This window comes from Dromiciops gliroides, chromosome 1 (genome assembly GCF_019393635.1).
Source record: "Dromiciops gliroides isolate mDroGli1 chromosome 1, mDroGli1.pri, whole genome shotgun sequence".
Lineage (NCBI taxonomy): Eukaryota > Metazoa > Chordata > Mammalia > Microbiotheria > Microbiotheriidae > Dromiciops > Dromiciops gliroides.
The window spans coordinates 64,296,882-64,357,158 of record NC_057861.1 but is presented as its reverse complement, the minus strand read 5'-3'; the positions used below and the strand labels follow the sequence as shown (position 1 = coordinate 64,357,158).

At 42.4% G+C, this 60,277-nt stretch overlaps 1 protein-coding gene across 3 annotated transcripts; it reads right to left on the bottom strand.

The window, feature by feature from the left end:
- Positions 1-738: 738 nt before the first annotated feature.
- ATCAY (ATCAY kinesin light chain interacting caytaxin) lies at positions 739-59,054 on the bottom strand. Of its 3 annotated transcripts, XM_043967277.1 has the most exons (13): positions 58,645-59,054; positions 54,043-54,162; positions 37,861-37,919; positions 34,644-34,865; positions 28,513-28,698; positions 22,973-23,075; positions 19,758-19,889; positions 17,164-17,250; positions 15,712-15,810; positions 13,572-13,607; positions 9,209-9,241; positions 6,372-6,404; positions 739-1,874 (listed from the first exon to the last, which is right to left on the bottom strand). In XM_043967277.1, the coding sequence occupies exons 2-13, from the start codon at positions 54,117-54,119 to the stop codon at positions 1,865-1,867; spliced, it is 1,077 nt and encodes a 358-aa protein (XP_043823212.1). In that variant the 5' UTR covers positions 54,120-54,162; positions 58,645-59,054; the 3' UTR covers positions 739-1,864. The 3 variants fall into 3 exon arrangements, with proteins under 3 accessions (XP_043823212.1, XP_043823229.1, XP_043823221.1); XM_043967294.1 differs by lacking the exons at positions 54,043-54,162; positions 58,645-59,054 and adding an exon at positions 42,979-43,114; XM_043967286.1 differs by lacking the exons at positions 54,043-54,162; positions 58,645-59,054 and adding an exon at positions 42,915-43,106.
- Between the last annotated feature and the right edge of the window lie 1,223 nt (positions 59,055-60,277).

Genomic DNA, 60,277 nt, shown 5'->3' with positions numbered 1-60,277 from the left:
GAGCAGAGTGGGAAGGAACCTTGAATGTCGTCTCACCAAATTCTCTCATTTTACAGAGAAGGAAACTGAGGCAAAAAAGAGATAAAGGTCTGAGGTCATACAGGGAGTTAATGGCAGAACTGAGGCTTGAACTCAGGGCTTCTGACTCTGAGTGTACTGTCCTTTCCACTACACTAAGAAATCCTGTATTTCTAGACACAAGGTGTTGGGGCTGGGTTCCAGGCAGTCACCCCCCTGAGGAGGTTCTTTGTGCAAGGGGAGAGCTGAGTTTCTCACTAAGGGAAACATTAAAAGAGAGGCAGTTTATCCCTATGGCAAGAGGTATCCTTTGTGATCGATTGTCCATCGGAGTGGCATCCACAGAAAGGAGAGGTCTAAGTGGCATCCTGATCCCAAGTCTCTTCTTTGGGACCAATTCAAGGCTTAAAATTTTTTTTTCTTCCTTCCTTCCTTCCTTCTTTTCTTCCTTCCTTCCTTCCTTCCTTCCTTCCTTCCTTCCTTCCTTCCTTCCTTCCTTCCTTCCTTCCTTCCTTCCTTCCTTCCTTCCTTCCTTCCTTCCTTCCTTCTTTTCTTCCTTCCTTCCTTCCTTCCTTCCTTCCTTCCTTCCTTCCTTCCTTCCTTCCTTCCTTCCTTCCTTCCTTCCTTCCTTCCTTCCTTCCTTCTTTTCTTCCTTCCTTCCTTCCTTCCTTCCTTCCTTCCTTCCTTCTTTTCTTCCTTCCTTCCTTCCTTCCTTCCTTCCTTCCTTCCTTCCTTCCTTCCTTCCTTCCTTCCTTCCTTCCTTCCTTCCTTCCTTCCTTCCTTCCTTCCTTCCTTCCTTCCTTCCTTCCTTCTTTTTTTTTTTTTCTGTAGGATGAGATCATCTGGGCCTGAAAGGAACTTTAGGTCCTTCAGTGCAACTTTCTCATTTTATAGATGAGGAAACCAGGGCCCAGAGAGTTGAAGTGTCTTGTCCAAGGTGACCCAGGTAATAGATCCAAGATTATGATTAGAGCACAGCTCTACACAGAAACCAAACAGTCCCCTCTCCTCCCACTCCCAGGTTCTTGGGGAGGCGCTTATAGAACAGGTTATCAGGGTCAGGTTATGTCCAGCCTGAGTGCGTCTGGTTCAGCATGGATTCATTGCCTGGGAGCACTGAGAAATCAAGTGACTTGACCATGGTCATAGAGCTAGTATGTGTCAGAGGCAGGACTCGACCTGAGTCTTCCTGACTCTAAGACTACGCTGAGCTGAATCCGTCTGGTTAGCTCCATTTGAGAAGAGAGACTTTAGGGGAGCTTGTGTGTGGAGTTTGTCAGGGCATAGCCACATCTCAGGGGTGGGGAGGTGGGGAATGTCCATGTCTGAGACTGGTGGGCACCTGGCCAAGTACTGAGAGGAAAGCCAGGGGTCATTTGGTGCCTGGGGCACTGGCTACATGGTGCTTAAAAAGAAACGGTCACGGGCCGAGCTATGAGAGGATTTGATGTGCTGATCTGCCCTTTCACGTATCCTTTCATTTGGGGCTGGAATCAGAATGAGGAGTACAGGGTGAAGGCTACTCGAGATGAGGACAGATCCATTCTGTCTCCACTTCTTTCTTCTCTGTTCACATCCCTCTGAGGGATGGGAAGTGGGAAAGGAGAGGGGATGGGAGGGTGACCCTGTTTGAGAAAGTGCCAATACTGGGTTGTTAAAAAAATAAAACATTTTCAAGCAGCTGTAGAGGATGTGAGATGTCTGAGACAAATGGGAGGTGGTGCCCTTGGTAGGATGGCATTCAGAATGAAGTGGTGATGAATTCGGGTGGGCACCACGAAGGGTGTGGACGGGAAGCGACTGGTAACTGGATTCCTTCTTTGCTTCCATCTCTGGGCACTTGGATTCATGACATGCTAGGGGAAGAAACATAGGTTTGGTTAATTTTAGAAAGAAAAAAGAAACCAGTGATGGATATAAAAGAAGACATCTTCATTCAACCTTCCCCCTCTCCTCTCTACTCACTGGTCATGGTAGGGGAGTTGGAATACTTCTTGTTCTCCATTCTTACTTCCGGGTTTTTCCTCTACCTAAGCAACTTCTTTGAGATTCATGCTACTCAAATTTATTATCCAACCCCATCCCAGTGGCTATTCTCTACTAACCCTCAGGACCTGTGGCATACTGACAACCATTTAACAACCAGCTCTCCAGAACAAAAAAAAATGTCCATACCACACACTTTTAAGTTTAACCTGCACCATTAATATTTCCTTTATCACTTTCTTATGTGTAGAAATCAACAGAACTATATATATATATATATATATATATATATATACACACACACACACACACACACACACACATATAATTTTTTTTTTTGGTGAGGCAATTGGGGTTAAGTGACTTGCCCAGGGTCACACAGCTAGTAAGTGTCAAGTGTCTGAGACTGGATTTGAACTCAGGTCCTCTTGACTCCAGGGCTAGTGCTCTATTCACTGTGCCACCTAGCTGCCCCCAGAACAATAAATTATGTCCTGTTTTGTAGCATTTGCTGATTTACAAGGTATTAATTTAAATTTATAAAATTTGAAATTTATGTGAAATTTAGGAAAATTGTGACATTTACGAAAATTTAGCAATTGGTTCTTGAGTGCTGGTGTGAGCTGGCTCCAGCACACCCCTGCCTAGGATGCTTATCTTATTTCTGTGATAACTTAATTGCCTGGCTTCCAAACTTTATCCTTACCCAAATTCCTGCTTTTACACTAGGGGACTCCAACACGCATACACAACCAAACCTCCCAGTTCCCCAATCTACTTATTTCTCATGACCTAATCCCCTATTCTACCATGTAGAAATGGTCATACTTTTGATTTTGCCATCCCCAACTGTTCTATTTCAATATTCAGGAACTTAAAAATTCATTTCTTTCCTCACAATATTTCTTAATTTTATCTTTTCCTTTGCCATATGACCCCTGAGCCTGTTCTTCATTCTCATTGTAATTGCCAATCTCTCTTCCCTGAGTTCTTTCGTAGGCCATCACACCTGGACTGGCTATATTCTTCTGCCTTCCCTATCTCTATTTCTTGGAGATTCAATTCAATTCTACATTATCCTCCACATTTGAATCCCTTGCCCCTTTGTTCTATCACCAACCATACTGTAATGATTGGAATGACGCCACCTACTGGAGACTTGCTGTGGGAAAGCTCCGCCATGAGGAAAATGCCTCAGAGGCATTGTGGCTTTTCCTTGGCGTCAGGAAATGACGTTTGCTCATGGGTGCTGTCTATCAAGGCTACCAGCCAATCAACTTGAGGAGCCTCCTATGGTCTGGGAGGAGACAGGAAGGAGGAAAGGGAGCCTGCGCAGAGAGCGCTGGGGCTTTTTGGCTTCCTGACTTGATGGTGGTGGCAGCAGAGGACTTCACAGGAAATTTGAGGAAAGATAGGAATGCCAGGCTGTTGGAATTCTGTTCTCAATCTTTTTCTTTTTATTTTCCAATAAACCCTTAAAAACCTAAACTCGTTTTATCAGTGATTTTTAGTCAGTTTCTCCCAAAACTGGGGGAACAGATTAGAATCCACATTTAGAATCTTAAATTACACAATACCTTGCAAATCCTAATTTTGGATTGCTCTCACCATCTACTGCCTTATTTCCTATTTATGTGCTGCTGAATGGAGTGGGGTAAAAATCATGAAACCATGCTGAGTCCACTACAAATTTATGTTATGTAATCTCATCAGGGCTCTCACTGCAGCAAGGCAATCTTTTTACACCTCCCTGCTCACTATACTATCCCGTTCACCATAGCAACTATTTCAAATATTTTTAATCTCTCCTTAATCCCCATTCCACACTTCTCACACTCTTCTCCTAACCCCCTTAAGTAAGGATCTAGATTGAAATTTCACTGAAAATTTTAGGACATTGGCTAAGAGTTTTCTCTTCTCCCCTCTTCATCTCACATTATTCAGATATCTTCCTCTACTATCTCTTCCTTCACCCCTGTCTGGTGAAGAAATGATATTTTTCCTTGCCAAGGCCAATCCCTCTGTATGCACCCTTGATCCCATTCCCTACTTCCCTTCTGTCTTCCCTTGCAGATTGCCCACTATCATCCCCTTTCTCTCTCAAATCTTCAAAATCTCCCTGTCTACTGGCCCTTTTCCTGCTGCCTATACATACACTTGCATCTCTCCCATCCTTCAAAAACCCTTATTTGATTCAATTATTCCTACTAGTTATCATTCACGACCTCTCTGGTCTTCTGCTGAACTCCTCTAGAAAGCCACATATACTAGTTGCCTCCATTTCCTTTCCTCTCACTTGCTATTAAACCTTCTGAAGTCTGGCTGAAGTCAACTTATCACTGAACTGAAACTACTCTCTCCAAAGTTATTCATGGTTTTTGGCCTGCCATCCAATGGCCTTTTCTCAATCCTCATACTTCTCTCTGCATCCTTCACGGCTGATCACCACTTTCTTCTGGTGACTCTTTCCTCTTTTGTGATGTTGTTCTTTCTTGGTTCCACTCTCACCTGTTTAATCACTCCTCAGTCTCCTTTGCTGGATTTTCATTCAAGTCACACTAATTGTGGTTGTCTCCCAAGGCTCTGCCCTGGGCCAACTTCTCTTCTTCCTCTACACTATCTTGCCTCTATTTCCAATGATCACCTCTAGATCATTCCTAGACTTCTATATCCAGCCCCAGTCTCTTTCTTGAACTAGTTAGTTCCATCACTAAGTATTTTGTGGACATCTTGAACTGCATGTCCCAAAGTCAGCTCAAATGAACAGGTCCAAAATAGAGCTCCTTATCTTTTCCCCAAAACCCTCCCATCTTCCCAGTCTCATCCAGGCGCACAACCTCGATATCATTCTTCACTCCTCTCTCACACTCATTACACATTTCCATCCTATTTCTAAGTCTTGTCATTTCTGCCTTCACATATCTTATATACATTCCCTTCTCTCCACTCACACTGCGGCGTCCTTAGTACAGACCCTTATCACCTTATGCTGGGATTATTGCCTTGTAATTGGTCTCTCTGATTCAAGTCTGCTCATTCCAATAAATCTTTAACTCAGCTACCAAACTAATCTTCCTAATGCACAAGTATGAACTCATATTGCCCCAGCCTTCAATAATAAGCCTCAGGGACTCCCTATTATCTCCAGGATCAAATATAAAGTCCTCTGCTCAGCACTGAAATAACTTTCATAACCTGACCCCTGCCTACTTGTCTCTTCACTCAGTCTACAGTCTAGCTACACTGGCCGACTCATTCTTCCTAACACAAATGCCACTTCCCAGCTCCCTTTTTTTAGGATTGTTCTTCATGCCTGAATACTATTCCTCTTTATCTTTTCTCCCTAACTACCTTTGAAGAACCCAAGCTCCTTGAGGGTTGGGACTATTTTTGCCTTTGTATTGTATAGCATTTAGCACGGTGCCCGGCACACAGCAAGTGCTTAATCAACGTTCATTGATTGATTGATTCACAACATCCCCAACAAGAGCTTACCCAGCTTCTGCTGAGACCTCAGCGATGAGGAACTCATTACCACTTGAGGCAATCCATTTCACTTTGGGGCAGATCTCATTATTAGGCAGGATATCATTATCTCCACCTTAAACCTGCCTCTCTACTATATCTCCCAATTTCTCCTGGGTCTGTTTTCTGGGGCCAAGCAAAGTTCAGTCCTTCAGATACTTGAAAAGTGACCACATCCCCTCTAAATATCCTCCGATCCATCCTTAGTTTGGCATTACCTGCCATATAAATGCTAGTTATTGTTATTATGAGTGTTATTATTATTGTTGTGTCCCTGAGTATTCACTTAATCTCTAGTAGTCACACTTTCCTTAACTGTAAAAATGAGAGGTTGGATTAGAAAAGGTATTTACATAGCATTTTTTGTTTTGGTTTTGTTTTTTGTTTTTTGTTTTTTCAGGGCAATGGGGGTTAAGTGACTTGCCCAGGGTCACACAGCTAGTAAGTGTCAAGTGTCTGAGGCCGGATTTGAACTCAGGTACTCCTGAATCCAGGGCCGGTGCTTTATTCACTGCGCCACCTAGCCGCCCCCATGTACATAGCATTTTAAGGTTTGCAGAGCACTTTACAATTATTATCTTGTTTGATCCTCACAACAACCTTGGGCAGTAGGTGCTATTATCATTCCTATTTTGCATTTGAGGAAACTGAGGCAAACAGGTGAAGTGACTTGCCCAGAGTTACACAGTTAGTGTCTGAAGCTGGATTTGAACTCAGGTCTTTCTGATTTCAAGTGCAGAGTCACTTAGCTCGAAGGTCCCTTCTAATTCTATATCTATGCTCCTCTGCCATCCCGTGAATCTCTGAAATAAAGAACTTAGTCCTAAGTTTTATGCACAAACCTTGTTTCTTGATCTTCTGTGACCACTGAAGATCTGTTGAGGAGGCAAAGGAAATGACAGTGAGGTGATTACTCTGTGTATCACCACCTCTTCAATACAATAAGGGTCTGAGATCTCCAAGTGCGCCCTCGCCTCTGGCTCTCCACCAACTGAGACGCCGTCCCTCCATGCCTTTGCAGACAATTTTCCTTTACTTGTGGTTGATAAAGTCCATCAGCTAGTGACTCTCCCTGTGGCCAGGAATGTCCCCACGCCTAGTGAGGAGGGAGGGTCCTGCTGGAGTCAGGCAAACTGCCTGCCATGCAAAGTAGCGCCAACCAGAGCCTGCTCCCCCTTGGCATAGCCTGAGTCCCCTCCGCACCCTGTCACACGAGGAGAAAGATGTTCAGCGTGGGACACGCCTAACAAATGCTGGGATTCGACTCCATTGCAAGCTATACAGAACCAATTATGTGTGTAACCCTAAGACTGTTACATATGTGACGTGCTGTGGATACAAAAGCTGAAGACCAAGCATCTTCTGCCCTCAAAGGAACTTACATTTTTGGGGAGGGGGCAGGGCAATGAAGGTTAAGTGACTTGCCCAGGGTCACACAGCTAGTGTCAAGTGTCTGAGGCCAGATTTGAGCTCAGGTCCTCCTGAATCCAAGGTCAGTGCTTTATCTACTGTACCACCTAGCTGCCCCCAGGAACTTACATTTTACTGGTGGGGAAAAGGACTCACTGCAGATACAGACAAGTAAATATGAGAGCATTGGAGGAAAAGAGAACACTAGGGACTGGGGCAATCAAGGGAGTCTAATTCCCAGAGCCTGTGTCTGAGCTGAGCCCTGAAGGGAGATAAGAATTCATACAAGCTTCATTTTAGACATGGGAAAGGCTGATTGTGCAAATGTTTGAAAGTGGGAGCTAATGGTTGGTCTGGATGGATTGAAATGTGCGCAAAGGGAAGCAATATAAAATAAGACTGAGAAGGTAGATGGGAGCCAGAGTATAGAAGGCCTTAAATGCTAGACTGAGGAGCTTGCATTTTATTTTTGAGGCAACTGGGAGCCGGGGGAGGTTTTTGAGTAGAGCAGTGACATGCTCAGACTCATGCCCTTGGAAGACTCCTCTGGCAAATTTGTGGAGGGAGGACTGAGAGACTGGTGGTAGGGAGATTAATGATAGATGGCATAAGAAAGGTTTTTTGAAGGCACTGAAGAGAATCCAAGCTCAGGACTATCCTATCATTCTAGAAAGGCTTTAGGTATAAGTTCAGCCACAGAATCCCTTCCAGCTAAGCTGAGAGAGGCTCACCACCAGAGGACTGAAGATTTTTCTTCAGCCCCTCCATCTGATCCCAGTGCTGATGGGTACAGGAGCTTTGGCTTGCTCTGTTTTCCAACTCTGGCCAATTTGGCACCCTTCTTGCCCCCCGCCCCAAACAGCTTAGTGGCTCACAATATTGGTGTTGGACTTACACCCAATTGGCTTAGCTCCCTGCAACACAGAACTCCTGAGCACAAGTGATCCATTAGCCTCAGCCTCCCTTGTAAGCATTTGTCACCATACCCGGTCACCTGGGAATTTTCCTGACAGTTGTTAAGGAAGGAGGAAGTTTTGCAAAAATTTAGTCGACATGCAAACTTTCTGGGCTAAGCCCATTCTATTTTGTTTTGGAAAATCATAGAATCTCAGAGTGTCAAAGGACCTCAGAGCCCACTGGACCCAACTCATACCTGGACAAGCATCTCCTCTATAATGTTAATTTCCTTTTTTAGAAGTTAATTTTATTTATTTTTTGGGTATTTATATTACCTCCATTTCTGAACATATCCCTCCCTTTTCTCCTGCCCCTCTCCTTAACCTTGTAATAAAGAATAAAAAAAGAAAGAGAAAAAAGCAGAAAAATTAACCAACACACCACCTGAGTTTTGAAGTATATGTAATGTTCCACACAATGTTCCCCTACTTCTGCAATCAAGGGAAGAAGGGAAGGAAGGAGGGAAGGAGGTGCATTTTCTCATTGCTGGGGTCGAGCATGGTCATGATAATTATACAATAGTCAGTTTCATTTTGGGGGGAGGTAAAAGATTAATTTTTTTTTTTGCAGGGCGATGGGGTTAAGTGACTTGCCCAAGGTCACACAGCCAGTAAGTGTCAAGTGTCTGAAGCTGGATTTGAACTCAGGTCCTCCTGAATCCAGGGCTGGTGCTTTATCCACTGCACCACCTAGCCACCCCAAGATTAATTTTTAACAATCTATTATATATAGTTATAGAGTGTCTGCCATGTCCTTCTGCTCCTCTCCATCCCTTCCCTTGAAGGATCTTACTCTGTGCTAACTTTCTAGATTGGTAAAGGTATTAGCCATCAAGGTGTGATGGAAAGAAACTAGGACTGAAGAATTCAGGATTTAGAACTGCAAGGATATCCTTGTACATCCTTAGACATCCTATAGTCCAGCTGACTCATTTTATAGTTGGGGAAACTGAGGCCTAGAGAAGGGAAGTGACTTGTATAAGGTCATGCAGTGGGTGAATTAATTATAGAGATGGCATTTGAACCCATGACTTCTGACTCTAAATTCATGCTGCTGTTCATTATGCCATGCTACTTCTCAAGACTTTGAGTTACAAGACATAGCTCTGCCACTTGTTAGCTGTATAGCCTCGAGCAAATGATTTAACTATCACGAGCCTCAGTTTCTCCATCTGTAAAATGAGGAGGATCATCCTTGCATGACTTACCTTATAGGGAATGTTAGGAAGAAAGTGATTTTTTAAATCTCAAAGTGCTATGGAAATCAGAACTATCTGCTGTTATCAGATATCATACCACAATCAATTATTTACCTTTCCTCCATTGTCTCTGGCTTTTCTTCTGACCTGTAAGGAACCAAACACATTTGTGATCCCAGGGACTCAGAAACTCAGTGGGTTAAAATGGCCTCAGAAGGCATCTAGACCATGAGTTCAATAGGAACCCCTCTCTCCTAATAGACATATATCTCTAACAGGTGGTTTTCCATCCTTCTCTTGAAGGTTTTCACTTGTCATATCCCGCAGTGCCATAGGTCACCCAGGCCCACCTGAGCCCCTCCCAAGGGTACTTTCCTTTGAAGACAGAAACCAAGAAGAGTTCCTATACCCATAATGCACTATACTGGCTCAAACTGGATATTAGAACTTTTCATCATTGCTCCCTCCATACACCTGGATAGTATGTTTGGGATACTATTGACCAGGACACAGGCTATCCCCATGCACAGTCCCTCTGTCCACTGTTCCTCTTAGGATACACCTTCAAAGTACAATGGCTTCTCAAGTTTCCAGCTGCATTCATACTCACTCTCAAGTCGCTCCCTCTGCTTCCATTCCAAGTCTCCAATACATATTCGTGGATCCCAAGTTCCTTATGCATGCTTGCTTGCTCCGATTCTCTCATTATATAAACCCATATGCACATTCAGATCACTCTTTCTATGTTATGGTTTTCATAGCTACTTGGCAAATCTTCCAAATCAATCTGTATCTATTTCCATATCCATCAGTCAACATTTATTAATCACCTACTATGTGCCAGATACAAAAAAGGCAAAAGACAGTTCTAGCCCTTAAGGAGCTTATAATCCAACGGGGAAGGCAAAATGCAAACAACTATATACAAAGCAAGTTATAGACAGGATAAATATGAAATAAATGGTGGAAAGCACTGGAATGAAGAGGGATTGAAGAAGCTTCCTGTGGAAGGTAGGAGTCTAATCGAGACTTAAAGCCAAGGAGGTCAGTCATTGGGATGGAGGAGGGAGAGCATTCCAGGCATGGGGGCATCTAGAGAAAATGCTGAGAGATGGAATGTCTTGATTGTGGAACAACCGGGAGGCCAATGTCACTGGACTGAAGAGGTGAAGAGTAAGGTATAAGAATATTGGAAAGGCAGGAGGGGGATAGACTATGAAGGACTTTGAATTTTAAACAGAGGATTTTGTATCTGAGGTTATTGAGAATGTGTGTGTGTGTGTGTGTGTGTGTGTGTGTGACATGATTGGTGCTTTAGGAAAATCACATTAGTGGATGAACAGGGGAAGGACCAGAGTAGGGAGAGACTCAACAGCAGGCTACTGCAGTAATCAAGGCATGAGGTGATGAGGGCTTACATTAGAGTGGTGGCAGTCTCAGAGGAGAGAAGGGGTCTAGATCTATCTAATGGTTTGTCTGTCTATCATCTATCTATCTATCTATCTATCTATCTATCTATCTATCTATCTATCTATCTATCTATCTATCTATCTATCTATCATCTAATCTGGTGTCCCAGAAGTCTTAATGCAATTTCTTTTTTTTTCTTAAAATTTTTTTTTTTGCATAATGCAATTTAAACCTTTTAGTAACAGAAAACTGTGCTAAGACTTTTAGGATACTCTGTATATGTGTTACACATACATATATGCACACAAATATACATACATAGTACACATGTGTGTTTGTGTATGTATGTGCACATGTAGACAAAGTCATTGATGAAAAAAGTCATCAGCACAGGACCACAAACAGATTGCTGGGACCCTCAATTAGATCTCCCTCCAATTTGGCATTGACTTATTCTTTTTTTTTTTTTTTTTGGTGAGGCAAGTGGGGTTAAGTGACTTGCCCAGGGTCACACAGCTAGTAAGTGTTAAGTGTCTGAGGCCGGATTTGAACTCAGGTACTCCTGACTCCAGGGCCAGTGTTCTATCCACTGCGCTACCTAGCTGCCCCCCATTAACTTATTCTTGATAACTCTTGGAGTCTGAATCCATTTGAATGTATATGCTCAGCTATCCAGATGTGTCTATCTTTTCCATAAGAAAATTTTCCTTCAGACACTCTGTCAAATTGCTGAAATTGATAGATGCTAAGCCTCCGGCAATCCCTACCCCTGTCAAAAATGGCAGTGAGGTTATCTTTCCTTGGTCAATCTGTGCTGGTGCTTAGTGATCGCTCTTTCTTTGTTTGTGTTTTGGTTTTTTTGCGGGGCAATGAGGGTTAAGTGACTTGACCAGGGTCACACAGCTAGTTCAAGTATCTTAGGTTGGATTTGAATTCAGGTCCTCCTGAATTCAGGGTTCATGCTTTATACACTGCGCCATTTAGTTGCCCCTGATCACTATTTCTTTTCTTTTCTTTTTTTTTTTTTTGGTGAGGCAATTGGGGTTAAGTGACTTGCCTAGGGTCACACAGCTAGTAAGTGTTGTGTCTGAGGCCGCATTTGAATTCAGGTCCTTCTGACTCCAGGGCCGGTGCTCTATCCACTGCACCACCTAGCTGCCCCATCACTGTTTCTTTTTGCAAATCCTCACACTCCATCATTTTAAATGTGTCCTAGAATGTTGCCAGCATCCTAAGGTGAGTTTGCTGGGAAAGGCTTTGCTCTTGTCTCTTTTCTAGAAAAACAAGATATTTTCCTCCTTCCAGTTCTGTTGCATCACTGGCTATATTTCAGCAGTCACTTTCACTACTTTAAATTTCCTAGGATATAGCCTGTCCCGTCCTGGTGACTTGAATATTCATTGAGGTCAACACAGGCAGGCATAGAGCATGGATGGTACAAGGATGGCTATATATGTATGCCTTTGGAGTACAGCTGGATGCTCTCTCCTCATTCATCTTGGTTTTCAGTTCTCTATTAATAATTTTTATTTCATCATTTCTAGTCTTAAATCATTCTGGCAGAGAAAGCAGAAGTTAGACAACAAATCAATTTATATTTGTAAAGTGCTTAGCACAGTGCCTGGCACATTGTAGATGCTTAATAAATGCTAATTCCCTAAATAAGAGTTGAGTGGTTTTCCCTTCTTTCTCATTGATTTTTCTATCCCAAGTGTGATTCTATCCTTTTTTTGGATCTTCTTCTTGGTCCTATCAAAGTTAAAAACAAGAATAGCAAACCCTCCCCAAAACTGAACATTCCTCTTTTTTGTCTTTAGGAGAATTTCATAATCTGTAGCAATATTTTCAAGGTTTCAGGGCTTCCAACAGTATTATTTGTCTCCATATAAATAATTAGAAGCAATTAGTAGTCATCTGGTTTGACAAGCTTTCAGGGGCCCTTCCATCACATGCAAAATACATGTTGAGCTTTTTAATTGTTCATGTCAGGTCATCAAACAGGAGCCTCAGTACCTATGAGTAAAAAGTTATCATCTACCGCTACTCATCTTTTCTTCTTCTGCTTCTCTCTCCTGATACTGCCTGTGGATTCATAGCAGAATTCCTTAGTGCCTAAGCAGATGCCTTTTATTTAGAGAATCTAACTTTTCTATCTACAACAGGGATATCATGAAATCCTTTAATAGTCTGATGAAACCTATGAATCCCTTCTCAGAATAATATTTTTAAGTGCATGAAATCAAATGCAAAGGAAATCAATTCTATTGACAAATGGTTATCAAATATATACATATATGTGTGTGAATATATATGTGTGTGTTAATATATATATATATGTGTGTGTGTGTGTGTGTGTGTTTATATGTGTGGGCTGCTAAGTGTCATAGTGGAGAGAGTGCTAGGCCTGGAGTCAGGAAGACATCTTCCTGAGTTCAAATCTGGCCTCAAACACTAACTAGCTGTGTGACCCTGGGTAAGTCACTTAACGCTATTTGCTTCAGTTTCCTCATCTGTAAAATGAGCTGGAGAAGGAATGGTAAATCACTCTAGTATCTTTACTAAGAAAACCCCAACTGGGGTCATGAAGAGTGGGACATGACTGAAAATGACTGAACAATAGCAATAATATATTTGTATACATGTATATGTGTGTGTTACACACATATACGTGTGAGTGTACATAGCTATATCTACCTATCTATACCAATGTACTACAAGTTAAAATCACCCAATTTACAGGAGGGTCCTTATTTCAAGTACTCAGCTCCAAGTGTTCAGTGGTCCTTCCCTTCTTCTCTGTGTCATATTCTTCCCTCAGTCAACCAAACTCTTCTTGTGAGTCAGAATGTCCTGTCTTTTCAGGTCCTTTCTGTCTTTATTTTTACATCAAAGACCTCTTCTGTCTGTTTTTCAAGGAGCACTTCATTTTGCCCGATAACATCATTTTATGCATCTGTTTTCAGCTCATTTCATTGGTGGTGGGGCTATAGTATGTTGGTTATTAGATCCCAACATGGCCACCAATTTCTTCCCAAACCCCTCCTGTTCACATGCACAAAACTCTTACCTTTCTCTCCTGGCCTTGATTCTTTCTTCTTCATATCTAAAAGAAAGGAAAAGCAAATGATATAGCTCATAACTTTATGCAGCAACATGAGGAGAAATCCTATATCCTTCTGTTCTGGAACACATCAGATGCCCTTAGCTAGACAGTGTAAAAACAACTTCATTTTTGTATCCTAATAAGATTTTTTTGTTTTAAGTGAGGCAATCGGGGTTAAGTGACTTGCCCAGGGTCACACAGCTAGTAAGTGTTAAGTGTCTGAGACTGGATTTGAACTCAGGTCCTCCTGACTCCAGGGCCGGTGCTCTATCCACTGTGCCACCTAGCTGCCCCCCATGTATCCTAATAAGATTAAAATATTTAGTAAAACATTTGCATCCAGTATTGCTCACATTAGCATAGTCAGAGAGGCAGGGCCGCCACCGGTTGGCAGCATAGACAAAGACAGGGAGATACAGAAATTCTGGGTTGGTATTCCCTAAACTGGTCCTTATGCTTTGGTTATAGAGCTGATTGCCTTGACAAGAGAGAGAGCCAGAAACCCAGGTGAGGTGTCTGTGTGCAGCTGTTGGGGGTCTGGTCACACGGGCAGCCTGGTCATGCTGTGTGAAATATGGAAGCACCACGAGGTTGTGGCATAAAGAATATCATGTGACACCCTGTCAGAAGGATAGCAACAGTAGTGATCCTGACAACTCTGCTGAGCCCTTCCCTGTTCCCTCAGGTACAGGATCCCGGCTGCCAGATGTTGAGAGACACTTGGAATTGAAAGGACTGTGTTTCATTAAATCAAGGGGCCCAGAGGCTGTTCTTGGTCCAAGAGCTTTTTTTTTTGGTCCAAGAGCTTTACTCCCTTCCACATACTCTGTGATCCAGCCACACTGGCCTTCTTGCAATCCCTTGCACACAATACTTCACCTGTCAATTCTGTGAGTTTTCACTGGCTGATCTCCATGCCTGGAATGTTCTTCCTCCTCATAGCAGACTCCTGGCTTCCTTCAAGATTCAGCTTCAATCCCACCTTCGGTAGGAGTCCTTTCCTCTGAGGATTACCTCCTAGTTGCACTGTGTGTACATCATCTATAAATAGTTATTTATATGTCGTCTTCCCCAGGCGCATGTGAACTTCTTAAGCACAGGGACTTTTTGTATTCCTAGTGCTTAGGACAGAGCCTGACACTTACCAAATATTTAGTTAATGAGTGTTGACTAACAACAGCAAGTCTAATCTGAATCGTTTCAACATTTTGAGAGAGAAATGCAGGGCAGAAACAATCAACTTTTGCTGTTAAAAGGGACTAGGGGGCAGCTAGGTGGTACTGTGGATAGGGCACCGGCCCTGGAATCAGGAGTACCTGAGTTCAAATCCCGCCTCAGACACTTAACACTTACTAGCTGTGTGACCCTGGGCAAGTCACTTAACCCCAATTGCCTCACTAAAAAAAAATAAATAAATAAATAAAAAATATAGATAGGGATGGTATGTGTTGCCCTCTCTAGTGAAACCTTCTCTTGTCCAATTTAAGGACTTCTAGTTAAGGACCCTCAACCATTCCTCATAAGATGTTCTTACCAGATGCCTCTGCATCTTAGTCCTTTCCTTTGAATGCTTACTAGTTCCAAAGAATTTGTAAAAACTTCAAAAGGTCTGTTATTTCACTGGTGTGGGAAATGTCACCACTAACCCAGATTACAGCTCTCTCTATCCCTTGTCAGATAGTTTCATGAGTTTCTATTCCCCCCCACTCCCACCCCAGCCCAATTCATCACTGGGTAGCCAGTATTCTGGTGATGATTATCACTGGTCCTTCAGACAAGATATATATCAATCCATCATGAGGCCCCCTATGTGAAGTCTTTCTCATTTGGTGGGACCTATCCCAGCTTGAATTCCATTGGAAAACTTTTGAAAGGCCAGAATCTCCAGCCAGGCCTCAAGGAGGCAAGGGAAGGAGAAACAAGTGGAAGATTTTGTGTTTGAAGTGTGGTTCCCGGGAGGGTGGTACACAATACTTCTGATGTGCTCTGAGCGTATATGAGCTGGAGTCCTGAGAGCTGCTGATGGGGTCTGGCAGATAGGCCATGGAGAGGGTGCTCTGGAGGAGGTGAGCATTCTCGGCTTTGGGCCAAAGTTGATACTTACTGTTGGATACAGTCGGGAATCTGCACATGTTCCATGGGGATGAGCTGTTCCAATTCTTCCAGGCTGTGCACATATTGGATCTTACTGATGAACTTCACACTAGGAAGAAAATGCAATGGAAGTGAATTTGAATTGGAAAATCAAAGAAACTGATCACACTTGGTGGGAGATGAGTGGAGAAAAGTGACCAAAGATTTTGGAGTTGAGTCTGAAAAACACACTAGGACTAATTTAGTCCAGGGTTTCTAAATCTGGGGGTCAATGCACATTTTTAAAAAGTTTGGGGCATTTGAGTATTTCAATATAATCTATTTCCTTTCTAATACTATATATTTTATTTTATGCATTTAAAAACATGATTCTGAGAAGGGGTCCATAAGTTTTACCAGATTGTCAAAGGGGTTCCCAGGACACACTAAAAGGTTATGAATGCCTTTTCTAGGCCAACCCCCTTGCTTTACCAGTGAGGAAATGTAGGGCTAGAGAAGTGACTTGCACAAGGTCATATAGCTAGCAAGGGGCAGATAGAGAACGAATGAATGGACCTCAGAGATGGAAGGGACCTTAGAAGTCACCTATATCATGCAGACATTCCTTCTACAGCACATCTGACAGGTCATCATCTAGCTATCACTTTTTTTTTTTTTTTTGGCAGGGCAATGAGGGTTAAGTGACTTGCCCAGGGTCACACAGCTAGTAAGTGTCAAGTGTCTGAGGTCATATTTGAACTCAGGGCCTCCTGAATCGAGGACTGGTGCTTTATCCACTGAGTCACCTAGTTATCACTTCTAATCATCCTCATCATCTCCAGGGATGATGATAATTATCTCTCTGTCTGTCTGTCTTTTTGTCTGTCTCTTTCTCTTTCTGCAAGATGTGTGTGTGTGTGTGTGTGTGTGTGTGTGTGTGTATATAATCTCTTGGCAAGGACTGGGGCAGAGAAGGTCCTCACTAATGCCCAAGGGGGAAAACCTGTATGGGAGGATGGAGACTATCTAGCCCACCATGCTCTCATTTTACATATGGGGAAAGTGAGGCTCGGCTGGGAGATGGGAAGAGCATGTTACAATGGAAAGAGCCCTGTATTTGGAGTCAGGGCACTCGACTTAGGTTCATCTCCTAGACCTACCATTTCTTACCTGTGTGACCTTGTCTCTAGGGCCCGCAGTTTTCTTAACTAGAAAATAAAGGAGTTGTTCTTGATGGCCTTTAGAGTCCTATACACCTTTAAATCTTTGATTCTAAGAAACTTGCCCAAGGTCATACAACTAATAAGTGGAAGAACAAGGACTCGACTCTAAGGTCAGTGCTCTTTACCCTGTACCACACTTCCATTGCTGTTCAGTTAAGCTGTGTTTGGGTCCTGCATGTTGGAAATCAGTGACCTCTGTTGGAGAGACTCCTCCTTTCTTCACCCCTCCAGCCCCACCGATCAGAAGGTTCCTTGCTTACCTGATGAAGGGCCTGGAGATGGCCAACACTGTTCGAATAAACCAAGACGGGTGGACAATGATTAAGGATTTCAGGTTTTTCCGAAGCCTGTGGGAAAGGAAAAAAAAATGGAAAAAAGATTCAGTCCACCAGCAAACATTTCTTCTTTTCCTTCCTTCCATCTTTCCTGCCTTCCTTCCTTCCTTCCTTCCTGCCTGCCTTCCTTCCTTCTGTATGATATAATTATGGATTTGAGTCAGATTAAACTCTGAGGATGGGGTCTGGAAGGTACCCAGCCCTGCCCCAGTATAGTTAGTTTAAAAGTTTATTGCTTGTCAAATTCTCACTGTCTCCTTTAAGTTTTATTGCCAATTAACAGTATTTTTACTTCTGCTCAGTCTCCCCACTTGTCAGCTACATATTAGTTTTATCTGTAATCCATCTTGTGTCAGAACCCCAGTCAGTGGGTCAGGGAGTTAGCCCACCAATTCAATACTCAGGACTCAAGAAGAAAGGACGGGGCTCGGCACAGGATGCAGCAATTGAGTTGAGACCAGATGTTAAGTGACATGTCTCTTTTTCTCAGAACAGAATCCCCTTGACCCTAGGGTCCCAACAATGTGTTATTCTTTTATTCTTTATTCTATTTCTTTGACTTCCCAACATAGCCGAAGACAAATTTTAACCCTGTCATCCTTCTAGAATTAACACAACTACAAAACAATGCTAAAGCACCTGAGTGACTCTTCCTGTTATTCAGGTTGAATATCTTTAGAGACAGGGGCCAGCAGAGGGGAGTCAGTGGGAACTGTGAGATCTGAAACATCTGACTGTCACTCCCCTGTTTCCTCTTCCTTTGGTTTGACCTTGTTCCCCCTCCCCTTTTCCCCCTTGTTCCTGGAACACGTATGCATGTCTCCATACATTGATCACGAGCTGAACACGCACCCTGGGTGAGACAGGATTGGATGTTAGATTGTGAGCTTGACCTAGTGTGCACGGGGACTTCCCCTCTGACCAACATTCCTATATAAGGTCAAGGCATGTATTAGCTGGCGCGGTTCAGGTATTGAACTTGCCCATTTCTATGGGAATGTAATAAATCTGTCTCTGCTTGACTTGGTGGTCTCCTCGAGTTATTTGGGTAAACTGAGGCAGTTTGCTCCATACACTTCTTTCCTGCTTTCCTGCCTTCCTTCCTTCCTGCCTGCCTTCCTGCCTTCTTTTTCATTCTAGATAAAAACTTCTCATTTTGTCCAGGCTGGAAGGGCATCACTCATTTACTTCTAGTGCTGATCAGCACAGAAGCTTTGAAATGCTGTTGCTCATGTGGGCCACTTTGCCCCTTATTGGACAGCCTGATAGGCCCCTGCTCCTGGGGGCTCAATATACTGGTGTCAGATTTAGTCCAGATATCCAATCATCTTGGCCCGCTACAGTTCAGAACTTCCAAGCTAAAGCCATCCACTCACCACAGCCTCCTAGATAGCAGGGATCATAGGTATTTGCCAGCAAGGGCAGCGATTGACAAATATTTCTTTAGTGCCCACCTTGTGTAAGACCCAGTGCTGCTTGCATTGAGGCAGCTAGGTGGTTCAGTGGATAGAGTGCTGGATCTGAAGTCAGAAAGAGTTCAAATTCAGCCTTAGACACTGCTTCAAATTCCTCATCTGTAAAATGGGGGATAATAATAGCACTAGGTGCTATTACCTTCCCAGGTTATAGTGAGGATGAAATGAGGTAACATTTGCAAAGTGCTTTGCAGACCTTAAAATGCTGTGTAAATGCTAGTTAATGTTATTATTACAATGCTCTGGGTACTATAAAAGTGACTACACATTCCAATCCTGCCTTCGAACATGGGCAAATCTCCTAACTTCTGTCTCTCAGGTACCTTTTTTTTTTTTTTAGCATGGCAATGAGGGTTAAGTGACTTGCCCAGGGTCACACAGCTAGTAAGTGAGGCTACATTTGAACCTAGGTCCTCCTGAATGTAGGGCCGGTGCTTTATCCACTGTGCTGCCTAGCTGTCCCCTTAGGCACCTCTTTTACACTTGTAGGTTATAGGCAGGTGGTGATCTGAGTGGGTGTTTCCATACCAATGAAATCACATACCCTAGATGTATTGACATGATAACATCTAATACTAATATAGAATGGCAGATCTGGAAGGGCCTTTAGAACACAGAAATAGCAGAATTGGAAGGACTGTTAAGTCGTAAGTGAGAGAACATTAGAGTTGGGTTGGACTTTATCAATCATCTAACCTAGGGTTCTTAACCTTTTCTATATCATGGACCCTTTTGGCAGTCAAATGGACCCTCTTCAGAATAACGGTTTTAAATGCATAAAAGATCATAAAGAAAACTAAAAGTTAGTGAAAATTAAGATTTGTTTTCTCCATTCAAGTTTAAAGACCTCTCTTGTTTAGAACTCCTGATCAAGCATAATCCTCTGATTTTACAGATGGGGAAACCGAGTCACAGGGTGGGCAAGTGATTTGTTCAGGGTCACAAAATGCCTCAGTTGAGTGAACTGGGGACTGAACCCCATCCTCATTGACTCCAAATCCAGCATTTTCCCCATGACACTATATTGTCTCCTCTGGTGCTCACCTCCTGTCAATCATCTGATAACATTTCTTCAGCCAGCCAATCCCCGGCATCCTCCGTCGTGGGGTTGCACCATTCAGGTACACGATCATATAATCTTCAGCCACGAGGAGCTCCAAACTGCTAATGACATACCTGGGAACCAAAGTCAGGAGTCTGTGAGTATGGGGCCCCTGTAACCAAATACCTCCCTCTGACATTAGCTCAGCAGCCCCTCACCCTCCTGGCTGGCCACTCTTCACTCATGGAAGCAGCCACTGGTGCCCAGTACTACTGATAGGGATGGCCACTTGCCCTTTGCCTACCCTGGTTCTTCTTCTTTTTCTTCTTCTTTTTTTTTTGCTGGGCAATGAGGGCTAAGTGACTTGCCCAAGGTCACACAGCTAGTCAGTGTCAAGTGTTTGAGGCTGGATTTGAACTCAGGTCCTCCTGAATCCAAGGCTGGTGCTTAATCCACTGTGCCACCTAGCTGCCCCATCTACCCTGGTTCTTCTTGATGCTAACTCAGGATGCAATGAGCCACTTCTTCTCTTGTGCACATATGATGGTAGTGGGTGGGCCCCTAGCATGCAATTGGGCTCAGCAATTTTTGTAAGCAGACAGAGAGGCAGGATTTTATGGTGGGAAGGGAGTTCAGAAAACCAGGATTCTAGACCTAGCATTGGCCAGGCATGCACCAAACATCCTTCTGCAAATATTTTTGCCTTCCTATCTTCAGTGTCTTCATCAGTGAGGGAGGAAACAAACATTTATATAGCACCTAATATTATCTCATTTGGTTTTCACAAGAACTCTGTGTGGTAGATGCTGCTATTATCCACACTTTTACAGTTGAGGAAACAGGTAGACGGGGATTAAGTGACTTGCCCAAGGTCACAAAGCTGGTTAGTGTCTGAGGCTGGATTTGAACTTATGTATTTTTGTCTTGAGGCCCAGCTCTCTATTCATGGCACCACTTAGCTGTCTTTCATCAGTGAAAATTCAGCTCTAACATTCTAAGATTACCATTCCCCCAGATAGTGGCTCCACTTTGGTCATCCATTTTTGCCATTAGGAGGACCTATCATCCTGGGTAGTGCTCAGTACTAAAGACAGACTGATATTAATGAGGACTTATGTGCTGCTGGAATTTGGAATGGTTTGGGTGGATGTGGGAACTATAGATATGCTTTATGGTCAGTGATAGGTCTGCACATTGGCCAAGCACACAGCTGAGTCTGGATCCTCAAGTGAAGGGCCACTTTCTTCTTACACATGGAATGATATAATTTTTTTAGAAAGATTCAATTAAATGCAGCAAACATTTATTAAATATCTACTATGAGCAAGGCTTTGGGCTTGGTTCCAGGGATAGAGAGATGAAAAAGCAAGCTGTTGTTCCTGACCACAGGGAGCTTATAGTTTAACAGGCAGGTGGAAAGGAATGTGACATGTATGCCAGGTGGTGCAGTGAATAGTGTGAAGGACTTGAAGTTAGGAACGACTGAATTCAAACCATGTTTCAGGCTTTTTACTAGTTGTGTGACCCTTAACATTGTCTGCTTTGGTTTCCCCATCTGTAAAATGAGGATTATAATAACCCCTACCAGGGCAGCTAGGTGGTACAGTGGATAGAGCACTGGCCCTGGATTCAGGAGGACCTGAGTTCAAATCCGGCCTCAGACATTTTACATTTACTAGCTGTGTGACCCTAGGCAAGTCACTTAACCCCAATTGCCTCACAAAAAGGGAAAAAAATAATAACCCCTACTACACAGGGGTGTTGCCAAGATTAAATGAATAAAAGTTTGTAAAGTACTGTGCAAATCTTAAAGAGCTATATAAATCCTAGCTATTGTTGTTGTTATCAAGCAAAGGAGAGTCAACTAAATACAATGAAGAATTTGAGGAGGAAGACATCACTTTCACTTGGCGAAAGGTCAGGGAAGGCTCTGTGGCATCTAAATTAGACTTTGGCATAAGGGGGGGACACTTTGTCAGATGGAGGGTCTTAGGATTTGTGGCAAATCCCCCAAATACATCTTGCCCTCTGTCTCCACACCTTTGTTTGCAAAGAGTTGGTCCTTTTTACCTCTAAAATTTGGTGATTCTGTCATACCCTTGTGATCTTGGGGAAGTCACTTCTCACTCTTCACATCTTTAAGACAAAGGACTTGGGGTGCAGTGGATATAGCACCAGCCCTGGATTCAGGAGTACCTGAGTTCAAATCTGGACTCAGACACTTGACACTTACTAGCTGTGTGACCCTGGGCAAGTCACTTAACCCCCCATAGCCCCACCAAAAAAACCAAACCAAAACAAAAGACAAAGGACTTGTACCAGATGACCTATAGTTATCTTCCAGCTCTATAAAGCTATGATTGTACAAAAGCCAGGGACCTGAGTACTCAAAATCCTTCATTGGTCCCCTCTTGTCCACAGAGAGAAATGTTCAGGCTCCTTTGTTTGACATTCAAGGCTCTTTACAATCTGGCACCATCCTATCTTTCCAACCTTATCTCATATGATTTCTTTCCATATATTCTATGACTCAGCCATCTGGACAGCTCTCTGTGCCCTGAGCTCACCCTGAGCTTTCCTTCAGTAGTGCCTTTGCTCATGCTGTTGTCATGTCTGGAATGCCCCCTTTCCCTTCTTTGCTTGTTGAATTCCTAATTATCTTTTAAAGCCCAGCTCAAGTAATAATAACTGATGATTATGTATCATTCTACACATATGATTTCATTTGATCCTCTCAACGATCCTGTGACATGTCTTTTATTATGCATTTTAAAACCCATTTAACAAACAAGGGGCTCCAGGCTGAGAGAGATTAATTTACTTGCCTGTGGTCATCTAGAGAATGTCAGAGGTAGACTCTCTACCCACCTCCCTTCTTCCTCTAAATTCATCAGGCTTTCTACTACATTATGCTGCCTCTCTTACTTAAATGCCACCTGCCAAAGAAGCCATTTGGGGGTTCCCCCTTACGTTTTCTGAGAGAACTTTGGCACCTATCTGTAATAGACTTGTAATAGAATTATATAATGCAGTTATCTATGTTTGTCTTATTTCCCTACCAGACTCCATGAGTGTAATGACCATCTACATTTTGTATCTCTTCCTACACCCAGTTGCATGTTCTGCATAGAAGTCACCTCATTCCAAGACAAGTCTGCACCCCCATTCCAGAATGCTTCTTTGAGGCTGAAAGCCTCTTCTGCTTGACCCAACTTACAAGAAGAGGTTTTCCATTATGTAATGGTAATCTGGAGAGTTACTGTCTGGGAGATAGCAGGCTGCGAAGACGATGATGGCATTCAGACCTTCACCATAGTACCCTGGGAGAAGAGCAGACTGTGAATTAGAGAATGAGCACTACAGGCAGATTCAATGCCCTTGATGGTCCTTCCAACTCCTTCATCTTATTAGTCCATGAGTTTGAAGCAAGTCAATACTTCCCAGCTTTCTTTCCTGACTCCCCATCCTGTGGCATTTTCCAAATGTTTCATGAATCCATTCCTGGTCTCTGGAGTCCTTAATACCCCCTCCACTACCAGCATCTCATAGGCCCATGAGTTAGGCCACTTAATGCTCCTCCATCCTAGAGCTGAGATGGACCTGAAGAAGCCATGTGGTCTAGTTCCATGCCTGCAGTTAGTGAAATTATGATTCCATTTTATTTTTATTATGGGCCTGATAGAGACCATTGTCATTGAACGACTAGACTATGTTCAGAGGGGCTATAGGGTCACACATTTTTTTTTGATACAGTGACTTATAAAGACTGTCTGCTGAGGCACAGGTGAAATGAAATTTGTGTTGGTGGAGATAATAACTGCATGAATGAAATCACAGAAATGTGAAGTATCTTTTTATTTTGTAAGGTGCTTCTAATGTTTTAAAGTGCTTTCACATAAAATATTAGGGCTGGAATGTATGTCAAAGATCATCTAGTACAACTTTTACTGGCAGGACAAATCCTGCATACAACATCCTTGACAAGTGAGCATTTTAAGGTCCTTTGTGGCTCTATATAATTCTATTGTAACTTCTCTCCAAGGTGTGTGTTAGCACAATGCCTGGAACATAGTAAGTGCTTAATAAAGGCTTGTTTCCTTCTTCTCTTTGTTTCTTCCTTCCTTCCTTCCTTCCTTCCTTCCTTCCTTCCTTCCTTCCTTCCTTCCTTCCTTCCTTCCTTCCTTCCTTCCTTCTTTTCCCAGGAATACTAATACATGGGCATTACCCAGAGTTCAACAAGATTTGGGAGCTTTTTACCTTGGAACTTTTTTTTGGAGAAGCCATGCAGAGATGGGAAAAAAAGGGATGGGGTGGGGATATTAATTGCCGCTTCTGTGACAAAAAGCATGGAAAGCAAGCAAAGTTAAACTTGGTGCTGAAGTAGAAGATGCATGAGGGTGGGGAGAAAAGTAACGCAGAAGCTTGGAGTATAGAGCAGACTGAGGTTCATTAGACTACTAGAATCCATGGCCCCTGTTCTTCCTACTTCTCTGCAGTGATGCCTAGGAAAATCCCAGCTCCCCTTTACCACTTCACTTCCTAGCTCTCCTCCAACTGGTGAGAAGAGAGATGGAGGAGACAAAGACACTTCCCCTGGATCTTTGTCTGTTTCCATCGTAGTGTGCAAATAGAAGCCCGAGTGTGAGAGAAATTATTATTTTGCTATTATATTAATAACCAGTTATTAAATTAGGATCCAGGATTTTCTCCTTTTTTTTCCTCATTTAAGGTGCAGCCCCTGTAAAAAAATCAATCTTTGAAGGACATGGCTGATTGATGAGATTGCGTACTCCTCTGGGAACATACTCCTCAAACTTGGGCCAGACCTTACCCCACTAGAAGAACTTACTTTGGTTTGGAGTACAAACAGAGTCCAGTCTGGGAAAGTTCTTGCCCCAAGGTGAACAACCCTGTCCTTATACCCCTTCATTAGAATTTAGGGTGACTCAAAGAGACCATTGAAAAGGGAAAAGGACCCACATGTACAAAAATATTTATAGCAGCTCTCTTGTGGCAAAGAATTGGAAATTGAGGGAATAGCCATCAACAGGGGAATGGCTAAACAAGTTGTGGTACATGAATGTACTAGAATACTATTGTGTTGTAAGAAATGATGAGCAGGAGGAGTTCAGACAAACCTGCAAGGACTTACATGAACCGATGCTGACTAAGAGGAGCAGAACCAAGAGAACACTGTACACAGTAACAGCAACATTGTGTGATAAACAATGGTGATGGCCTTGGCTCTTCTCAGCAGTGCAATGATACAAAACGATTTCAAAGAACTCATGATGGAAAATGTTCTCAACATCCAGAAAAAAGAACTGTAGATTATGAATACAGATTGAACCATACTGTTTCTACTTTTGGACTGTTTTTTCCTTCTTTTTTTGAGTTTTTTTCCCTTGCGCTCTGATTCTTCTTTCACAATATGACTAATGTAGAAATATGTTTAATGTGATTGTACATATATAACCTATATCGGACTGCTTTCCATCTTGGGGAGGAGGGAGGGGAGGGAGGGTGGGAGAAAAATTTGGAACTAAAAATCCTATGAAAACAAATGTTGAAAACTATCCTTATATGTAACTGGAAAATAACAAAATACTTTAAAAAAGAATTTAGGGTGACTCAATTCATGAAGGAGAATACCAATCAGAGTGGTCTGGATAGACACGGATTCCCTTGTCCAGATTGCTGGAGGTAGCTGAGTCTTATGATCAAGCCACGTTCTTAGTGGAAGGAGCCAAGGATTTCTAGCTCACCTCCTCATTAAATGTCCACCCATCGGGTGGACATTTGGTTTTTACTTGTCAAGAGGTATTTCTTTAAGAAACAAACATTTGGGGCAGCTAGGTGGCGCAGTGGATAGAGCACTGGCCCTGGATTCAGGAGTACCTGAGTTCAAATCCGACCTCAGACACTTAACACTTACTAGCTGTGTGACCCTGGGCAAGTCACTTAACTCCAATTGCCTCACTAAAAAAAAAAAATTAAAAAAAAAAAGAAACAAACATTTAAGGCTTTCAGGCTCTTCACATCTTTGTCTTTGGTTTTCTGAGAGAAACCACTGACCATCAATTTATTGATTATTAGTTAGCCTAATTAGTACATTGATTATTAATTACCCAGAAACTCTGTCTCTAGGGTTTTTTCATCTGTCACAAGTAATTATTTGTGTATCTGTTTTACTTAAAGTTGCTATTAATATATACAGCTATCAACAATGATTTGTGTCCAAGCCTGTTTGAAATTGAGATGGTGTAACTTAACCCCAGAAGCAGAGGATATTTTTCCTTAGCTCAGGCTGACATGAGGTTAGGGATGGGAGGTAAGTTTAATGAAGAGAGATTTCTGCAAAGTAAGTGATTTCTGAATTACATATAACTACTGGACTGCTTATGAATCCAGAGAAAGACTTAATAAGGAAACAAGTCAGGAGCACTAAGAGGAGGAAGTTGGTGTGCTTCTTTAGGTAACTAACCTGTACATAAACATTTAGCCTGTGTCCTACTGGGCTATGTTATGCTAATCCAGCTTCTGCTTAGAGATCTCCTTTGACAGGGAAACCATTACTTCTCAAGGCAGCCCACTCTGCTTTTGGAAAACTTTAATTATTAGGATGGAGGCAGGTAGGTGCTTCATCATATAGAGCCTTGGGCCTAGAGTCAGGAAGACCTGAGTTCAAATCTGGCCTCAGATACTCACTAGCCATGTGATCCTGGGCAAGTCACTTAACCTCTGTTTGCCTTAATCCACTGGAGAAGGAAATGTCAAACTGTACCAAGTATCTTTACAAGAAAACCCCTTATGGTATCATGAAGAGTTGAACATGACTGAACAATAAAATTATTAGGAAGTTTTTCTAATGTTGAGCTTCAATCTGCCTCTACAACTTTTGCCCACTAGTTCATTTTCTCCTCATTATAGTCTTGAGAAGGCAGGGATTTTTTCGTTTGTTTGTTTATTTGTTTTTGGTGAGGCAATTGGGGTTAAGTGACTTCCCAGGGTCACACAGCTAGTAAGTGTTAAGTGTCTGAGGCCGGATTTGAACTCAGGTCCTCCTGAATCCAAGGCTGGTGCTCTATCCACTGTGCCACCTAGCTGCCCCAAGGCAGGGATTTTTATCTCTATTTGACTGATGAGAAAACTGAGGCTCTGAGAAATAAAATAACTAGACCAGGCTCACATAGCTGGTAAGTGGCAGAATTGAGATTTGTTCTAAATTTCCCGACTCGGTATATTTGAAATGTCTCAAGGACAGTAAGAAAAAAAAAAAAAAAGAAAAAAAGAGATGTGTAACCTATGGGAATTTTGTTTCATTATCTCTGTCTCTTTGGACCTCCCAAGAACCTAAGTGAATCAGAGAGGGAAATAGGGAGAATTAGATTCTGGGACATCTCTGTGCATTAAAAGGCTGCCTTAGGTGGGGTGAGGAGGACTATGCTGGATGGAGGCCCTCCTCTGATAGAGCACATTACAATAGGCTGTGATTGGGGGCAGCTAGGTGGCGCAGTGGATAAAGCACCGGCCCTGGATTCAGGAGTACCTGAGTTCAAATCCGGCCTCAGACACTTACTAGCTGTGTGACCCTGGGCAAGTCACTTAACCCCCATTGCCCTGCAAAAATTAAAAAAAAAACAAACAAACAATAGGCTGTGATTTATAGCTATCAGGACTACTTGGTGGAGGTGAGGTCACTGGTAAAGCCTGAAGGAAGAAGAGATATAGGCAGAGTTTGCAGAACAGGAAGGGGGAGGGGGGAAGCCACCACAAACAACTTTGTCCAGAGCTTCTGAAAACTGTGGAACAGTTGTAATGAATCCAGCCTGTGGATATGCTAGGATCATACTGGGTGATTTGGCAAGAATCTCTGCTCTTTTGCTATCCTTTGTCATTGAGGAAGGTAGATGCCAGCATCCAGCATCCATTCCCTACTCAAATAAAACATGGAAGCAAATGGGGAATCTCCAACACGGAAGAATGGATGAGGGAAAGAATGGAAGGGGCTGGCTGAGATGCCTATTTCAGCTAAAGTAATTTGTAACTGCATGATGATGAGGAAAGGGTTTCCCAACTTGTACATTAATCTTTTTTTCTTTTTCTTTTTCTCTTTCTTTTTTTTTTTTTTTTGCAGGGCAATGAGGGTTAAGTGGCATGCCCAGAGTCACACAATTATTAAGTGTCAAGTGTCTGAGATCAGATTTGAACTCAGGTCCTCCTGAATCCAGGGCCAGTGCTTTATCCACTGCGCCACCTAGCTGCCCCCTGTACCTTAATCTTTCACAAAGTAAACTGCAGTATATTATCTGCCTTAGTGGGATTAGTGGGAAATTCAGAGAGAAAATGATTCTAAGGGATGGGGGCTGAGCCAAGATAATTGAATCAATGACTGTATTCAAGGTTAAAGTATGCATTATCCCTTTGATATGAACTTGGGAAGTACCATAGGGATAAGGGAAAGCAGTTTTTGGTTACTGAAAGCCAAAGGCAAACTAGCTCCTTTCCTTTAAAAGGAACAGTCCAGGCTTTGAGTGTCCTCTAGTGTCCATAAGAAATAATGCACTAGATCATAGTTTTATGCATTAAGCCGGTCAGAGAAACAGCTCAAGCAGAGCACCACCTTGTGGCTCTTTTAGATGTTACACTCTAAATCATACCAAATCCTTTCTGCCCAATTATATGTAACCTATGTATGTTTAAGCCAAAGTGTCACAGATGAAAATAAAGGAACCCAAAGGCTTTCTCAGCACTCACCTCCATGAGTCACCACCTTCATATAGGGTTTGATCATCTGGAGGTCAATTCGGTGCTCCTGCTCACCAATGATGACTGTTCTCCACAGGCGCCCATTAGCTGCACCACCTTCTTCAGCTGCCCCATCCCCAAAGAGGTCTGCACTGTCACCAGGCATGTTCTTAGCAGTGGCCACGGGGGTATCATCTGAAAGCAGGACATGAAAAGTCACTATTTTCATCTTCCTAGGCAGCAGAGGATTAAAGAGTTCTCATTTATCCTCAAGTCCATTAATTCAGTGAAAATCCATTCATTCAGCAAATATATTTATTAAACTCTATGTGCAGAGCACTGTTTGGTGAATGGAAAGTTTGTGTAGACATAATTCCTGTCCTCATCCTGTCCTGGAAGAACTTATCATCGTTTGGGGGAAGATAAGACAACAACAACAACAACAATAGCTCCCATTTCTATAGTGCTTTAAGTATTACAAAATGCATTTTCTACAACAATCCTATGAGGTGCAGATTAGAAAAAAATTTCCATATCATAGACAAAGAAGCTAAGGGTCTCAGCAGTCAAATGGTTTGCCCAAGACCACACAGTTATTAGGTGGCAGATCAGGTCTTCTAACTCTGCCTACTAGGATCAGACAGGGTGAGCTGGGAAGAGTCTTTGCTCTTCTGCCTTCCTTTTTCTTTGGGTAATGGTGCCAGAATTCTTGTCTCCCCTGTCCTCTTATGAGCCATGGGGGTGAATGGGGAATGCCTAGCACAGAAAACTGAATATGGGAAGTAAAGAAAGAGGGAGAAAGATGTATCTCGGCTAGAGATTAGAACTGTCCAAAAGCAGAATGGGCTCCCCTGAGAGGGAACAGATCCACCCTCCTTGTCACCAAGTAGAGGCTGCCTGATTTTTTGTTACGTAAGTTACAGTGGGGATTCCTTTCTTATATGGGTTGGACTAAATGGCTATTGAGGTGCTTTCTAACTCTCAAATTCTGTGATGTTGTGACTCTGTGGCTCCAAGACAAGTACTTTTTTTTTTACTATACAACACTGCTGCCTTTATAAAATCAACTTAAATGTCACCTCTTCCAAAATGTCTTCACTGGTCCAACCCTTTTTCTCTCCACCTTCCTTCTTGGTAATGAAGACCCCTTTACCCCTTTGACTTCATATAGCGTTTCTTTTTTTTATACATGTGCAATTATGTAAAACATTACCATATTAGTAATTTTGTGCAAGAAAACTCAAATGAAAGAAAAAAGATGAAAGAAACAAAGTGAAAAATAGCATGCTTCAGTCTGTTCAATCCATATCAGTTCTTTCTTTGGAGGTGGATACTATGCTTCATCATTAGTCCTTTGGAATTGTCTTGGATCATTGTATTGCTGAGAATAATTGTTACAGTTCTTCATCAAACAATATTGCTGTCATTGTGCACAACATTCTCCTGGTTCTGCTCACTTTATTTATTTTTCTATTTTTTATTTTTTGCAGGGCAATGGGGGTTAAGTGACTTGCCCAGGGTCACACAGCTAGTAAGTGTCAAGTGTCTGAGGCCGGATTTGAACTCAGGTCCTCCTGAATCCAGGGCCGGTGCTTTATCCACTGCGCCACCTAGCCGCCCGTCTCTGCTACTTTATTAAACATCAGTTCAGACAAGTCTTTCCAGGCCTTTCTGAAATCGTCATATTTGTTATTTCTTATAGCACAATAGTATTCCATCACAATCATATACCAAAGCTTGTTTAGCTATTCCCCAATTGATGGGCATTCCTTTCATTTCCAATTCTTAGCCGCCTAAAAAAGAACTGCTATAAATATGTTTGTACAAATAGGTCTTTTTCTCTTTTCTTTGGGATATAAACCTTCTGCTTTCCTTTTAATTTTGGTTACGTTGGTTTTGTTTGTGCCAAAGCTTTCTAATTTTATATAATCAAAATTATCTATTTTACATTTTGTAATGTTCTCTATATCTTCTTTGGTCCTAAATTCTTCCCTTGTCCATAAATCTGACAGATAAACTATTCCATGCTCTCTTAATTTGCTTATGGTATCACCCTTTATATGTAAATCATGTATCCATTTTGATCTTATTTTAGTGTATGGTGTAAAATGTTGGTCTGTACCTTGTTTCTGCCATATGAATAGTTTTCCAGTTTTTCCAGAAGTTTTTGTCAAATAATGAGTTTTTCTTCCAAAATCCTGGATCTTTGGGTTCATCATATACTGGATGACTATAGTCATTTACTATAGCGTAATTCATCCCTATTCTATTCCACTGATCCACCATTCTATTTCTCAGCAAGTACCATATTGTTTCGATGATTACCACTTTGTAATACAGTTTGAGATCTGGTACTGCTAGACCACCTTCGTTCATTTTTCTTTTCTTTGATTCCCTTAATATCCTTGAACTTTTGTTCTCTCAGATGAATTTTGTTATTTCATACAACATTTCATTTGCACTTCTCTGAGGCAATTATCATGTATTATTGCATTAGGCTATCTGTGTATGTTACTCATATATTATAGTTATCTGTGTTTATCTTTTCCCTTTGCTATATTGTAAGCTGCATGGGGGCAGGAATGCCATCTTTCCTAATTTTCCTTTTTCTCCCAGCACTTAGCAGCTAGGGCTATGGACAGTATGCTTACTGAATACTCACTGAATTGAATGAATGGAAAGATTTCTTTCATCAAAGCAAAAACTATAGCCCTTCCCTGCCTCAACAGATTATTCATGAGATTCTGTGATCAAAACATCAGCCACCAATCTTTGTTGATGAGTTTTCTGGGCAAATCACTTAATCTCTCCAAGCCTCAGTTTCCTTCTCTGTGAAATGTAGAGAGGCAATATGGCATGATAGAAAGGATGCTATCTTTGGAGTCAAGGGACCTAGGTTTTGAATGCTGGCTCAAGTATTTAAAGCTTGTGTTACCTGTGAGTCCCTTCCCCTCCCTGGGGCTCAGTTTCCTCTTCTGTCGAATGAGGAAGCTGGACTGGATTGGCCTCTGAGATAATCCCATGAGGGTATAGGACTGGATGGTCTGTAAAGTTTCTAGGACCCTTGGAGCTGCGACCTCTTGGACTTGGGGGGAGAGGGTTTGGGAAACTTTAATTTACTCTGGAAATAAGATTGATTGTTTCTCTAGCCCACACCAATGTCCCTTCTCTAGGCTCTTGCACCTTGACTCTGAATCATTCAGCTCAGAACTCAATTGGACACTACCTTGAGTTGTTCAATGTTGTTGTGGGTGTTCGTGTCACCTCCCAAACTAGACTTGGATCTTTGTGTTGCCAGGGACTATGTCTCACATCATTTCTTTATTCCTAGTTGTATCTAGTATAAGGCTAAGCATGTTCAATAAATGCTTGCTGGCTGTTTATTCCTTTGCCCAGACAGGGGTCTATTGTAATCAGAAGTCAGTCACTTTCTTATGCATAAACTTAGTCACGTTTATTCTTTCTGTGGCTCCCTATCACCTACCAGGAAAAGTTCAAATTCCTCTGGATGTTGGAAAGGAGGGGAGGGACCAGGGCAATTTGAATCAGACTTGATTTTGTACTCAGGCCTAGATTCCCTTTCCCCCACTTTGCCTCTAGGTGCTAGGGGATTAAAAGCTTCTAGAGGTTGGGTCGTTGCCTCCAGGCATGCAAAATTAGAGAATCTCTCAGCATTAGAATTTGAAAAAAATGCAGGTTTCTATGAAAAAACATGGCTGGGAGGGGGGGGGACATTTATATTCCCTTGTGTGAGCACCTTGCTGGCTCTTCTAACAAACATGAAAATAAAAATAGAAAATCCACAAAAACAAAGCATTAACATGATATCATCTCCCATTTGTCTGGCTAAACAGACTAAACTCAAAAATAGGGTAATTAGGGAGTTTAAAAGGTCCATTTGAAAAAATTTAAAGGGAAAACATCCAACAGCAGTACTTTGGATTTAAAGGGACAGGGTAGGGAAAATTTCTTACCCAACCGGAAGATCAGAAGAGTGAGGTTCAGCTTTCCTCTTTGTGGTCAGCCATCTGTTAAGGGCTAAAATTCTAGCTAAACTGTCTAAAATATCTAATGAGTGGTCGCCAATAAATTATAAGCTTTAGCAAGAGTTAGGCTTTTAAGCATTTATTAAGGAGAATAAGAATTTGGTAAAGAGAGAGAGAAAGGCCTACATTCATCTATCTATTAAAGGGAGAGCACATTTCTAGCTCCGCTCTCCACCAGAGTCCAAAGGAAAGAGAGAGCTCCCAGCTCCCCCTTCCTCCTCCCACCAGCAAACGTCACTTCCTGACACCAAAGAAAAGACTCATGGTCTTGCCCTCAAAGACCTTCCTTTCATGGCGGAGCTTTTCTACAGTAAGTATCCAGCAGGTGGTGTCATTCCAGTCGTTACAATGTCAATCAAGGCTTTATGAAGCCTCTTATATCATCCCCTCACCCCCACCCCACACTGTGGTCTAGCCAAACTAGAGGACCCTTGTCTGTCTTCTGAAGCTTTACTCATTGTTCCTAAATAAATCTGGAAAGGAATTTAGAGGTCGTTGGCTCTAGCACCCTCATTTTACAGATGAGAAAACTGAGACCCAGAGAGGAGAAGTAACTTGCCCAATGTTACACAAGTACTAGGTTAGAATTTGACCCCAAGTCTCTGACTCCAGGCAGCCATGTGGTATGGTGGATAGAGTGCCAGAGTCAGGAAGACTCATCTTCTTAAGTTCAAATCTGGCCTCAGACACTTCCTCGCTGTATAACCCCGGGCAAGTCACTTAACCCTGTTTGCCTCAGTTTTCTCATATATAAATAAGGTGGGCTGAAAAAGGAACCCCTGAGTACAGGGCTCTGTACACCATGGGTGCTTAGAAAATGTTTGTCCAACAAATTCAAATGGAATGAATGAATGAAGGGATGAATGTGCTTTGTTGCCGTTCAACCCTCCCTGGATGACCAGCTCTTTAGAACTGTCCTTAAGGTAGCTTTGGAAATAGCTGCTAGTCAAGAGCTAAGATTAGCTTGGCTACTCACTGCTTCAGACACTGGGAACTGGTATTTTTAGTTCCAAGGAGCCTGGGGGGTAGGGGGTTTGGGGGTAGGGCAGGAACTAAGCCAACAGGGGGCCTGGAAATCTTTGCCTTTGGGACAGGATAAAGTAGGATGACAGATCATAAAAGGGGTGGGGGGGGGAATATGAGGACAGGTTGAGGCTGAATTCTACTCTTAAAATAAGGCATTGTGGAAATTCCTGGGTCCTAGTCCTAGCTCCTCCACTCACAAGTTGTGTGAACATGGTAACAGAGACCCAAGTGGAGATACTGCCAATGAGTCAATACTCGCACTAGCCTTGGGACAGTAGAAGAACATTGGAGTTGAAGTCAGAAGGCCTGAATCTGTTATTTACTTCTTCTGTGGACTTGTTCAAATCCTTTCACTTTTGGGGTCTCAGTTTCCTCATCTGTAAAAAATGAGGGCACTGGACTAGATGATGTTTAATGGTTCTCTCAGCTCTGACATTCTATATTCTAAGGTTCCTCTCCATTCTGACATTGCATTCTGCATTCTAAGAGCCCTCCCTAATCTAAGTCCCTTCCAGCTCAGGCATCCTGTGTTTCTGTGATTCTTGCTGACAAAAGTGAGCTTCTGAAGTTGTTTTAATACACATACAGAGAACTTGAAGGAGGCCCAAAATGTCACTCAGCCCCCAAAATAATATGATTTGGTGGGATGATCCACCAAAGAAACCTTGAGAAGCCAAAATAAGGACTGAGCAAGGTTGCAAGACCACTTGGTTTTTCACAGTGCAGTTAGCAATAAGGAACTGAATTGCTCTTTTGAGTCTTCTACCTGAGACTTGGCTTATGATCATTGATAAAAAAGGATGTTTATATGGGATAGTACTTTAAGGTTTGCTAAATGCTTTACACTCATGATCTCTTGAGTTTCATGAGAACATTATGAGATAAGCGTTAGAATTATTATTGCCATTATACAGATGAGAAAACAGATTTAGATAGACTAATTTTTCCAAGGATAAGCAGCTATTAAATTTCAGGAGCACATATGAATACCAACGTTTAATACCAACGTTCTTGGTATTAAAGTCAAAATAACACTTCCAGGACATTGGCTAGGATGAGATTCATTACCTTCCCACTCCAGCTCATTGCCATTTCCTAGGAATTCCAGGGAATCTGTCTCATCTGGGGTTTCGATGTCATCCACATTGATGTCCAGGTCATCAGGGGTGTCCAGAAAATCATCAGATAAGATGGAGCCCTCGCTTTGGTCCAATGAAATGTTGATTTCAGGAGCAACGAGTGTCTTTCGTTTACGATGAGCCCCATTGAAGTTTAAAGTGTTTGGAGGAGCTGGGGGTAAATTTAAAAATTCAGTAAATATTTATGAAGGCCTTAATATGTGCAAGACATTGAATTGAGTGCTGAGAATTAAAAAATAGAAACAGCACAGTGCTTGCCCTCAGGAAGCTTTCTTTCTTTTGAGGGGATAGATCCATCGAGATGGGCATGCAAATAACTATGATGCGAATTAGAATAAGAAAAGAGCATGCAAATTACAAAGAGAGGCATGAGAAATTGGAGGAGAGATCACTTCTAGCAAGGGGGATCAGGGAAGGCCTTGGGAGAAAAGTAGCAATGCAACTGGCCATTGAAGGAAGGAAAGGTGTTTCACAGGTGGAGATGAGGGAGTGTTCTTGCTGGGGAGGAGGACAAAACGCACAGATTCACAGAGGTCAGAAGGGAGGGACAGGACAACGTCAAGGAAAAGTTAGGAATAATTTATTAGAATGTCATGGGTGTCTAGTGAGATCTCAGTGAAGCTATGAATGAGTTCAACCATTCTGGAAAGCAATTTGGAATTATGAATAAAGTGGCTGAAATGTCCATTACCTTTAACCCAGAGATTCTACTGCAAGGCTTATACCAAGGAGGCCTCTGACAAAACCGGAAAGGTTCCATAAATACCAAAATATTTATAGCAGCACTTTTTGTGGTAGCAAAGAACTAGAAAGAACTAGTAAGACACCTGCTGATTGGGGAATGGCTAAATGAATTGGGGCACATGATTATGATGGAAGAAATGCTGTAAGAAATGATCAACATGATGAATACGGACAGACACGGAGAGAAGATTGATGCAAAGTGAAGTGAGCAGAACTAAGAAAACAACATACATGCTGACTACAAGAATGTAAATAGAGAGGAACACATCTATAAAAAAATCTAACGTGAATCCTTTGGCCAAAACCATGGCAGCCCATGAAAGAAAGGAAAATATGGAAAGTTCTCTTATCTTTTTGTTTGTTTGTTTTTGTTTTTGAAGTGCTCTTATCTTGTGAGGGGTCCTCTGCTTCTTCAGTGACAATGGCTAAAAAGAGGGTAGAGCTGGTGACCCCCTGGAGAGAGAGGGGTCCAGGCAATGGAGAGCCCACTACTTCCCACAGGATGAGGGGGAGAGCCTGAGGTTTCAATGAATGTAGATTCAATGAGATATTGAAATGTAGATAGTGGGAAGCCACTGAGTGAATAGCTGGTCAGGGGGTGACATAATTTGTCAGTTATGCGAAGGATGGACTAGAGGGGGGGCACATTGCAGTGAGGGAGACTAGCGAGGAATCTATTATTATAGTTTGGGGAAAAGGTGATGGGAGTCTGAACTGAAAAACCCCCTAACAACTGATCCTTACCACAGTGCTTTGCACATAGCAGGTGATTAATAAATGCTTGTTGACTTTTAACAACTAGAACTCTCCAAAAGTGGGATGGTCTGCCTTGGGAAGTAGTGGGTTCTCCATTGCCTGGACGTTTTCAAACTGAATAACCACTTGTTGGGGATAGTGTAAGTTCTTTGTGAGTGGAGATTAAGGGACAGATGTGAAATGTAGAGATAAAATGGACAGGATATGGGGACTGATGAATTATGGAGGAGACAGAGAGAGGAAGGGAAGGAGAGAGGGAGAGAGAGAGAGAGAGAGAAAGAGAGAAGGGGGAGAGAGAGAGTGAGGGAGAGAGAGAAGAGAGAGGAAAGAAACAGAGAGAGACAGAGAAAGAAACAGATAGAGAGATATAGAAAGGGAAACAGAGACAGATAGAGAGATAGAGACAGAGAGACAGAGAAAGAGAAACAGAGACAGAGAAAGAGAGACAGAGAACAAGAAGGAGGGGGGAGGGAGAGACAAAGAGATAGAGATAGAGAGAGAGGTGGAAGAGAGAGAGATACATGGCAGGGGTGGGGGTGGGGTGGGGGGTGGGGAGTGAAAGACAACTTCCAATGAACAAGCTTTTATTAAACACTTACTGTATGTTCCAGGCACTGCACTAAGCTTCCAGGTTATGAAATAGGTTGCAAGTAAGGATTGTTTGTTTCAGTCTCTGTACCTGTATCCCCAGCATCTAGTGCAGTGCCTGGCACATATTAGGCATTTAATAAAATACTCATTGATTGATTGACTCGAAGGAGAATAGAGAAATGAAGTTGGGAGGATGGACAGGCTTGGGAAAGCAGGGGGAGAGTATGATGGGTTCAATTTGGAACATGTAGGGCATTCATATAAAACATGGATCACAAGATGTCAGAGCTGGAAGAGGCCTTAGATGCCATGTCCCTGAATGAGAACCCCTGGCATGATATCCCCCCCAAAGTGATCATCCAGCTTTTGTCTGAAGATCTCTAGTAAGGTCCTACTTCCCAGGGCAGCCTGTTCCACTTTTGGATAATTCTGTTGGCAAGTTTGTTTTTATTATATCAAACCTAAATCTGTCTTTTTGTAATTCTCACCGACTGATCTTTTTTCAGCCTTCTGGGGACAAGTTGAACCAGTGTCATTCCTCTTCCACATGATGGTCCCTCAAATACTTAAAGTGAGCCATGATTCTTTTAAGTCTTCTTTTCTAGGCTAATGCCCGCCTCCCCCCAACTTCTTTAGGTGGTGCTCATATGTTCATATGAGACTGGGGGCCCTCCCTGTCAGGGTCACTCATATCTGGAGTCACTGCAGTATATATTCAGGAGTCTAATTATAGGGATCTATGGTTCAGGAATTCTCTCGATGATAGGAATGTTCTGTTAGGATGTTAGGCATGGGGTAGCAGCACTGCTAGGGTATAGTGGGCAGATCACAGGTCCTGGAGTCCAAGGACCTGGATCTGGATCCCACCTCTGATTCCACCCTCAGGAAGGGAAGGGACTTGTCCAAGGTCATGGGGCAAGTTGATGGTAGAGCCAGGATTCAATCCCAAGTGTCCTGACATTCAGTCTCCTAGGATTACAAATGGCTAAAATTTATTCCTATCATTATAAAACTCATACACCAGTGCCCCTGGGTAAGCCAAGGCAGATACTTACAGGATGTGTCTTCAACAGGGCTGCCAAGGGTGTCCATCCCTGTCTCTTCTGGAAGAGGCCTGTTGTACCCGTCCAGGGAACATCATCATCGGCCAACAGTCAAAGCAAAGGGCAGAGCCAGGAGGGTGGGTTGAGCAAAACGGGTTCAGAAAGTTGCATTCGGGGAAGGAAAGAAATAACATTTTCTATCATCAGTCAGTGTCCAGCTAAATTTAGTGCAATTCTTAATTGGCTTGAAATGTCATAGAAGTATAGACCAGGCAAGCTGGGAAGAACCTTCTAACTTTAGCTCATTAGCCAAGCCCTGCTGTTTTCAAAGAGTCAGTATTTGAAGGGCTATCAGGGAGGGTTGAATCTCACCCATACCTAAACAGGAATTCCCTCTACAACATCCCAAGGGTCATCTAGCTTTTTCTAGGAGACTTTCAGTCAGAGAGAATTTGGTACTTCCCTTGGGAAATTCTTCCTCCCACTGAGTGCAAGTTGTCTTCCCTGTAACTTTGCACAGACTGTTAGTATTAGAAAGAAACTCAGAGAGCATCTAGTCTATCCCATACCTGAACAAAAATTCCCACAACAGCATCCCCGTAGTCATCTAGCCTCTGCTTGAATACCTCTAGTGACAGGAAACTCACTAACTTTCCCATTCCAGTGTGGGACAGCTGTGATTGTCAGGAAGTTCTTTCCAATGTCATCCCAAATGTATCTTTGTAAGTTCTACTCCTTGCTCCTGGTTCTGTTCTCTTAAGCTGAGCAGAGAATAGTCTTATCCCTCTTCCACAGAATGGCCTTTCAAATACTTGAATACAACTAACATGCCTCCCCAGATGGAAGAGGGAATGTTTCTGCTCCCTCTCCCATATGTCTGTATTATGTAAACAAGTGTTTGTTTTCATATTCTATCCCCCTTTTCTCTAATTGCTTCTTAGGTGTGAATCTTACCTCCCCAATTAGACCATTACCTTTTCCAGGGACTCAGTGTTACCTGCTTATCTTGCATCCCCACTGAGCCTAGCACAGGGTTGGACAGAAAGCTTCTTATTCAGGAAAGATCGTGTATCATATTCCAGGGTTGTGAAGCTTTGTCTGAGCTCTTAAAGGTTCAAGGGGGATGTGGCAGACAACGCTACCTTGATGGGGAAAGTTACAGGAAGAGTGAGTGTGGTAGAGCCAGGCCATGAGGTACCCCTTACCTCATTTGGTTACCGTGCATAGAACATGGAGTCCAGAAAGAAAGGGGCCTGTGCTCAAAAATTACTTCTGGGTTTTAGTACTTGTGGGAAACCAGGAATGCTGTTTAAGCTTGGCCTCCCTGGCCTCCGTTTCCTCAACTGTAAAATGAGGGAGTTGGATTTAGATGGTTCCTGAGGGCAAGATCCTCCCAACAATCTTGTGAGGGAGGCAGGGGAAGGATTCTCAACCCCTTTTACAGATAAAGACTCAGTTAAAAGGAAGTTTTTAGAAAGCATTATGCCACCCTCCCTCCCCACCTCAGTTCAGAAGGGGAAATTGAGGCCCAGAAGGTTAAGTGACTTCTCCCAGGCCACCAAGCTCCAAATACATTTATTTATTTAAAAAATTTATTAATTTCTTTTGGTGAGGCAATTGGGGTTAAGTGACTTGCCCAGGGTCACACAGCTAGTAAGTGTCAAGTGTCTGAGGCCGGATTTGAACTCAGGTCCTTCTGAATCCAAGGCCAGTGCTTTATCCACTGCGCCACCTAGCTGCCCCCTCCAAATACATTTAAACAGAAGCTATGATATACCATGCTATGTAGTGCGATACATACACAGAAAGAGACGTGGGTTTGCAAAGCACTTTACGTATTTTACCTCATTTGGTCTTCTCAACAACCTTATGAGGCTGAAAGAGGTTACACACAGTCAGTATAGATCAGAGGGAGGTCTTGAAGTTAGGTCTTCCTGATCCTAGGCCCAGAGCTCTGTCCATGTGGCCCTAGTTTGGGAGATCTTGGCCATGTGTGTGAGTCTGTGTGTGTGTGTGTGTGTGTGTGTGTGTGTGTGTGTGTGTATCTGAGTGATGCTCTAGTGGAGGAGATAAGACCACAGCCATCTCTCACACTGACTGGAAGTGACTTAGAGACCTTAAGCTGGGAGTATCAAGGTCCTGTGGACCCTCCTGCTAAAGCCTAAAGAAATCTGTCAGCTACCCTGGCTGTATCCTGACCTTACTTCCCTTTTCTTCCCCTCTGTATTCCCACCCCTGACAAACCCTGGGATTCTATTAAGCTTTCCTTCATGTGCAGTAACAGTGCTTGTAATGAAGACTGTTGCTTTCAATATTAACTGGCCAGTCTTACTTTTTTTTTGCAATTTTTTCCCATATAGACTAGGATCCATCCAAGTAGAAACAGGGGACACTGGCATGAGTTCTTTCAGACAGAGCGGGTCTTAACTCAAACGTTAAGGGAATGTACCCAAAGCAGATTTGGTTGAAAGGTCTTGATTGTCAACCTTTGGGTAATTTAAGTGGTCAAAATTCAGCAGGAAGGAAAGCCCCTGTCCAAGCAGAGACAGGGACTTCAGGAATTCTGGGCTTAGCCATCCTTCTCCCCCTCCCACTGGAGTTTGGACTCTGCCCCCAGTACCCTGGGCTGTGATAGATGAGCTTCTACTTTAGCTTGCAAAGAACTGGGCAATGGTGTTGCTTTTAGAGAACCACCTTTCCAACCTCCCTATGCTTTAGGTGCTATTTAACTCTATTCGAACATAAGCTCTTTGAAGTCAGGGGCCATCTTGCTTGCTTGTTTTGTATCTATTTCTTCTTCTTTTTTTTTTTTTGTTTTGGTTTTTAGTGAGGCAATTGGGGTTAAGTGACTTGCCCAGGGTCACACAGCTAGTAAGTGTTAAGTGTCTGAGGCTGGATTTGAACTCAGGTACTCCTGACTCCAGGGCCGGTGCTCTATCCACTGTGCCACCTAGCTGCCCCGTTTTGTATCTATTTCAATCATATTTATAACCGAATGTTTCTATGGTGCCTCAAGGTTTTCAAAATATTTTCTTTGAAGCATCCGTGTGGGGTAGATGATGTGAGTGTTTTCCTTCTCCATATTTGACAGGTTAAAAAGCTGAGACCTATAAGAGTGAAGTGACTTCCCCAGGTTCACACAAGGTATAATAATAATAATAATAATAATAATAATAATAATAATAATAATAATAATAATAACAATAATAGTAATAGTTCACATTTCTGTAGTGATGTAAAGTTTACAAAGTGCTGTCCTCACTGCAAATTTCAAATTTTGGCTTTGCTACTTAAGATCTAGAGGACCTCAGACAATTCACTCTCTGTGGGCCTCTGTGTGAAGTCTGCAACAACTGATCCCAGGTGTGGCCTGAACCAGATTAAAATGTAACTGGGAAATATTTAACAAAGTAAAACACAGATAACATTACATTTGAATACTAAGTCAATAGGTGGCCCACCAGGATCCTTATGTAAAGTTTAGCAGCCCCCATTTCTATTTGAATGTGACACTACCAGCCCAGATGATCTTTACAATCCCTTTCAGTTCTAAATCCACGATGCTCTAATTCCTTGGAGGTATCTTGTTCAGCTCTAGCTAGGGAACAATCCTATCATGAAATCTAGGGTTGAAAGGGGTCTGAGATAATTGTGAATAATTTTGTTGTTGAGTCATTTTTCAGTAGTGTCTGACTCTTTGTGACCCCATTTGGGGTTTTCTTGGCAAAAATACTAGAGTGGTTTGCCATTTCCTTCTCCAGCTCATTTTATAGATGAGGAAACTGAGGCAAACAGGGTTAAGTGACTTGCTCAGGGTCCCATAGTGTCTGAGGTCAGATTTGAACTCAGGAAGATGAATCTTCCTGACTCTAGGCCTTATACTCTATTCATTGCACCATCCAGCTGCCTTAATTGTAACAATAGCTAGCATTTATATAACACTTCAGGCTTACAAAGCACTTAGAAATATCTCATTTTATCTTCACAATAACCCTGGGAGAAAGGTGCTATTTTAAATATGAGGAAACTGAGGCAAACAAAGGTTTGAACTTATGTCCAATGCTCTATCCATTGGGTCACCTAGCTGCCTTAGTCATTGTCTGGTCCCTGTTTTACTGATGAGAAAACTGAGGCTCAGAGAGCTGAAATGATTTGGCCAGGGTCACACAGCAAACAGGAATAATAACTTGTATTTCTCCAGAGTTTTAAAGTTTATAAAGTGTGTTTCTTACAACTCAATGAGATAGCAACAATGGTACCAGTATAGTCACCTCCATTTTACATATAAGAAAACTGAGGTATAGGGAATATGCGACTTGCTTCAGGTAACACAGAAGACCATGCTTTAGAAACTAGTATCTATGGGTTAGTCGGTTGGTCAGTCAACAAGCATTTATCAAGAATTTACTATGTAAGAGCATGTTGGGGATTATACAAAGAAAGGCAAAACAGTTCCTGCCCTCAGGGAGCTCACATTCTGATGGAACAAGTAAAAGAATTAAATTAGTCTTTTGGGGGCCTGAGCAAATTTTCCCCCCGGGGCAATGAGGGTTAAGTGACTTGCCCAGGGTCACACAGCTAGTAAGTATTAAGTGTCTGAGGCTGGATTTGAACTCAGGTTCTCCTGCATCCAAGGCTGGTGCTTTATCCACTGTGCCACCCAGCTGTCCCCAAGGGCCTGAGCTCTTGTTGGCATGAATAGAATAGATTTTCTCGCTCCAAAGTTCTCAATTTTGGAGTTAGAAAGTACAGGTTCACATCCTGGCTCTACTACTGACTACCTGTGTGACCTTGGGGAAATAATTTAATCTCTCTGGGCCTCAGTTTCCTCATCTGTAAAATGAAGGGGACTGACTAGATTAAATGATCTCTAAGGATCTTTTTAGCTCCAAATCTCTGATCCTTTGATGTAATGAGGGGTGCTGTCTAATTGCCCCTCCCCCAGTCAGAGTACCTCCAAATACCCCACTGATTTCCACAAATGCACTTGGAGGCTGACGATGGATATCAGAGGGGTCTTTGAACAGAGACTGTATCAGGAAGTAAGATAAAAATGTCTTCCTTACCTTTTAAGAGGATGCTCAGTCAATCCCCTCTTTGGGAAGCTGGCTCTTCTTGTTTAAATCTTACCTGGATCCTGAGTCTTTCTCCCTTTCTGAATTTCCTGAATCAGGGGAGCTTGTTTAAGGCCCCAGCCCCACCATTTTGGTCTGTACTGATCAGATGATGTTGAGCTTCACCCTATAAGATACTGGCTCTCTGGCAGTGAATGAATTCTGACTAGGATGATGCTGGGGACCCAGTGAGCATGCTCCAGCATCTTACTCCTCCCTCGGGCATCACTACAGCATCAATGCAGAACGGGAGACGCACCAGCAGACCAAGCCTTTGGCAGGAGGACACACCTCCAGGGAGGAAGATACTTACCCCTCCCTCTCTACTCAGCTCCCTCCCTTCTTAGGTTACACTAATCTACTGCATCCTTTGCACTGGGCCTGACTCCTCATATCCAGCTGCCTTCACTGGCCTTTAGCTGCACTCCCCCCACCCTTTTCTGGAGGTCAAACCAGACACGTGCTCAGTTTGACCTTTCTTTGCCCTGCCTATAAGCTCTGGACTGGGATAGACCATACCAGTAGATGAAGGGCAATGTGCTATGGGGTGTTGGGGGGAGAGATCACCAAATTCAGACCTGGGTTCAAGTTTTTGTTTGTTTGGGTTTTGGGGGGAGAGGGTTTGGGTTTTTTTGGAGGTTTTTTGCGGGGCAGTGAGGGTTAAGTGACTTTCCCAGGGTCACACAGCTAGTAAGTGTCAAGTGTCTGAGGCTGGATTTGAACTCAGGTTCTCCTGAATCCAGGGCCAGTGCTTTATCCACTGTGCCACCTAGCTGCCCCCTGTGGGTTCAAGTTTTAACTATAAGTTTCATTAGTTACCTGACTGTGGGGTAGGCAGCAAAGGAAAAGGTGCTGGAAATGGAATCTGAAGGCTTGGGTTTAAGCCCCAGCTCTGCTATCTGTTACCTGGGTGACACTGAACAAGTCACTTAACCTCTCTGCATCTCAGTTTCCTCATATGTAAAATGAGGGAGTGAGATTATAGAATTTTTAAGGGCCTTTTCAGTTCTAAATCTGTGTTTCCTAGTAGCATGTACTAGAGCCAGATTGAACTGGCTGCAAGAGCTGATCATTAAATTTTTATTGTGAGCATTTACACCTCAGACAGTGGCAAATGCTACAAATCAGAGCTTGGCATATTGTTTTGTTGCTTGTCTAGACTTAAGAAAGTGATGGAGGGAATGCCAATAATGTAGATTAAACTGAAGTCTGTTGTATGCATTTTTTTCTCCAGAAAGCCAGTTATTAAACATGTAACAGCACACCACTGATCCGGCCTCACTTCATGTCTCTGTGCCTCAGTTTCCCTAATTGTAAAATGGAGAAAATGTGTTTCCTGTCCCAGAGGGTTGGTTATTATGAAGAAGGCCCTCCGTTTACATTAAATTGCTATAAAATATGAACTATTATTATTATTATTATTAATACCAGTGACTCTCATTCTTTTCTGTTCTCCCAAGGGAATGGATTGTAAGTCTGGTTCTTGGTCTGACAGTCTCAGACTCAGTGAGCTGCCTTACCAGCTTCTTCTAAACTGGGGCCTACTTGGGCACCATGTGTGTTTGGAGGTACAGGAAGTGGGGCTGTGCTGCCAGGAGCCCTTTGTTCTGACTCTGACATGTCATGCATCCATGTGAAGGTCTGACTTCTTCATTCCTTTGCCTCATTGCCTTCATTGGATCTCTATTTCCTTTAGGATAAAATACCAACTTTTTGGCCTGCATGTAAGACCCTTCATAGTCTAATGCCAACCTATCTTTTTAGCCTTGGCTCATATCACTTCCCTCCATAATAACAAAAATGATGGCGATGATAGATAGCATTTATATAGAACCTACTATGTGCCAGGTGCAGTGCTAAGTCCTTTACAAATATGATCTCATTTGACCTTCAGAACCGTTCTGAGAGGTAAGTACTATTATTATCTCCATTTTACAGATGAGGAAACTGAGGCAGACAGAGGTTAAGTTTCTTACCCAGGGTCACACAGCTAGTAAATGTCTGAGACTGAATTTGAACTCAAGTCTTACTGATTCCAGGTCCTCTGTGTACCTTGCTTCTCCCTAGTTGCCCCTTATACTTTAAAGACCCTTTCATCCTTCATCCTTCCCAACCACAGGATCATAGGTTTAGAGCTGGAAGTGATCTTTGGGGCTGTCATTAAGTGGGAGACATTAAGTGACTTGCCCAGGGTCATTGAGGATTTGAACCCAGTTCTTCCTGACTCCAAGTCCAGCACTCTCCTCACTGTCACCTATCAAACTTGTTCTGTTTTTTTCAAGTCTTGGTGCATTTGTGGAGGCCCCTCCTCAGACTAGGATTATACTACCTCCTCATTTCAGTCTGTTGAAATCCTTTTCTTATTCAAGGTCCAGCACAAATATTACCTTGTTTTATAAAATTTTGTCTGATTCTTTCATCTGGAGGAAATTATTCCACGTTCAGATTTTTGAGAACACTTCGCCTGAATGTTGTTTTTTTTTTTTAAGTGAGGCAATTGGGGTTAAGTGACTTGCCCAGGGTCACACAGCTGGTAAGTGTTAAGTGTCTGAGGCCAGATTTGAACTCAGGTACTCCTGACTCCAGGGCTGGTGCTCTATCCACTGCGCCACCTAGCTGCCCCACTTCGCCTGAATTTTGCCTCTATCACATACTACCATGTGTCACGCCTTTTTTTTTTTAATGTGTCATAGCCTCCTATTAGATTAGATACTCCTTGAGGGAAGGGACCACATTTCCCCCACCCCCTTTATATTCTGAGTGCTAAATGCAAGGTTTTGACACAGTAGGCATTTAATAAACATTTGCTGGAAGACTGCTGAGATAAGCAGACCTTACAAATTTATTCAATTCAACTAACAAAATTTGATTGTTGAAAGGGACCTAGGTCTATTTTAACCCATACATGTATTCCAACCACCTATTCCATATAACCATCCATTCCAACCTATATGTGAAGAGAATTCCTACTATAGCACCGCTGATAAATAGTCATCCAGCCTCTTCCTGAAGACCTCTAAGGAGGAAGAATCCACCATAGCTCAAGGTAGTCCATTCTGCTTTTGGACAATTAAAATATTTTTAAATGCAATTTTATTTTTTCCAACCAGTATCAATTTGTTTTCTCTCCCTCTCACCGCCCAACCCCTACCATCGAATAATTTTTTGTTTGTTTTTTTTAGTGAGGCAATTGGGGCTAAGTGACTTGCCCAGGGTCACACAGCTAGTAAGTGTTAAGTGTCTGAGGTCGGATTTGAACTCAGGTACTCCTGACTCCAGGGCCGGCGTTCTATCCACTGCGCCATCTAGCTGCCCCAAATAATTTTTTAAAAAGAAAAAAAAGGGGGGCAGCCGGGTGGCACAGTGGATAAAGCACTGGTTCCGGATGCAGGAGGACCTGAGTTCAAATCTGACCTCAGTCACTTAACACTTACTAGCCGTGTGACTCTGGGCAAGTCACTTAACCCTCATTGCCCTGAAAAACAAAACAAAACAAGCAAACAAAAAAGCCCTTATAATAAATATTCAGAGTCAAGCAAAATGAATTCCCACATTGGTCATGTCCAAAAATGTAGGTCTCATTCTGATTTTTTTTTCAGGATTTAGTGTATTTTTCAAATACACTAAAATCTGTGATACCAGGGAGACCAGGCTAATTGCAAAGGAGATGTCTAGGTCCAAGGTTATGAGAAATCTGAGGAGACAGACAGACAGATCAGGAATGTGCTAGAGGCAGTTCAAACCAGTTTGTGAAAGCCAATTATTGCATTTTCGGTATGAGCTTTTACATCTCAGAAATCAGCAAACACTATATATCAAGGCTTGATTTATTGTTTTGTTGTTTGTCTAGCCTTAAGAAGGTGATGGAAAAAATGTTAGTAATGCAGATTAAATTTTAAAGTATGCCTTTTTTTTGGACAGCTTGTTAAACATTTATTAGCATGCCCTTGGCACAGACCATTTTCACCTGGTGGGTTCCAAGAAGGTTCTATGAAGGAAGGAGCCTTTGAAAGTAGTTAGGAACTTCAGCAGAGGAAGGGAGGTAGGGAGTTCATTCCAGCAGATAGAATGAACAAGGGAAACAGAAGAAGAGGAAGACAGCATGGGAATAGGAGACAGATAGTATAGATTCGGTGGAATTTGAATATGTGAAGGGCAATAGCATGAGGTAAAGTTGGTCAGATAAGTTGAAGGCAGATGGTAGAAGGCCTTGAATGCCAATGTGAAGTTTATGCAGGAGGCGATAGAGAGCCATTGGAACTTATTGAGTAGTTGATTGACATGAACAAAGGTGACACCTGGAAGATTATTCAGGCAATGCATGAAGAATGGATTGGAGAAGGGATAGATTGGAGACAGGATGACTAGTCAGGAGGCTATTGTGGCACTCTTAACATTCTGTGATGTGTGATATTCATTCTCTCTTCTGGACACAAGTGCCCACAGTCATACTTAGAAGGAAATAGAAGCAGCTGTGGTGTCAGGGAAGGCATGGAAGGAATGCTTATGACATTGACTGGGAGGGATAGAGCATTATATGGCATTCAGGACCCCTAAGAAAGGCTGACACAATCAGTGCTTTAGAATAATGGGACAAATCTAATACAATTAAATTCAATTGAGAGGAATATGAAGTCTTAGATTTGGTTTCAAATAATCAATGAGAAAATGACAGGATGGAGAAGGCAAGCCTAGATAACAGTTTGTGTGGAAATAGGAATAAAAGTAATAACTAAGCTCTTAGCGATCTCCCCCGTAGACTATTTATACATCTTGTATATGCCTCTGTGTCTCCCATTGGAATGTGAGCTCCTCGAGGTCAGGGATCATGTTTTTGCCTTTCTGTGTGTCCTCAGGGCTCAACACAGTGCCTGACACAGAGTAAAAGCTTAATAAATGCTTGTGGATTGGTTTACCATTTACTAGGCACTATACTAAGCTCTCAGGCTACAAATAGAAGTAAAGCAATCCCTGGCCACAAGGAGCTTACGATGGAGTAAAGAATATCTAGGGCAGCTAGGTGGTGCAGTGGATAGAGCACCAGCCCTGGAGTCAGGAGTACCTGAGTTCAAATCTGACCTCAGACACTTAACACTTACCAGCTGTATGACCCTGGGCAAGTCTCTTAACCCCAACTGCCTCACTAAAAAAGAAAGAAAGAAAGAAAAGAATATCTATATAGGGATGTTGTAAAGGTAGAGTTGGAGATGAAAGTGGTAGAAGGAGAGGAAGGGGTCAATGAGACAGGTGAGGAGGAAGACAAAGACAGGAAGATTTCTGAGAGTCAAGGCAGCATGGTGTGCAATGGAAAGGGTACCATACTTAAGACTCAAGAAGACCTAGATTCCAATCCCACCTCAGACACGTACTAGCTATGTGACTCAACTTTTTGAGGTTTCCTCATCTGTAAAATGATTGGATGGCTTCTAAGGTCCTTTCCAGTCCTAATTCTATGGTCCAACATGAATCATTATGAGTGAGACATAGCAGTCAAAAAAAGCTAATGTGAGTTCAGGCTTCAGTTAAAGAGACATAGGATCCAGAAGATAGGGAGCAGATAGTTACATCGTCCTTGGCCGCATCCAGAATACTGAGATCAGTTTGAGATGCTTTGGGTTAAAGTGGAAATTGGCAAACAGGAACATGTCCAGAGTAAAACAACCCAGGATGGGGAAGAAACTGGAGACCAGCTCATAAGAGTGTCTGTTGAAGAAGCTAGGAATCTTGAGCCTAAGAGAAGAGAAGACTTAGGGGGTTCATATTAACTGTCATTAAGTATTTGAAGAGCTGTCCTGTAGAAGACAGATTAGACTGGTTCAGCTTGGCCAGAGAGAGCAGGACTATTGCTGAGAGGTAGATTTGGGCTTAATGTAATGAAATGTTTGTTAATTCTTAGAAATGTTCAGAAGTGAAATGGGCATGAAGAGGCCAAATGACTCTTTATTGGGGATAGTGCAGAGGGGATTCCTGTTCAGGTATGGGCCGGTCTAGATGGCCTGAGGTACCCAAGATGCTTAGATTCTCTAAAACAGACCTGATTTAAAAGACCTGGTTTTAGAAACCACCTCTGCCACTTATTAGCTATATGATTTTGTACAGGACAGCATTTTTTCTGGCTGTCTCCTGTGCCAGGAATGCCCTCCCCTCCTCATTTCCCTGGTTTCCTTCAAATCTCAGCTAGTCTGCAAAAAGCCTTTCTCTGTTTTCCCTAATCTCGGATTAATTTCCTTCCCTCTGATATCTTCTCCAATTTATATGCATATATTGTTTGCATATAGTTGTTTTCATGTTGTTTCCTACATTAGATGGTGAGCTAGCTCCCTGAGAGCAGAATATTTTTTTGGGGGGGGGGCTTTATGTCTCCACAGTTCAGCATAGTGGCTAGCACACAGTAGGCACTTGATAAGTGCTAGTTGACGGACCAACTTAATGGCTTTCTGTGCCTTGATTTTCTCAACTATAAAATGAGAATAATAATAATAATAATAATAATAGGGGCAGCTAGGTGGCGCAGTGGATAAAGCACTGGCCCTGGATTCAGGAGTACCTGAATTCAAATCCGGCCTCAGATACTTTACACTTACTAGCTGTGTGACCCTGGGCAAGTCACTTAACCCCCATGACCCCCCCCCCCCCAAAAAAAAATTTAATATTGCACTATGTTATAGAAGGGTTGCGGAGATCAAATGAGATAATGTGTATAAAACACCTGGGCTTTATTAAACCTTGGTAAAATGTTTTTTATTCAACTGCGACATCAAACCACATATAAATGACAGAAAAATTCAAGTTCTGAAAAGATTGGTGATGGCATCTCCCCTCATCCTGATTCACTTCAAGCCATTTTTATATTCTAAACATGCAAATCAATATGTAATCACACAGAAGAGCCCCATGCAAGTAGCTCTGCTACTTATTCCCTGTATGACTTTGGAAATGTCACTTTGCCCCTCTGGTCCTCAGTTTTCATATCTATAAAATGAGGGGGTTGGCGTAGATGATCTTTCAGGTGACTTCCATCTTGAAAACCTCACTTGAGCATCCTCAACAAGGACCACTGAGTTGGGGCCAATAGAATTCCTGGTCCTGTCATGCCAGACAGCGATACCAACATTAAGCCTGCAGCTGGAACCTTCCTACATGGAATTAAGCCTGTTTTGGGGAACAGGGAAACAAGAGCTCTTCTTAATTTAAGACTGAGTTGGGAAAAGAATTGTACTTAGGAACTAAAACTTCACAAGAAGCCCACTGTCCTCTGAACACTGAGTTACTGATATCCAAGGGGCAGTCTCTGCAGCTGCCACCAGGAAAATTCACTTGGGCACCACCTCCCTTCCCACCCCCAAGTGTCTCTTCACAATATCAAACTTTCTGAACTGGTTCTCAGTGTGCTTTTACAGATGATCTTGTTCTATCTAGTTACTGCAGGATTAAGGTAAAGTGCTGCCTGAAAACCCACTTTTGGTGTTGCCTAACTGAACCTGGACAAGTTAATTTTCTCTGAACTTGTTTCCTTATCTGTAAAAAAAGGGGGGGGCGCTATTGATACCTGGTCCATTCTACCTGTCAGAGCAATTGTAAAGATCTCCTAAGATCCCTAAGATCATAGATCTGGATCTTAGAGATAATCCAATCCACTTTCCTCATTGCATATTTGAGGAAACTGAGGCCCAGAGAGGTTGTGTTCATGCAGGAAATAAGTGGCAGAACCAGGATTTGAACCAAAGTCCCTTGACTCCAAATTCAGGATTCTTCAATGCACCATGCTGCTTTTCACTTCTTAAACCTTTAAAACACTCTATAAATGTGAGTTATTCTTGTCAGTTATAATAAAATCAGAGAATCATAGAATCGTAGAGTTTCAGAGCTGAAAAGCAGCTTGAAGCTTGTCAGATCCAACTTCCTTATTTTGTAGTTGAGGAAACTGACTTCCAGAGAGGAGAGAGGCTTGCCCAAGATCACGCAGTTAAGTAGGGTCAGAACAAAAACCATGTATAGTGGGGTTTTTTTTATTTGTTTTTTTTTGCAGGGCAATGAGGATTAAGTGACTTGCCCAGGGTCACACAGCTAGTTAAGTGTCAAGTGTCTGAGGCCGGATTTGAACTCAGGTCCTCCTGAATCCTAGGCCAGTGCTTTATCCACTGCGCCACCTAGCTGCCTCCTATAGTATTTTTTTTTGTTTTTTGTTTTGTTTTTTTTAGTGAGGCAATTGGGGTTAAGTGACTTGCCTAGGGTCACACAGCTAGTAAGTATTAAGTGTCTGAGACCGGATTTGAACTCAGGTACTCCTGACTCCAGGGCCGGTGCTTTATCCACTGTGCCACCTAGCCGCCCCTAGTATTTTTAATATAAAATTTTAAAATAGAAATTTAATAATGATAATAATGATAACAACAACATAACAGGTGGAGTGAATTATGTTAATCAATGAGCACTGAAGTATGCCAGACACTGTACTAGGCACAAGAGTTACAAAGAAAAAAAGCAAAGGGGTCCTTGCCTTCAAGGAACTTACAGTCTAGTTAGTCTAGTCAGGGATCACGAGATCATAAATTTAGAGCTAAAAGGCCCCTTAGAGGCTCTAGGGTTCCCCTACTCCCCCATTTTATAGATGAGAAGACTGAGACAGTGAGAGAGGTTAACTGACTTGCCACGGGTCACATAGCTAGTGAGGATATAAGGTGGGATTTGAAAATAGGTCTTCCTGATTCCAGTATTTCCTGACTCTATATCCAATTCCCTGTTCTTTTTTGTTTTTGTTTTTATTTTTGCAATTCCCTGTTCTATACCACACTGCCCCTCCTAGCTGTATGAAAAACAGATATCAGAGGATTTTGGAGGATGAGGAAAGACTCCTTGTAGAAGATGGCACTTGAGCCATCCCCGGAAGGAAACAAGGGATTCTAAGGGTTAGTGGTCGGTAGGGAGAGCCTTCCAATTTAATACAAAGGTATAGAGAGAATCATTTCTCTGCTCCAGGCATTTTCTCTGGCTCTCCCTGGATGCTCAGAGTGCTCTCCTACATCCACATCTCCTGGCATCCCTGGAAGCCTTCTTTCAAGTCCCATCTAAGATCCCACCTTCTACAGGAAGCCTTTCCCAAGCCTTCTAAATTCTAGCACCTTCCCTCTCTTAAGTATTTCCTATTTGTCCTACATAGGACTTTTTTGTACTTTTTTTTTTTGCTTGTTGTCTCCCCCATTAGATTTTGAGCTCCTTTGAAGGCAGGCACTGTTTTTATCTTTCTTTGTATCCCCAGTGTTCAGTGCAGCACCTGGAACATAGTAGGAGTTTAATAAATGCTTATTGACTGATTGAATGACTAATATAGCTAGAAAAGGAAGAGGGAACCACAGACACACTTAGCAGTGTGCTACCCTCTTATCATGTGAATATTCATGTGTGTAGGAAGCATTAAACTCAATGGTACCAAGAAGAAGGGAGAATGAATGAGAAGGCCTTTTGGCATGCAAGCCCGGCCCCAGATGTCAATGATTAGGATGGAAAAACCTAAACAACAGGAAGTCCAAAACACCCAACAGGAGATCAAGGAAGGGTCTGTGCCTTTCCAATATTCATTGACCTCAGTTTGCAGGTTTTGCTCAAGACTTTCACCTTTAGCTCCTCAAGCCAAAGGAATCTTGCATTGGTGTAACTCCCATTCCAATGGTTTGTTAAGGTCTATAGTAGTGTGAGAGACTTTCTCTCTCTTTTACAGACGGAGATAACTGGGTTCTGGAGAGGGGAAATGATTTATCTATGGATGTAAAACGAGCTAGTAAAAGAACAAGGGATAGAAACCAGGCCCCCAGACTGCTCTATCTTTCCCCTCTATGCCATGAGTACCGTGCTAAAGGGGGCTAAGCATTAGCTTTCAGAGTTCTGATTTTGCTCAGAGGCCTAGCTCAGTATTCTGGTGTAGGTCTTTTCCTCCCTGTCTTCAAGGACCTGCTCAGATGCCACTTCCTGAGGGAACTCCTAACTTGCTAAGTGAAAATAGCATCTCTCTCCCCAAACTTCCCATAGTGCTTTGCTTGGACTTCTGTTTTGCATCATAATGATTTATGTACCTATTCTTTTCCATATTAGATTGTAAATCCCTTGAAATCAGGGTTTATCATGGAGTCAGAGGACCTGGATTCAAATCTTCTGCCAACCTTCTAGCTGTCTGATCATGGGCATAATAATAAATAAATGAACAGATAAATAGATAACCAAATAAATAAATAACATTTATATAGTACTTACTATGCGGCACGTCGTTTAATCTCTCTGGACCATAGTTTCTCATCTATAAAATGAAGGCGTGGGACCAGATAACCTCTAAGGTTCCTTCTAGGTCTTAATCTGTGATCCTTTGATTTTCGTGTACGGTACCTTGCATAGAGTGAACTCTTATAAAATGGTTGTTGGATTGAATTGATTTTTCTGCCTTCTACTTGTACCAGTGAAAGGAGGATTAATGGTACAGCTAATGGCTTTGGAGAAAAAAAAGCTCAATTCAAAAGACAGGGGTCCAAAATAAACTTCTCTGGAGAGGTGACTTGCATGTGATCACACTCAAAAATATCAGTAAATGAATAGAAGAAATATGGACAAGGAGTAGTGCCAGCTAAGGCCATATATAGACTTTTGGAGCAGGGAGAGCTCACATGGGAGTTTTCCTGGGTACAACTCCTGTTAGATCTAATAAGTTCTAGCTCAGAGACTACGGTTTGGGAAGCCTGACTTGCAAGAGAGTCAGTGTACTGTAGAGGAATGGTGGACCTGAAGTCAGGAGACTTGGATTCATATTCTGGCTGCATTGCTTACCAGTTGTGTTGCCATGGCCAAGTCACTATAATTCCCCAAGTCTCAAGTTCCTCATTGGTAAAACTGGAATAATAATACTTGAACTGCTCACCACCCATGGTGGTCACAGGGAAAAACATTTATAAACCTTAAAGAGCTAGATATTCATGAGTCTCTTCACTATTGTGATTATATTGTTCTTCTCTGGAGAAGTAGCGCACATGGTAGACAGGTTACATTCTCCACCCCCTACCTCCCAATTCTCAGTAACAGAGGTTGGAAGACACACCTGGGGAAGTCTTCATCCTGCCATTCCTCCTTCACATCCACATTTCCCATTCGTAGGGTGGCTTCTGTGGTCCCCATGGTGATGGATCTGGGATGGAAAAAGCTTGAAACACGGAGGGGTCTGAAAAGAGGTTGGAAATGGGGGGAGAAGAATTATTATGAACATCATTTAGCATCATATCACCAGTGTCATGGCATCAGAGAATGTTAGAACTGAAAGGATCCTTAGAGATCATAGGGTTGAATCCCCTTTTTCTTTGGAGAATGAAATAGATCCAGATTAAGTGTCGTGCCTGAGATAACACAACTAATAAGTCATATTTGCTACTCCCTTCTCTCCCTTACTTCTCATTTTCAGTAGGTCCTGTCGTATCTCTTACATTCATCTCCTCTTCTCTAGTCCTACTGCCATCACTCTAATACCAGCCCTTGTTCCTGCCTGATGTACCCATTGCAGTAGCTTACCCAAACGTCAATTCCCAGCTCAAAATGCTTTCTCCTTTAGGAAGCTTTCTCTGATCCCACCCCTGCCCCAGTTGGCAATTACCTTCGCCCTCAGATCTCACATAACACTTTATTTGTGCCTTTCTGCAAACATTTTTTTGGACACGGCAATGAGGGTTAAGTGACTTGTCCAGGGTCACACAGCTAGTAGATGTCAAGTGTCTGAAGCTGGATTTGAACTCAGGTCTTCCTAAATCCAGGGCTGGTGCTTTATCCATTGTGCCACCTAGCTGCCTCTATTTGCGCTTTTCTAATGTGAATATCATGTAATATTGTGTAGTGTAGTTATTTTTATTGGTGTCTTATTTCACTATTAGACTGAGTGTCAGGAGGGTAGGGACAGAGTCTTAACTAAGCTTTGAATTTCCCTCACTATCTAGCACAGTAGCAGACATCTAGCTCTGCCCACAGTAGGTACTTTGTGTTTGTTGAATGAATGAATAAAAGTTGGGGTTTAGTGTTGGAAGGGACTTCAATTAAATTCAGCAAATGGTTATTAGGTGCTTCTTTATCTAGCCCCCTTATTTTATAGTTGGGATTTTTTTTTAATGGGGCAATGAGAGTTAAGTGACTTGCCCAGGGTCACACACCTAGTAAGTGTCAAGCGTCTGAGGCCAGATTTGAACTCAGGTCCTCCTGAATCCAGGGCCGGTGCTTTATCCACTGCACCACCTAGCTACCCCCCACCCTTATTTTATAGATGAGGAAACTGAGAGCTAGAGAGAGGAAGAGACTTTGTCCAAGGTCACTAAGGTAGAAAGAACCAGGCTGTGAATCCTGGTGCTCTTTCCACTATTCTGCTTCCACAAAGTCATTTTATGGAAACCACACAGAGTGAACTAGATATTGGCAATCTGTGGCTGCTTTCTGAAGGATGCTCAGTAGTATTGTCTGTTGACGACCCATGGACAAAGCTGGGAAGTGGACAAGTTTATCTTAAGCTCTCCATCTCACACCCTTTCTTTTGTCTCATGGTGCTTCCCCCACAAAGACCTCATAGGACCTTACTGTTCCTGAAAGTAGTGATTCTAGAACTCATTCAGTTCCACTCCTTAGGCTTCCAGGAAGGCAACTAGATGTCCTCAAAAGAGCCTTAAATTTTTAGCCCAAAAACCTGGGCTCAACTCTCACCTGTTATTTTGTTGTTCAGTCATTTTTCAGTCATATCCAACCGCATTTGGGGTTTTCTTGGCAAAAATGCTGAATTTGTTTTCCATTTCCTTCTCCAGTTCATTTTACAGATGAGTAAACTGAGGCAAACAGGGTTAAGTGATTTGCCCAGGGTCATACGACCAGTAAGTGTCTGAGGCCAGACTTGAACTCAGAAAAATGAGTCTTCCTGACTCCCAAGCCTTATACTTTATCCACTATGCCACCTAGCTGCCGTTACCTCTTATAGTTGCATATTATACTTGTGCCCAATATGAACTAATATTGGACTGAGCAGCCATAGACATACTGTATTCTGACTCCAACATTGTGATGTTATTGGTCTTCTCCAAAAATGAAGGATGAACAACAATAATAATGATGATCTTGGGTAAACCCCTCTCTGGACCTCAGTTTCTTTTTCTGTAAAATGAGTGGGTTGGTCTCTAGGAAGGTTGTTCCTTCCTGTTTATATTTTATGTGAGAACCTCCCAGGAAAAGCCAATCAGCTTCAAATAGACTTTGGTTTAAAAAGAGACCCAGACTAATAGCTTGACTTTCCCTTTTGAGACTGATCATTATTTGTGGAGGAAGCCTAAAGAGACACTATAATCTGCATATGCCACTTGCAATCTGACCACTGCTAGGGAGTGTGTATGTGGGGAGGAGTATGTGGGGAGGGGAGGAAGCCTCAAAATATAAATCGGTTATATTATCCTCCTCCTCCTGCATCTGTTTTTAGGGGAAGGTTTAAATAAATGAAAAATTCATTTCAAGTCGTGGGGCAGTAGCCTCCATTTCAGTTTTCCTGTAGCAGACACTGTGTTTCTGTCTCTGTTTCTTTTTGATATAGTGTCACAGGAAGAAAGTGCTAAAGCCTTCTACAAAGAAAGCCTTTCAGTCCCCCCATCTGAAGTTGTCTTCACTCCACAGGGACCTGTGTCATCCCAAAGCACACTGTCAACATAGAGCACAGCCAGACACAATATACATCATGCATCTATGGGTGCATTCAGACCCAGATTTCAGGATGCAGAAGGACAATGTGGGTGTCATCTAAGAAAGGAACATATGGCATTGAATAATTATTATATTTTAACCTCCTCCATGGATAGAGGCAGGTGTAAGGGAAGGTATGCCACATATGGAACTGAAGGACCTGAGTTTGAATCTCAGCTCTGTTGTGTGATTTTGGGGCAGTTCCCAAACTCTCTCTTGACCTCAGTTTTCTTTGTAAAATGACGGGATTCAACCAGATGCTTTCTAAGGTGTCTCTGAACCATAATAATAGTAATCACACATTTACACAGTGCTTGAAAGTTTGCAAAGTACTTTACGTATATCTCATTTAAGCTAATGTTCTAACAAGATACTGTTGTTGTTTGTCCTTCTTTCTCAAAGAGGACCATGTCATCAGGTGATGTCATGACTTAAACTGAATTGGATTTAAGTGAGGGAGGGCTGTGCAAAGTCACCAACCTCACATATATCAGGACATAGCCCCAGACAGTTAAGGCAACTGGGGTGAAGGGACTTGCCCAGGGTCACAGAGCTAGTGTCTGAGATGAGGCTTGAACTCAGGTCCTCCCAGTCTTAGGGCCAGTGCGCTATCCACTGAGCCACCTAGCTGCCCCTCATTGCAAGACAACATGGAGTAGTGAAAAACCAGCTGGACTTGGAGTTAGGATCACTTAGGTTCAGATACTGTCTCAGACATTTAACCAGCGTGTGACCCTGAACAAATCGCTCAATCTGCCTGAGCTTTCTCCTCATATGTAAAAATTAGTTCACATATGTAAAGTGCTTTGCCAATTTTAAAGTGCTATATAACACTAGCTGTTATTACCTGCTTCAAGGATGGTTCTGGGGCTCAAATGAAATTTTATATGTCACACGTTTTGTGAACTTTAAGACACTAAAGAAATATCAACTGTTATTCTAAAATCCCCGTCCACCTCTGACATTCTAGGTTCTCAGGTTTCTTTTGGCTCTGGCATTCTGTGTTTTCTGTTTTAAGGTCCCTCCCAGTGCTAGTATTCTATTTTCGAAGGTTCTTTTCAGCTCTGACATCCCAAGATCCATCAATGAAGGCTAGTCTGGGTCCCTTCCCCACTTAAGAACACACCTTATACAATATTGACATATACCTGTTTGTGTGCTTCTGTCAATGTCCAATCATTTCAGCGTCTGTTGCCCCCTCAATACAATAGCATCAGGGGAAACCACGTTAATCTGTAAGCTTCTTGGGGGAACAATGTCCTTTCATTTCTTTTTGTTTTCTCTTCCTGGCTTAATGCGCCTCCCCTTGCCCCACGCCCACCTCCTCCACCCCCCACGAATACACTTTCCAGTAAAGGGCTTGCAAACAGTAGGTACTTAATAAATATTGACTAATTTAATAATAATAATAATAAAGACCACATAATTTCTCTTTGTGTTTCTACAGAGGAATCTAGTTCTTTAAACTGCCTTCTCTCCTCCCCTCAACCCTCCCCCTCCCGGAAAAAAAATTATCCCCTTAAAATCCTCTTATGATGGCTTTTAAAAAGACTTCACTTGTTCCAAATAGGAAATGGACGGAGAGCCAAGCATCATGTAGGCCTGCCTTCCTGGGGGAGGATTCAGGTATTAACCGAAACCGTAAATCCATTCCCCAAATGCGGCAGATCTCTCATCTTTCCCGTCCCTAATGTTTAGCAGGGAATTGATCTGGGCTAAAGGCTGTGTGGGATGCTTTTTGGGGGGGTGGGGAGCGGAATTCTGATAGCTGGCTGACGCCTGCCCTCCGAGATGCAGAGATTGCGATCCATCTTTGCCAGCGGATGCGATCCATCTTTGCCAGGGCTCCCCGGCCACCCGGTGGAAAAATAAAAGGGCGGCAGCCAATAAACATCTCCAGGCAGTTCTTTCTTTCCTTCCGCAGACCCAAAAGGCTGGAAGGTGTACTCACCGCCAGGCGATCTCTCCTCCTTAGGAGCGAACAAAGGCAAGCTCTCAGATGAAGCACTTGTGCATCCTTCCCTTTCTGCCTCAGTGAGAATGGGGCTGGATGGGAGACATTTCTTCTTCTGCGGAAGATTGACTGGGCTCTGTGTCGTCCGGGGAAACCTGACGACTGAGGGGCTGCTGGTTTTGTCTGCCAAACTGGGGACCCTCAATCATGTTCTCCTGATGCCGCCGCTCCTGCTGCTTCCTTAGCCGCTGCTGCTCCCTTAGGCATCGCTGCGGGGCCCTGCCTTCAAGGTATTTGATTATTCCCAGCTCACAGCTGGCTGAGGCTTAGGGCTCTAAAGACAGTTAATGATGCTGCTTGTGTGTGTGTGTGTGTGTGTGTGTGTGTGTGATATACAACAGTACATCCCCCTTCCAGTATCCATTCCTTTCTATTGGTTAGAAGAGGAGTAAATATTGCTGAAGCCTCTTCATAGGCAGAGGCAGAAGAAATGATTCTTGGATGGTGCATTGAGAGCTAGAACAGTAGTGGCCTTATTCTTAGAGACTATTTGGACTGGAAATGGCCTTAGGATACAGAACATTGACTGGCAGAGCAGAAAGGGATCTTAGATACAGAACACAAAATGTTGGAGTTGAAGTGGATCTTGGAAAACATTCACAATATCAGAACTGGCAAGGAATTTTAAAGCATAGAACATGGAATGTCAGAGCTGGAAGGGACCATAGAACATGCGATGTCTGAGCTGGAAGGGAATTTAGAGCATAGAACATGTAATGTCAGAGTTGGAATGAATCTTGGAATATAGAACACAGTGACAGAGCAGGAAGGGACCTTGGAACATACATGCAGAATGTTAGATCTGGAAGGAACCTTAGGTCAGAGAGAACATAGAATGTCAGAACTCAAAGAACATCTAAAGCAATCTCTTCAGTTTTCCTAGGAGGGATTTGGGAGCCAAAGAGAGCTGGCAATTATACTATTTATCAGCAATCCAATGATCAAAGTCGACCCAAAGGACTATTGATGAAACATACTATCCACCTCCAGGGAAAGAACTGATATACATGGAACAGATTGGGGCATGCTACTTTTCACATTCTTTCATTAAGTGACAAATATGGTGAAGTTTTCCGTGATCACAAATGTACAACCCATATCAGATTATTTACTGCGTCCGGGAGTGGGGAGGAGAGGGGACAAGGGAGGGAAAGAGACTGGAATAGAAAAATATAAATAAAAATGTTTAATCTGGAAAGGTGGGGAGGGGTGTTCTGAGAAGGGTAGAGGAGGCATATATGTGTTTTTACACACACATATATATGTTGTGCATTTATGAGTTATTTAGGTATTATTTATATAGTAATTATATTTAAACAAATTTGTCATATAAATTATTTCTATAAATTGATATGTATTTGTTATTTATAAAGCAGTTATTTAAGGAATTAAAATACTAAGTTATATGTATTAGAATCTATCTAGGTATATCTAAATGTAATAATGTAGACAATTTACATTATATATCACATATGTGTCTTTGTGTATATTATAGTCTGTTTGATATATGTATAAAATAGAATTATATATCACAAATAAAATTTAACATTTTTAAAAATACAACAAAAAA

Bases quoted from the DNA above. Each gene is read 5' to 3' on its own strand.
- ATCAY (XM_043967277.1), bottom strand. From the start codon at position 54,119: ATGGGGACCACAGAAGCCACCCTACGAATGGGAAATGTGGATGTGAAG. The intron at 23,076-28,512 runs GTGAGTGCTGAG...CTCTTCTCCCAG, and splicing joins GAAGGTGGTGACTCATGGAG to GGTACTATGGTGAAGGTCTG. The intron at 17,251-19,757 runs GTGAGCACCAGA...CCTTTCCCACAG, and splicing joins TATCAGATGATTGACAGGAG to GCTTCGGAAAAACCTGAAAT.